The sequence below is a fragment of the Malus sylvestris genome, chromosome 15 (genome assembly GCF_916048215.2).
Source record: "Malus sylvestris chromosome 15, drMalSylv7.2, whole genome shotgun sequence".
Lineage (NCBI taxonomy): Eukaryota > Viridiplantae > Streptophyta > Magnoliopsida > Rosales > Rosaceae > Malus > Malus sylvestris.
The window spans coordinates 2599979-2664395 of NC_062274.1; the positions used below are offsets into that span (position 1 = coordinate 2599979).

At 39.6% G+C, this 64417-nt stretch overlaps 7 protein-coding genes and 2 long non-coding RNA genes across 15 annotated transcripts; 6 read left to right on the forward strand and 3 right to left on the reverse strand.

Annotated features, from left to right (window-relative positions):
- The first annotated feature begins 12818 nt into the window (after positions 1-12818).
- Positions 12819-14592, forward strand: LOC126601355 (WRKY transcription factor WRKY76-like). The gene is made up of 4 exons (XM_050268056.1): positions 12819-12982; positions 13331-13630; positions 13748-13867; positions 14058-14592. Exons 1-4 carry the CDS (start codon positions 12953-12955, stop codon positions 14466-14468), a joined length of 861 nt encoding a protein of 286 aa, XP_050124013.1. The 5' UTR covers positions 12819-12952; the 3' UTR covers positions 14469-14592.
- Positions 14593-15688: 1096 nt separating this feature from the next.
- LOC126601350 (formin-like protein 18) lies at positions 15689-24896 on the reverse strand. 2 transcript variants are annotated; one of them, XM_050268046.1, is made up of 18 exons: positions 24351-24896; positions 22888-23588; positions 22368-22589; positions 19967-22251; positions 19752-19881; positions 19232-19303; positions 18852-18950; positions 18665-18706; positions 18233-18313; positions 18085-18135; positions 17914-17995; positions 17632-17726; positions 17362-17433; positions 17153-17269; positions 16821-16889; positions 16665-16731; positions 16025-16400; positions 15689-15924 (listed from the first exon to the last, which is right to left on the reverse strand). In XM_050268046.1, exons 1-17 carry the CDS (start codon positions 24421-24423, stop codon positions 16207-16209), a joined length of 4452 nt encoding a protein of 1483 aa, XP_050124003.1. In that variant the 5' UTR covers positions 24424-24896; the 3' UTR covers positions 15689-15924; positions 16025-16206. The 2 variants fall into 2 exon arrangements, with proteins under 2 accessions (XP_050124003.1, XP_050124004.1); XM_050268047.1 differs by lacking the exon at positions 24351-24896 and having other exon boundaries at positions 22368-22585; positions 22888-23035.
- A 2829-nt stretch (positions 24897-27725) lies between these two features.
- On the reverse strand, positions 27726-28859 carry LOC126601360 (uncharacterized). Its single transcript, XR_007615723.1, has 3 exons — positions 28489-28859; positions 28107-28379; positions 27726-27985 (listed from the first exon to the last, which is right to left on the reverse strand). It is a non-coding gene; the product is annotated as an uncharacterized LOC126601360 (long non-coding RNA).
- A 3263-nt stretch (positions 28860-32122) lies between these two features.
- On the forward strand, positions 32123-34623 carry LOC126601357 (uncharacterized). 2 transcript variants are annotated; one of them, XM_050268059.1, is made up of 9 exons: positions 32123-32793; positions 32946-32985; positions 33114-33165; positions 33447-33616; positions 33688-33774; positions 33920-33959; positions 34052-34105; positions 34185-34241; positions 34327-34623. In XM_050268059.1, exons 4-9 carry the CDS (start codon positions 33474-33476, stop codon positions 34384-34386), a joined length of 441 nt encoding a protein of 146 aa, XP_050124016.1. In that variant the 5' UTR covers positions 32123-32793; positions 32946-32985; positions 33114-33165; positions 33447-33473; the 3' UTR covers positions 34387-34623. The 2 variants fall into 2 exon arrangements, with proteins under 2 accessions (XP_050124016.1, XP_050124017.1); XM_050268060.1 differs by lacking the exon at positions 32946-32985.
- Positions 34624-35731: 1108 nt separating this feature from the next.
- LOC126601354 (protein POLAR LOCALIZATION DURING ASYMMETRIC DIVISION AND REDISTRIBUTION-like) lies at positions 35732-38331 on the forward strand. Its single transcript, XM_050268055.1, has 4 exons — positions 35732-36431; positions 36519-36988; positions 37078-37433; positions 37705-38331. Exons 1-4 carry the CDS (start codon positions 36002-36004, stop codon positions 37718-37720), a joined length of 1272 nt encoding a protein of 423 aa, XP_050124012.1. The 5' UTR covers positions 35732-36001; the 3' UTR covers positions 37721-38331.
- Positions 38332-39894: 1563 nt separating this feature from the next.
- On the forward strand, positions 39895-42250 carry LOC126601356 (chorismate mutase 2-like). Its single transcript, XM_050268058.1, has 5 exons — positions 39895-40253; positions 40562-40648; positions 40733-40876; positions 41626-41718; positions 41855-42250. The coding sequence occupies exons 1-5, from the start codon at positions 40041-40043 to the stop codon at positions 42107-42109; spliced, it is 792 nt and encodes a 263-aa protein (XP_050124015.1). The 5' UTR covers positions 39895-40040; the 3' UTR covers positions 42110-42250.
- An 803-nt stretch (positions 42251-43053) lies between these two features.
- On the forward strand, positions 43054-49991 carry LOC126601351 (DNA-directed RNA polymerases IV and V subunit 2-like). 2 transcript variants are annotated; one of them, XM_050268048.1, is made up of 8 exons: positions 43054-43272; positions 43546-44043; positions 44392-44604; positions 44837-45732; positions 46133-46424; positions 47318-48268; positions 48374-48645; positions 49136-49991. In XM_050268048.1, the coding sequence occupies exons 2-8, from the start codon at positions 43558-43560 to the stop codon at positions 49635-49637; spliced, it is 3612 nt and encodes a 1203-aa protein (XP_050124005.1). In that variant the 5' UTR covers positions 43054-43272; positions 43546-43557; the 3' UTR covers positions 49638-49991. The 2 variants fall into 2 exon arrangements, with proteins under 2 accessions (XP_050124005.1, XP_050124006.1); XM_050268049.1 differs by having other exon boundaries at positions 43054-43268.
- A 1081-nt stretch (positions 49992-51072) lies between these two features.
- On the reverse strand, positions 51073-56858 carry LOC126601352 (uncharacterized). 4 transcript variants are annotated; one of them, XM_050268053.1, is made up of 13 exons: positions 56600-56858; positions 56114-56318; positions 55396-55597; positions 55106-55299; positions 54631-54784; positions 54372-54536; positions 53727-54165; positions 53203-53319; positions 52976-53056; positions 52791-52857; positions 52587-52650; positions 51816-51899; positions 51073-51215 (listed from the first exon to the last, which is right to left on the reverse strand). In XM_050268053.1, the coding sequence occupies exons 1-9, from the start codon at positions 56778-56780 to the stop codon at positions 53034-53036; spliced, it is 1680 nt and encodes a 559-aa protein (XP_050124010.1). In that variant the 5' UTR covers positions 56781-56858; the 3' UTR covers positions 51073-51215; positions 51816-51899; positions 52587-52650; positions 52791-52857; positions 52976-53033. The 4 variants fall into 4 exon arrangements, with proteins under 4 accessions (XP_050124010.1, XP_050124008.1, XP_050124007.1 ...); XM_050268051.1 differs by lacking the exon at positions 51073-51215 and adding an exon at positions 51339-51653; XM_050268050.1 differs by lacking the exon at positions 51073-51215 and having other exon boundaries at positions 51339-51899.
- A 1632-nt stretch (positions 56859-58490) lies between these two features.
- LOC126601359 (uncharacterized) lies at positions 58491-60513 on the forward strand. Its single transcript, XR_007615722.1, has 4 exons — positions 58491-58746; positions 58829-58935; positions 59480-59543; positions 60311-60513. It is a non-coding gene; the product is annotated as an uncharacterized LOC126601359 (long non-coding RNA).
- Positions 60514-64417: the final 3904 nt, after the last annotated feature.

Consider the following 64417-nt stretch of genomic DNA (forward strand, 5'->3'; position numbering starts at 1 on the left):
GGTACAACGGAATTCCTACGCGTGAACATCGATCAATCATCCTTCAACCAAATCAAAAGTGTCCAAAATAGGTAACAAATTCAAAGGTATTTCATCCATCCTCATCCTATATTTTCCACAATGTAATTATTTCATAACTTTCAAAACATCTCATATAAATTACATAACCCCCAAAATATTTATTCCAAAAATGTGTTGATTAAACAATTAATGAATTAATTACCTAATTAATCTATTAAATCACACATTAAACCATAAGTTACACCCTATCCCTATAAATAGGCTCCCATTTTCACCAAAAGATCATTCCAACACACTTGCAAAATTCCCAATACTCTCCAAACACTTTTCTCTCTAAATTCTAACTTTGGCATTAGAGGTTCTTCGGCCAAAGCCCCCCATTCATCGTGGGCGAGTGAGGCTCTTGGCCTTGACCCTAAGGTGTTAATTGTTTTGTAGGTGCAATTTTGTCCAAGATCAAGGAGGAAGAAATTTGCATCCACAAATTGATGCTTTCATTAAAAGAAGAAATCCACACTCGTAGAAGACTCTTGAATAAAAAAAAGTTTTTCTCTATTTTCTAGTCTACTTGTATTTTTTCGTATGTTCTTATTATTACAATTTTTTATTTGTAAAGATTCTTTGATAAAACGTAAAAGAAGAATACAATGGCTAGAAAATTAGAAAATTCCACAAGTGAAAAATTCAATATTCAAGAAATGGGACCACGGCGATCCACAAGGCTAAATGTGATCATATGAGCGGCACCATCGCTACGGGGCTCCACCATGGCAACCACCGCAATGGCCACCACGGTCACCACTACTCGCGGCGAGGTCCATGGCACCGCTACCACGGCCCGAGCCGTGTCATCCAAGGCTCACGGCACCAAGGCCACGGCCCAAGCCATGTCACTCCAAGCCTAACGCGAACTCAATGTATTGCCAAGCCAAGCCCAAGCCTCGCACCCATGTGCATCACACTCTGAGTAGCCTGCTCCCGTCGAACAGCCCACTTTCGTGGCCTAGCCTGCTCATGCTGAGCAACCCACTCTGGCGGCCCAGCTTGCTCCTGCCGAGCAGCCCACTTTCACGGCCCAGCCTGCTTCTGCCGAGCAGCCCATTCTCATGGCCCAACCTGTTCCAATAGCCCAACCTGCTTCTGCATCCAAGTCTACTCTGGTGGCCCAACCTGTTTCCGCGGCCAAGTCTGCTCATGTGGTCTTCCAAGTAGCCAAAATCGATCCAAGATTAGTTCAACCGTCCCGGTTATAAATTTCCGGACCGATGATCGAACTGGGAGCAATTTCACCACAACTTTCTTTGGATTTGACATTTTCCAACTCAAATCTCGCACCCGAAGTCTACCACACTTCCACTGCTCAAGGAGACGCATTCCTTCCAAGCTATTCCAACCCAAATGGAGAACAACACTTGTCTCGACAAGTCATAGAGTTGATGAGCGCCCTTGCACATCAGACGACCTTGGTGAACCAGATCTTGCAGCGCACCGAGATGCAACGTGCCTCAGACGAGGTGTCTTGAAGTAGGACAATGGCAGACAAAGAACCTCTCCAGGAGCGTCCCGGCAAGCAGCCACGAACCGAGCGTTCATGCAGTGTACACTCCCGATTGGGCCCCTGAGATAGTGTATACTCTCGTCTTAAAGTGTAGAGGAGCGTGCACTCTCGACTAGGCCCACAGACGAGCATACATTCACAGGTAGGGTTACACTATAATAGTCAACATGAGCAACCTTCCAGGCGAAATGTTCATTGGCGACTAAGCCTACAAAAAACATCATCCACCTCACATTGGAGTAGGCAACACGACGGACGGAAAGAAGCAGTCACTCAATACAGCTCAAGTTCAATCGACAGCCTGCGAAGAACTCGCTCACCTACTAGGAACGCGTTACACGCACCGCATCTGGGGTATAGACGAGCCAAACACGTGGAAGAGCAGCCTAGACCAGCAAGTCACGGTTAGAGGCAGCCGAGAGCTCCACTACCTCAACAAAGGCAAATTAAAAAAGAAGTAGAGAGACTTTGGACCAAGTGATTGCATAATTTCCAATGCAACGAAGTCACTGACGAGGCACTACGACGGAACATGACCAACATAAGCAGGTCATCCTTCACGGACGAGATCAAGCAGGTAGAGCATCCACGCGAGTTCAACATGCCACATTTCACATCTTTCAAAGGGGATGAAAACCCGGATAGACACCTAAAGCAATACTGAAGCGCAATGATCCTCTATCGAAACAACGACGATCTTATGTGCAAGATATTCGCCATCATTCTACAAGGCGAGGCGCAAGATTGGTTCTACACCCTGCCTCTACAATCCATCTTAAATTTCGACGAACTTTCTTTGGTTTTCACCAAAGAATATTCATCATGTCGCTCGATCAAAAAGAAGTCCGACCATTTGTTCGACGTCAAGAAGAACCCAAATGAGTCGTTTCGTGACTATGTGAGGAGGTTAAAAGTAGAGAAGGCAAGGAAAGTCGGATGCAAAGCTAGAGCAGCCTTCCAAAAAAGACTTCCAGCAAACCACCCACTATTAGGAAAACTGATAATGAAAGAAGATTTAACTCTGGCAAACTTTTTTGTTTTGGCAGAAAAGCATGCACTTTGGGATGAAGTTTGCCGATACCCATTCAAGGAAAATCTAAGCGATCTTGAATATGAAGTTCCCCACTACTCTAAAGAAGATTCAAAGTCTGACTGGACGAGCAGCCTCATCTGAAGCCGCAATTAGCTCTACCATCATACGAGAAGAGTTAGAGGCCCGACTACCTTCATCTTCATGACGTACTATTCCGCTTAATCTAGACACGCGACTATAAAGGTGTAGACCCTTGCGGATGCAAAGTTTTCCGACGAACGCAACAACTCGGTCCAAAAGACAAGCCAAGAGTAGACGAACACTGGAAGGACACACTCGGAAGTAAGTTTTGTCCTCGTCACCTTAAAAGATTCTACATAGTAGCAACATGTACGGCAGTCGAGTACCACCTTCTGCTGCGCACCACACGGCCTTAGTCAACCCTTGCTCGATGATTCAACTCTAAAGTGGCCCAATACCGGCAGTAGAGCATCTCCTGCTGAGTATGACATGGCCCCAGCTCTACGGCTCCCTACCACGCATTTATGATGCAACAGAGTGGCCCAACGATGCCTCGGAAGTAGTCGAACACACTATTACCGCGCCTGCTCCACCCGATGAAGACTTCTGACATTTGCATGTCAACGGCGCATCCAACTACAAAGGTTCAGGAGCAGACGTGGTCCTTGTCACCCCAGACGGTTCGATGCCCGAACATGCGATCATTCTAGGTTTCAAAGCATCTAACAACAAAGGAGAGTACGAAGCCTCACTAGCAGGCCTTCGAATGACAAAAGACTTGGCGGTGAAAAAGCTTTCAATTTATTCTGATTCCCAGCTAATTACCAGCCAGACTACTAGGGGCAAAGACATGATGATCGTGGCAACGGACTATTTCACCAAATATGTAGAAGCAAAGCCCATGACGATCACGATTCAAACGGACACAAATTGCTTCATATGGAGGAACATCATTTGTCGATTTGGCATCCCTTAATCCATCGTCACCGACAACAGCCCGCAATTCATGGGCAAAGATTTGGCGAAGTTCTTCAAAAAATATGGCATCAAGTAGCACATGTCTACGCCAAGATATTCTCAATGTAATAGGCGGGCCAAAGCATCCACTAAGATGATCCTCGACTACCACAAGAAATCCCCCACCAGTAAGAAAATAAAATGGCCAGACGAACTCCCTAGATGTCTATGGGCATATCGCACCACCAAAAAATGAGCAACTGAAAGAAGATGGCCACAAACTTAAATCTGGCAAAGGAAAAGTGCGAGCAGACTATCACCCACATCGCAACTTAGGAGCAGCAGTTCCTCTCCAGCTACAACAAAATGGCCAAGATCCGGCAGTTCCAGCCCGGAGTTCTAGTCCTAAGAAAAGCCTTCATCACTGCCCGCAGAGAAGGTTCAAAAAAGATGGATCTTATATAGGAAGGTCTGTACAAGATTAACAGAGTAGGCGGCAAGAGTAATTACACCCTCGCCACCATGAAACAATAAAAAGATCGAAAAGTGGTGAAGCGCATACAATCTGAAAAAGTACCATATGTGACATCCCACTACATTAAAGCTCAAAGACTCAAGAAGCTCGACGGGCACCACCTCACAAGCCGAGGACTATCCAGTTGTTATGCAGTTCTTACCTTACAGCTAAGTTCTCGTTCATTTCACTCGTTTTTCAATAAGGAATTCAAAAGTAATCACAACTTGGCTCAGCTGCATGCTTACAACAACTAATCACTCCAACACTTCAAAAGAATACTGCGCCCTTCTTAGAGACTCATCGCAGGAATTGCGCCCCTTGAGGGACCAACCATGCTTTCCAGTGCAATAGGGTAAACTAATTGCTCTCCAGTGTGAGAGGGTAAACCAATTCCCTGACACCCATATGTGTCAGCTCTAAAAAACAAGAGGATAAACTTTACACACTGAATATCCAGACGTGGATGAGCCTGGATGCCCTAGTATAACTAGATGCACGATGGCTTGCACAAGGATTCCTAAAAGTAGCCACAATGGTCTTTTTCAAGGCTTAGCTAACTGAAAGATTTTGGGTCTCTTGGCCTAATCCGCAGGGAACCGGGCCTTAGAGACAGAGAGGGTACATTATGCAATACGCCCTACAGACGGTTGTCCTGGAACCCTGAAGCTGCTACCGAGTGCACTAAGGTAGCTTACGGTTTCAGGAAGATTGCATACAGCTTGCCATTCGAACAGTAAAACCGCGCTAGACTTATATAACTGCACATTCTTGTGAAATGTTAAACAAGCTAGCGTGCATATATGAAGTTTTATCCACAACCGACATGTTACGTAGTCGATAAGCTTCACCTCTGCCAAGCGCACAACAACCTACACCAAGTTCTAAAGTGTTATGATACTCACTACGCAACTTACGAAATTGGAAAAAGCCAAGGTTAATAGCCTAGTGGTTACGCAGACTTGTCTGCTTCTGTAAGTAAGGCATCCGACTGCTAACCCTATGGCTAACAACTTGGCAAAGTTCTACACCAACACCTACGACTGCATAGGCTACGCGACCTTGTCTGCTAATAAAAAAAGTAGCATGTCCGCCACTGGTCTATCAAGTCTAAAGGTTAGGGCATGAACAAAAGAATCGAAGATGAAGAAAAGCGAAAGAATCATGTTTATAAACAATTAGCAAAGGCCGAAGAAGTTCAAGCAAAACAAGAGCTACAAGGAAAAACAAATAAAATCCTAAAAGCTACCTAGAAGACTACAGCAGCTTGGACATCCCACATCTACTCGGTCGCCACACCTTCAGCAGCTGCGACGCTCTTAGCAGCGGCATCATCCGGCGCTTCTCCTCCAGCTGCCCCAACCTGGGCATTAACTTCTCCAACTACTTCACCAATGGAAGCCTCAAAAGTAAAAGCAAGCAAGTCTTATAAAGAAATAGATAAGGTCTCGAAACCTCAAGCCCATCATTCTCACCCTTCAGCTGCTCATTCTTCTTAAGCAGACCAACACGGACGCACTGCAGCTTATCTACTTCCTTATTTGAATTTTTGTTGATCTTCAGTACACCTTGAAGTTCCAACACTTAGGGTTCAAGCCTATCAACGACCTTGAAGTGGATCACTTGATTATAAGCAGCAATTGACTCTTCATCCTTTGCATAAGTAGTGAAACAAAGCTCAGAAACTGCAAACTCAAGATCTTGAATATAAGAGAAGTGGGGGCAGAAATATTAGACCCCTTCAAAGCAATAAGCTCATAATCCACCCTCTTGATCTCATCGGCTGAGGAATAAGCTTCAACTGCCATAGTCTTCGCCACCTCCTTGGCAGCCTTGCTATATATGCATCATAGCAAGCAGAGCAGTCCTTCTATATTAGGTCGTATGTTTCACAAAGGAACTTGGGCAAACCAAACGTCTATGTCTTCAAGCAGATCTAGTTTAAAAAACACACAGATCTCAGCAGCCTTCCCAGAAGCAGGTTTAGTGGATTTCTCACAGCTGCCCACGTGAGCAGTCTCTTCTTTCCAAGCAGATGAATCAGTCTCAGCAGCAAATGAAGTGGGCTTTGGTGCCACTTTAGCAGCAGAGTCCACCTTATCGCTATTCATAATAGCAAGCATCTCCAAAGATGAACCAGACTTAGCTCCCAACAGACATCTTGGTATAGACTTCGACACTGGGGGTATGACAGGACCTTTACGCTGAGCAATCATATCAGCAATCGTACTAGCCATTCTCGACATGGCAGGCGCCATAGGTTCAGATCTAGTAGCCTAATTTTTTTTCTTCCCATTGGAAGAAGTTATGTCAATCACAAGCGTCACGGCGGCAGGAAGCGCAGCGGAGGAAGTCTTCAATTTTTCTCGACCGGCATCTCTTGAACAGGCGAGGAAGATCTATTCTTTCCATCTTCATTCATAGTAGGCTCCACGACAGCGATTAGACGAGCCAATGCATTCACCTTGATCTTCTTTACCTCCTCTTTCGGGAGTATCCCACCTTTCTCTCGGCAAAAAGAACTAAGCAGCCAACGCCATTCACGATACTCAGCAGATGAGCTCAACCCAGCATTCTAGCCGGCATGAGGCATGCATGTCCAACATTCCAGCAACCCATGAGGCCCACTACCTCTTCATTTCTTTCATTCTCCAGCCTGGCCCGAGTAAGGTCCAAGAGCCCAAGGGACATAAGCCATGTGACTCACCTAGCACTGCGCCCCAGCACCACAATCCGCTGCCCCCGCCGCACAAGTTGCCCTTGGGTGTAGCCAAGCCTAATAGCCCAAGCAGTGGCCCCTGCCACGACGCCTCATCGGCCCATACCGAGCCGACTCCTGGCCCCTGCCAGCCGACGTGCTGCACCATCCCGACGGCTGCCCCGCAATAACACTATCCAACAAGAAGACAAGAAAAAATTAAATTTTTCTTACATTGGTGCGGCACGGAGAAAACAAAGAATCAACGAAAGACAGTCATTTGCACGGGCAAGATGTAGAAAATTGCTAGAAGAGGAGGAACAAATATCCTCTAAGCTCTCTCTCTCTTGTATGGTAGAATAAATCGCTCTCCAAAGTTGATTTAATAACCCACTTAAGGTGGACTTAAATAGGCTTGGAGAGAAATTTATTTCCCTTTCCTAGAAGAACCTAATTTCCTATTAAAGAGAGAATCTACACCAAAATAAGAAGCAATCCTACGTTTCATAAAGCAATATGATCTCTACACCTGCTGCATTTTCCTACGAGCATCCCAACAGGTGTGGGGGCATTTGTGGAGCAAAAAATAATCACAAGACGACACATGGATTTTTGGACAAAAGAGGACAAAAATACCCTTGAGGTACAACAAGATTCCTACGCGCGAGCAGCGGCCAATCATCCTTCAACCAAATCAAAAGTGCTCAAAATAGGTAACAAATTCAAAGGTATTTCATCCATCCTCATCCTATATTTTCAACAAGGTAATTATTTCATAACCTTCAAAACATTCCATAAATTACATAACCCCCAAAATATTTATTCCAAAAATATGTTGATTAACCAATTAATGGATTAATTACCTAATTAATCCATTAAATCACACATTAAACCATAAGTTACACCCTATCCCTATAAATAGGCTCCAATTTTCACCAAAAGATCATTCCAACACACTTGCAAAATTCCTAATACTCTCCAAACACTTTTCTCTATAAATTCTAACTTTGGCATCATAGGTTCTTCGGCCAAAGCCCCCCCCCCCATTCATCGTGGGCATGTGAGGCTCTTGACCTTGACCCTAAGGTGTTAATTGTTTTATAGGTGCAATTTTGTTCAAGATCAAGGAGAAAGAAATTTGCATCTACATATATTTTTCTTAAAGAATAAAGAAAAAATATTTTTTTTATAGCACAAAGATGTGATCTTCATACCATTACTCTTATTTATGTAAATAATTAAACAAATAACGTTGGCATATATAATGAGTATTCGAGCTTAATGGAAAGAGGATGATTTTGTTACTGCACACTCTTGCCCAATTATGAGTAATGTGTTGATTTACTCTATATGTATATTTCGATTTTTTTTTTGTTTATTTCTTCAATTCAAAAATTAAAATAAACAAATAATATTTATAAAAAAAATAACGTATGAAAATCATTTTTTTAAATGGAGCACTAAATTAGTAATAAAGTTAATTAGTGGCCGGGTGAATATATTACAAGAACGAATTATACACAGACATATAAGAGAAATTATATATTTTTTTCACTTGTATCATGACGTGTCATAAAATAAATAGAAGAATATGAAAAAAATATAATTTTTTACACTTATATTTTGACATATAAAATACCGTTAATATTTGATACTTTTAAGAAAATATCTCGAGATATATAGTAAAGGAAGAGTGAAGAGAGTCACGTGGTGGAGGGCTCTCCAGGTCTGCTGTCTTCTAAGGCCATCTCAAACCGAAGGGTCCAGAGGGCCAGAGGGCCGAAAATAACCCTAAAACCGTCTCCAACCGAAGGCTAGGCCAGAGGGCTCGGGAATCTGGGAGGGCCCCACAGGATCGGAGAGGGCTGGAGGGCTGGCTGGCTATTTTTTTTTTAATGTTTCTCATTTCTGTCGGTTATAACCGACATAAATAATATAATATATATAATATATATTATTTCTGTCGGTTATAACCGACAGAAATAACAATTTGAATTTAAACTTCCAACGGCTAGCGCCACTAGCCGTTGTAAACCCTTTTTTTTTTTTTATGAATTTAAACCTTGTTTTTTCTTTTTTTTTCTATAACTTCCTATAACTTCTATTTTACAAAATTTGTTTCCATTTTTTTAATTCTATTTTTTTCCTATAACTTATATTTTACAAAATTTGGTTTATATTTTTTTCATATAACTTCTATTTTACAAAATTTGTTTCATATTTTTTTTTAAATTCCATTTTTTTCCTATAACTTCTATTTCACAAAATTTGTTTCATATTTTTTTTAAATTACATTTTTTTCCTATAACTTCCTAAGCCATTATACAACATTAAATTAAATTAAGTAACATGAAACAACATTAAACAATATGAAACAACATTAAATAACATTAACCAACATAAAAATTATACAACACTAACCAACATGATTTTTAAATAAAATTAAGTTGTAGTTTTTAAATAATAAATTATGTTTGGCCTTATGGCCCTTTGGCCCTCGGTTGGAGACGGTTTTTTGTGACAGGGCTAAAACGAGCCCTCTGGCCCTCTGGCCCTCGGTTGGAGACGGAGGCAAATATGGCCCTGTACTGTTCATTAAAATATTAATATCTTGGAGAATCTTGGAGGGCCAGAGGGCTAAAACGAGCCCTCTGGCCAGCCATCGGTTGGAGATGGCCTAAAATGTGTCTCATTTGTGTCTTCTTACTAATATGTTAATATATGTCTTTTAACTTAACTTTGTGTACTTTATTTATTTAGGGATGTGATATTCACACACCTCTTTTTACTTGTCCCACACTTTTTTGGTTTTTGGCCGTCGGATCGGATGAATTGAAGAAGATCAATGGACAGAAATTAATAAGGAGTGTGTGAAAAGTAAAAAGAGATGTGTGGATATCACATCCCTTTATTTAATATTTAAATTTTAAAAAAAAATCGAAAATAATAAAAAAACTGTTAGGTTAAGGCCATCTCCAACCGAATGGTCCAAAGGGCCAGAGGGCCGAAAATAGCCCTAAAACCGTCTCCAACCGAGGGCTAGGCCAGAGGGCTCTGGAATCTGGGAGGGCCCCACGGGATCGGAGAGGGCTGGAGGGCTGGAGGGCTGGCTGCTTTCGGCCAGCCAGCCAGCCCCGGGCTGGCTATTTTTTTTTTTTAATGATTTCCTATTGCTGTCGGTTATAGCCGACAGCATTAAAGATATTCTTTTTTTTTAATAGTTCTACTATTAGTGTCGGTTATAACCGACACTAATAGTTTGAAATGTTTTTTAATATAACGGCTAGTAGCCGTTGTATTATTAGGCCTCTTTTTTTTTCTTTTTTTTTAATGAATTTAAACTTCTTTTTTTTTTTTAATGAATGTAAACTTCTTTTTTTCCCCTTTTTTTTTCCTTTTCATATGAATCAAATTTTGTTTCATATTTTTTTTCCTATAACTTTTATTTCACAAAATTTGTTTCATATTTTTTTTCAATTCTATTTTTTTCGTATAACTTCCTAGGCCATTTATACAACATTAAATTGTAGTTTTTAAATAATAAATTATGTTTGGCCCTATGACCCTTTGGCCCTCAGTTGGAGACGGTTTTTTGTGACAGGGCTAAAACGAGCCATTTGGCCCTCTGGCCCTCGGTTGGAGACGGAGACAAATATGGTCATGTACTGTTCATTAAAATATTAATATCTTGGAGAATCTTGGAGGGCTAGAGGGCTCAAACGAGCCCTCTGGTCAGCCTTCGGTTGGAGATGGCCTAACATGGTGAGCAAACCCAAATAGGATTCTTCACCTTCTTTTTTGGTTTGCTGCAAGAATCGCGAGGATCAGAAAGAACAAGTTTGAACTGCGATTGGTCCTGCCTATCTTCAACTTCTCCACTTCTTGCGTATCCAAATACAAACTCTAAGAACAGTGTTTCATTTTCATCTTTGTAGGTCAGTTTGCGAGAATCTCAATTCTGAAGAAATAAGAACTAATCAAACTTTAGAGTGTGGAAGTCCGACCGGTTATTCGCATCATCTTCTTCCCACAGATCAAATTACTCTAGAAATAGAGTTTGATTCTCGTTCTCTCTTCTTCTGATCCCAATACCCTAGCTAGAAAACCTTCACTGCATATTCTCCACTCATTTTACTCTATTTTTTTGTGTGCATTATTTAAATTCAGTAAGATTAATTAACTAATGGATTGATGAGTTGCTGGAATAGAGGCACAAGGGACTACTCAACAGTGATTGGAGCAAAGGCTCACTTGCCTCAACTCCATCAATCCAAGTTTGAACTTTTACCCAAACGAAGTTGTTCTCGCACCCGGGTTTCTTCGGAGCAGAATCGTCATCGTGCACTATATCCCCCACAGTGACAGAGCTCGGATTACCGACCAGTAGAATAGTCAAAGCTGAAACAAAAAACCAACCCACAAAGCCCCTTTCTTTCTATCTCTTTCTTCCATGGCTACAATCTCTGCAAATATGTGATGCAGAGGAGGAAGAACCAAAAGGGTTGTTCCTTCTGATCGATTGTTGCAGCAAACCCAAAAAGAAGTGAAGAATCCTATTTGGGTTTGCTCATCTCGTTAACCCAACAGTTTTTTATTATTTTGGATTTTTTTTTAAATTTAAATGTTAAATAAATAAAGCTAACCGACGCAAGTTTTAAGTTTAGTTAAAGGACACGTGTCAACGTATTAGTAAGAAGGCATAAATGAGAGGCAAGTTTTAAGTTAAGTTAAAGAACACGTGTCGACGTATTAGTAAGAAGACATAAATGAGACATATTTTAGGGGACAGTAGACCTGGAGCCGTGGTGAAGAGGGTGGTACCGTACGTGGTGGGGAAGTTTAGTGCATGGACTGGTTCCTGGCCAGCTTCTCCTTTGCTGGTTAATTTGTCACTTTCGTCTGTATACGTTTAGACTTCAACGACCATTGACCGATGAATATATGAAAAAACAACGACTTTTGGGTTTCTCTGAGGTGGCTTGCTGCAACCTTACATTCTTAAATTGTTTACTAATTTGTGGGCTGTTACTATGTTCCCATTGCCACTTAGCAAATATTACTCTTCTTCCAATTCCATTTTTAATTACCACAATGAACTAGGGGATTAGATAAGACTCATTTAAAATGAATGAAAACTATTTTCCAAGATGTTTTATGCAGTGTTAAGTTGAAATATACAGTCAAGGACATTCATGAGCTTGACATGGGCCTTACAATCTACACCTTGAGATGGAAAAGCTCTTTGCCTTCTGCCATTAACATCAAAAAAAGAAACCATAGATGATTGGCTCTTGTTTCAAGCCTATTGCGAGGAAGACAACTTTGATGCCTACATGTTATATATATTTTTCTCTTTTAATTGGTAAAATACAACCAAAACTCCAAGGAAATTAAATTCCAAATATAACATCATCAATTCACCAAAATTTGGGTTCGTAACCTTTTCCTATAGGGGGTCTTTGTTCAGACCCCGCTATTTGAAGGTCTTGATTCCGTTGCTGCCAACTAGCTTTTAGTTTAGTCGTATTTTTCTTTCTAAAGTTCGAATCTTCATTTCTGTTGATAAAAAGATACGTTTTTAAAAGTCTTTGAAAAAGTTGTTAGAAGATGAATATATAAACAAAATACGCATTTAAGTAATAAAATCATTTTTATGGTAATTAGGTACTTACAACAACAATACGTTTACACCATGAAAGCAAATCTAAACAAGCCACGTTTCTTTTTCTGTCCTTGCTGCCCATCGCCAGCCAAAAAGAAATATTAGCAGCACTACTTACGTACAAGTCTCCAATGAATGACGTTGAATGTGCTGACGTTGCAGGTTACGTGTTTTATCAGAACGTCAGTCGTGATCATATCATACATCTTTTTTCAACACACGGATTTGATTTCAATATTATTCAATTTAAATTCTCCATGTATGTTCAGCCATGACGGCAATTAAAGCCATTAACATCTGCGTTGAATCAATTGTGAAATTTCCTTGAATTTCCTCTATATATAGAGAGGTTAAGGACCTCTGGTTTTATATACCTGTCTGCAGATAGCATATTGTTTTCCTCCCTAGCTAGCAGAGCAGTCTAGTTAATTATATCAGCAACCTGCAGGCTTTTGAATCTTTACATCAACTTATCTGTATTTATAAACATGGATGCTCGTACGTCTAACAAACAAAAGGTACTGAATTTGATTCTATATTGGTTCATTTCTGGGTAATAACCGAGCGAATAAAAACTTGAACCCCGGACATAGTGATTTTCACACATTTTTTTAGCTTCTAACACACTCTTCTTTGTTTAAAATCATCGAATTGAATAAATCAAGTAAAATTAACAACCAGAATTAAAGGGGTGTGTGAAAATCACGTATCTGTATATAGGCGTTTTTTTATTTTGTAAGCCTAAAAAGCATAATCTTACCTCATTTACCCACGGACTTTCATCCATGCTTCGCACGACTAGGGTTGATTAATTATGATAATTTGAATGATTTTGCCTTTGTATTATTGTTGATGATCATGATCAGGTTGCAGATAGTGTTCAAGAAGACTTACAACGTTTGAGGAATGAGAATGCAACCCTAAGATTCCTGCTTCAAGCTATGACCACCAGATGCTCTACACTTGAGCAGAAGCACCACCACCACCACCACCAAATGCATATCCAACAACAACCGTGTGATCATCAGCATATCATGACCACGAATATCAACAGTGCGATTACGAGCAAGAGACCGAGAACTGATGATCATTGCGATCCGTTTCCGGCATCCCACCATAAGACATCACAGTTCCTAGTAAAATCCGACTCTAAAGACAACAGCCTTGTAAGTCAAGTCCTCCCTTTATACATAATATTGAAATTAGATATAAACCTAAAAGCATTAGGGTTCATTTATTAATATTAATTGTGATTTTGTGAATTCAATTGGACTAAATTATAGATTGTGAAAGATGGATATCAATGGAGGAAATATGGACAGAAGGTCACCAAAGACAACCCTTCATCCCCTCGAGCTTATTTCAGGTGTTCCTTCGCTCCTCGATGCCCTGTCAAAAAGAAGGTACCAATAAATGAATCATTTTTCCAAAGAATTTAAGATTTTTATTGATTTATTTACCAATCATACACACACACACACACACACACACACTTCAGTGAACACAAGGCAATTACAAATGAATCCACGTACTAATGTTTTGTTCTTTAAGCTAAACTTGTTTATCCTGTGTTTTCCGCTGCGTCAATTTTAGGTACAGAGATCCATGGAGGATAAGTCCTTCCTCATGGTGACATACGAAGGAGAGCACAACCACGACACCATCAATGATTCACTACTATTTGGACAATTTTCATGTTCAGTAGCTGCAGCTGCTGATCTTAAGAATATTATTATGCCCATTAGTGTTCCTTCAAGTAGTATCGGGCCTAATAATGACGTGATTAATATAAGTCCCTCTCCGCCGGAGCCTGTAACCCTTGATCTTAATCTCTCGGGCTCGACTAATCAAGAAAATGGAGGATTAGGAAGCCCTCAAAGCATGAATTGCGACAGAAGAGTTGAGGATTACGTTGCTTCGTTAACCAAGGATCCCAATTTCACACAGGCTTTAGCTGCGGCAGTTGCACGCTCGATTACAGGACCTGCAGACAGACCAAATTAATAACCGATTAGGAACTTAATCCATGGATTAATGATGATTTATGTAATTATAGTCGTAGGCTATGGTACTTTCTCAAAAATGAGGAAATCAATGAGAATGAGATCGATCGTTCGTTTAAGTTTTACTTAACACTGTCATGTCCATTAACGAAAACCTAGTACTGTCAAGTGTCAAGTACAAGAGGAGGATTAAAGTTTTTGATGAACTAAGGCATAATTAAAGTTGGTCTCTCCTAATCATCTGATGACATGAGGAGCACGTAATAAGTTATTCTGACATGATTAAATTGATTCAGATAACTCTTTATATTCAATATTGAGGAATGATATGAAAAAAATTTATCGAACTTGAAAGTAGAAGATGAATTACACATTAAGAAAATTTACTATTTTCAACACAAAAATCTGATAAATAAGATTATAAATTAAAAAACTGTCAGCTCCCGAGACATAAAAGAACTCTGCCTGGCAAAAATTCCATAAACAAATTACTGTTTTTAAGGACTTTTCCACCTCCATTACACAAAATTATAATCAATTAGTCGTCACATTTTTCGGACTAGAATTCTCTTCCCTTCTCTTTTCATCATTTCCTCTCACATTCTCTTATTTTGTCTTTTTTCTTACCATAAAAAACTAATATAAAATATTGACGTGACTTAATCGTGACCATTCAAATAAAGGGGATGGAAGGGGAGAGAATCCTACTCCACATTTTTCTGCAATGAATTTGATTGGCCGTCCTTCCACTGTCAGCAGCTTTAAAGGTTTACATCTTTTAAGGTTTACAAGCAAATGACAACGTCATAAATAAGATTGTAAAAGGATTAGGGTGTTGATTATATCACATTATTAAAGAGGACAAGGATTGTCTGCCCTCCACTTCCGGTGCCCTTCCCGTGCCCTCTTGTTTGTGTGGTCACGGTTAAGTCACGTCAACATTTTATATTATTATTCATTTTTGTCTTATTATATCTATAAAAAACAATATAAAATGTTGACGTGGCTTAACCGTGACCACACAAAACAAAAAGGCACGGGAATGACACCGGAAGTGGAGGGCAGACAATCCTTGTTCTATTGATAATGGTTACCATGTCATTATCCATTTAGTTAAATAATGGTACGGGTGCCAACCTAAAGTTGTGGAGCACAAGCGCAATTGACTCGAGCATCAACGACCAACACCTACCTAAAAAAGCATAGCTCTGGTCGTTGTCCTTTTCTCAAATTTTTATTTATTATATTGCCTTTTTCTGTTCTCTTGTATCAAAGATTTACATCCCTACAACTAAAACAAAATATACATAAGAAATAATACAACTAAAATTAGTGACGGGAAAATCCGAAAAGGAAACCTAAAAGGCTAGCTACTGCGAATATTTATACAGCAAAATTCTTCAGTTGTATCGTACAAGTGGCTTGTCGAACCGGACTCCGTAAGGCCTCCAGCATCTCTGCTCCAGAAAACATTAAACCGTGTTAACAAAAACAATGAAATCACAAGAGACTGATCAGAAGTTCCTAAAACAAAATTAGAGGACGAAATGGGCTTACTACTTAAGGTGGATCTCTGCCTTCTGTATACCACCAGCTTTACTTTAAAATGATGAGGAAAACATTCTTCTGCACGTCACCAGAATCGGATGATCCTTTGAACAGATTTCATCCATGAGTGAAGAAATATATCCACTGGTGAACAGCTTTGGTTGCTGAAGGGAATATGGTGATATATATCACTATGACTTAATGTTGGCACTCTTAAACTGAGTCCGTATCAAGCGCTCGGACCCCTTTTTGGAAAGATTTCCAGCTTTCGTCTTCTCGTTTTCTGCCTCCTTGAGTGCTTTCTTCTTTTCAAATTCAAGCTGCTTACAGTTTTCCCCGTGTGCTCGGACAAACAACTTCACAAAGTTGAGCAGCGTAGATACAACTGCATGACAAATTTCAAAACTCAATTAGAAAATGCGATAATGCAGTTGAAGAGTAAATATTGTCAGAGAAATCACATTACTTCATTCTTAGCATCTAGTAAGAGGATCAATAAACAGTTTGCACGTTCCAAAGAATGCCCAACACTCAACGCAGAGGGTATAGACCAGGACTACTTCTGAATCATCAGAGAGTATTTATGGATGATAGAATTACTTATGATTCATAGAGAACCGGAAGCACAACAAAGTTGGAAAAAATGTACCTTGCTCAAATGGGCAACGAGCAGGATCTTCCCCAAAATAAAGAGCCAACGCATCCGCGTTTCTCCCCTGAAGACAACCGCATTGAAAGTAAGTTTAACAATGGTTTCTTAGATGTCACAAGCAAACCCAACAGTTTAAAAAAAGTTGATACATACCACACTAGAATAAAGTGATGCCAACGACCTCACTTCAGCTTCAGCATGACCGAGGAACTCCTTTAGTGTCTGAAATTTCTCAGTAGATAAAATAAATTAGCATCAAAATAGATTTACAAGAAACAGGTTGAAATCACAAGCAACAAATGACCTTAGTAAAACAACTTGAATGAGAGGCAGTTGATGAACTTCGCTATCAGTGGTCAAGTGTTTATTATCAAAACCTTTAGGGTATTCATTTATGATGGTTTATAAATTTTACATGTGAGCCAATTATGTCATCTAATTTAGTTTCTTCAAGCCAAATATGCCCAAAACTTTATGCATGTCACCTTGCAAAACGTTTCTGACACAGGACCATCATTTTCTGAGGCAGTCAACTCTTGCACAACCTTCTCTAGCCCTTTACTAATGGCTTGCATTTCCTCTGCCAAATATTTCAATTGTACCTACATCATAATTAAAATTTAGCTCAGTCACACCAAATGTATAAGTGTTCACTGTACCTACAAGAATTAGGATAAAAAAAGAGAGATTCTACCTTTGTTGAAGCCTCCAAACTTACAAGGTCTTTCGGAAAATCAAGGAGTTCTGGGAGCTTCTCCGCAAGCACCTGTAGTTTGTTGGAGATGAATAGAATTGTCAAAGTTCAAAATTCTACACTTACAGAACAACTGTATAAGAGTTTGGGACTTAATCAAATAAATGTTTTCTATATGCTTAAACTTCTCCAGCTCAAAATGCACAAAGGGAAGGAGAAGAAGTTCCACAAAAGATTAAAACAATGGACTAAGGGGCTTAAAGAAATCACCTTACAGAGGTAATGCATGAGAGTCATCTTGCTATTCCGGGCTCGTGTATCAGTGAGCTTAAGGAGACTATCCAATCGAAATCCGATAGCAGAACCTACAGGTATAATTAAAAAATAAAAAAAAACTAACTGCAAGCACAAAGAAAGAATACAAGATACTGGAGCTTCTAGTAAAAAGATTAAGAACAAAATAATCACCACAAAACAAGGAATGCAGTGTTCAAACAATATACATCAAGATGATGTATTAACACAAAATGGTAACCAACAAAATCCCCTCACCTCTTGCGGTCCCATGATTCAGGGCATTACCCAAAGAAAGAATGGTTTGCATGATCCTTTTCAGCTTTTCCGAACTTCTGATCTGATAAGCACATTAGTGGAAATAGATTAAGAGGTGAATATTGCAACCACAAATGAAAACATACGTACTAAAAAATGAAAAATGCTTGCCTCATCAGCCACTGAATTGATGGTGTTCAAATTCTTTCTGAGGTCGGAAACCTGACAAATTGCATCACCATAGACAAGTGAATAACACAAAGCACAACAGAAACAGAGAGCATTGGGAATAAAATGATTAGAAATACAGTCCCCTCACCTGGGTGTGGAATTGTATTTTAAATGAGAAAACTCTGAGCTTGGGCTCTACCCGTGGCACTTTCATTAATTCAAGGAAAAACTGTCATAAAGTGCACAAAGCAATTAATTAAAGCATAAAATGTAGAGAGAGACAATGGGGGATGGGTGAAGAAGAGTTAGGATGCTTATCAAAGTGATTTCTCCCAAACAGTTAAATACTAATACAAAACTAAGACTCTAAATAGAAAGAGCAGCTTAAGAGTTATGCAGTTGACACCAAAATATATTTTATTTCAGCTGAACGATAAGCAACAGCAAGCTATGCATATAATTAAAATGCACAGAGTTATAAATTATTAAGTCAGCACTTGCCTTGCTGTCAACAAAATGAATTCTCAATTGAAAAGAAAGTAGATGTAAGGGAAAGAGGGAAAACGTGAAATCCACTCACCTGTTCACATTTTCCCAAATTTTCCTTGTCTCCATTGTAACCCTGAGCATCAAAGCATGATTTGTTACTCAGAAAACAGAAGCCTTATATACTATTGTAAGCAATTTCAAGTAAAAAGTAACAAGGGCATATTTATAGAACCTCCCAGAGTGGCATGGAGTAGAAGATTACAACTAGATATAAGTACCTTGAGTAATTCCATCTCTTCTTTTGTTGGACAAAATTTTATGAGGTTCTCAACCTGATCAATATCTAATGCAGAATCGTCCAAGGCAAGCACTGAACTCTGAAAGATGTCGGTTGAAAAGGAACAAATTAGAAAAGCTACATTAAAGTAGGAACTTTTGTACTAAGACCATTGCACCCAACATCCAAAAATCAGAACAAAAGTTGATATCATGCATCTTTTCAGCAAAGAAACAGGCACTACTTAGTTGCTACTATGTGAAGTTTTGAATTGTAACATTAATCAGCATTTAACTCTCATCTATTTGTTTACAGAACCACAGACTCAACTCAACCTGTTGAGAATATACAAGAAAACGTGTGCATTTAGGTTTAGCTTACCGTCAAATCAGGCAAAGGGATTTTAACTTTAGTAAGCATTATTTCGCAATTATATGCCCGCCTTAGCTCAATCTGCAAGAACCAGTAAATTTCTCATTAGAACTGAGGTGGCAAAGGAAGACTATATTCAATTAATTCAATAAAACAAAATAAGGTACAATAGGCAACATGCTAGATAGATCCTCACTTCAAGCCAGTTAACTAGCAATAACATATTTACCAGATTTTTTCCAATATGCAAAAAAATGACAAAAAGGAGAGCTCCTGCGAGCAATAATAGACTTTATGACCAAGCACATTGCTATTGGTGCTGTACATACTATGAAGCTCCACTTTGCACATACTGCTGAATTAATAATTTGCTCCATAATATACAAGTTACATCAAAAGTGTCCTTGAGGGACCAGGTGAGGAACATTACTGATGTAAGCTAGGTCAGGGAAGCCCACCCTGTATTAACAGATCGACACAACTCTAGTTATCCACAAATGAAGTAAAACCAGTATGCAATGCAAATTACCAGCTGAACTTTTTCAGATTTAGGTCCCTTGGTACGACCACCAGATTTTCCTCCTGTATTCCCATGGTCCGAATTTGTAGTAGCCGCAGAAAAAAGACTCTCAAGTTCTTTCATGTCAAACTCTGGAGGCCTGGAGCAGAGTAAACAGATTCAGAATAGGGTGCAAACTGTACGAATTTATAAAAACTAATAAATTATTTACAGAAGTGGCATACTTGGTTGCTTCATCAGCTTTTTGTGCTTCAGCCCATAAGCTTCCGTGCATCGCTCTTGTTAATTTTAGCCAATGATATGGCTTCAGATTGGCCTTTTTGGGTTGAGGCTGATTTCTGGAACGTGGACTCATTAGGGCCCTTCCCTTCAGACTAAACGGAACCCCAGAAGGTGGTCCAGGAATTGAAGGAATATTACCATTACTATCAATGGAGTTGGATGTGGGGGAACCACCAGATTTTGATACACCATTAGGAAGAGGAGGAGGTGGAACAGGTGGCACGGGTGCAGCATTCTGGGATAAAGATTCCTTTGGTGCCAAAGCTGGAGGAGGGGGTGGTGGTGGTGCAGAAGGTGTTACATTCGAAGTTGAGGCAGGGCCTGGACGTAGAGGAGGTAGAGGAGGTGGAGGGGGACCATACAAGACTGCTGAAGAAGCAGTACCAGGGGGTGGAGGTGGAGGGGGAGGGGAAGCTGCAATGGAGGGGGCCTTGACTGTGGATGATGGTGGTCTTCCTGAAAAAGGAGGTGGAGGAGGGGGAGATGGGGTTGAAACTGAGTTCTTGACAGAGGATGACATTCCCTGGGAGGAAGGGGGAGGTGGAGTGGGAGTGGGGGGTGAGACTGAGTCCTTGAGAGAGGATGATGGTCCTGGAAAGGATGGAGGAGGAGGAGGAGCAAGGGGAGCTGAACTTGAGTTCTTGAGAGAGGATGATGGAGATTCCTCCAAGAAAGAACGGAGCAGAGGAAGAGGAGGGGGAGATGAAATTAGAATTTTGACAGGGAGAGATGGAGATGACCCTGAAAAAGATGGGGGTGGAGGAGGGGGAGGGGGAGCGGAAATTAAGTTCTTGACCAGGGAAGATGGAGATGCCCCTGAAAAATGAGGAGGTGCAGGGGGAGGAGGAATTGAAACTGAGCCCTTGCTATCAGAGGATGAAGATGTCACTAACTGATAACGAGGTCGAGGTCGAGGTCGAGGTGGAGGGTGGAGAGGAAAAGATGCTGACTGACCTCTACCCTGTAATGTACTTTTAGTGTGTTCGGTAAGCCAATACTCTGGGGAATTTGAAGTTTGTTGTGGAAGTTCTGGTGGCAGAGGAGAAGGTGGAGTAGCAACAGAAATCTTTTCTACAGTTGCATGCCCAGAAAATTGCAAGGAGGAAGGTGGTGGTGCGGGAAAAGACAACTTACCAGGCTGCAGAGGTTTAGGTAGAGAATCAGGAGCTGATGGGGCATGTGATACGGGAGATACAGTTTCAGGCTGTCGGATTTCTTCTTCCTTATGATCCTGCAACAGAGCTGTAATGCCGAGGGCTGAGGATGCACTTTGATATCTTGATATCGGCACAGGCGATCCTTGCAAGGAATTACAATATGAAACTGGTGCAGATAGGGAACCTTGACGTGCACGCTGAGATATGATTTTAGAATGGGTAGGGCGTAGGAGAGCAGCTTGTAGGTCTTGGGGTTCAATCTTTTTTCTGATTATACCGCTGTCTAGAGACGGTTGAATGTTGGAGATAGATAGTTTCCCAAGAGCCATATATGGTGGACTCTGGATACTATTTTCTGATGCCCTTGGTTCTGTTTTACGGCATTCGGGAAGTGATTCTACCAGCAAGTTCGCTGTCTCTGTAGCATGAGCAAAAGCAGTATCATGTTTCCCCTGAGCCACAGATACGGTACTCTTGATATCAGTTGCTGATGAGTTCATTTCTGATTTAATAATATTTTCTGTTGCCTTTGGTTCTGATTTAACTCTTCCAGGAAGTGATTCTACCAATAAGTTGCCTGCCTCTGTGGTATGAGCAGAAGCACCATCATGCTTCCCCTGAGCCACAGATGTGAGACTCCGGACATCATTTTCTATTGATTTAACTTCTGAACTAAGTGTTTCAGGAATTGATTCCAGCAAAAAGCTCCCTGTCTCTGTAGTATAACCAGAAGCACTATCATGTTTCCCCTGAGGCACGAATGTGAGACTCTTGATATCATTTTCTGATGACTTCACTTCTGATTTAAGTATTTCAGGAGTTGATTGCAGCAACAAGCTGCCTGTTTCTATGTTATGCAAAGAAGTACTATCCAGTTTACGAAGAGCACCTGACGAGGCAATCTTCTGGAGTACATGTGTTACATCTGACTTTGGATCTAGCCAATCCACGCTGCTAAACATCTCCTGAACCTTTGCAAAAGCTTCCGCAGGAAGGCCATCTTTCTCCTCCATACCAGGCAAATCAATATCCATAAGAGAAGAAGCAGCATCCATCTCCGAGAAAAGAACCTTCATCCAGATAAAATTATTAACAGTTGTGTTAATGATTTAATTTGTTCCTGAACATGAAGTTGAAATTTCACTAAACAAAAAGATAAAGGAGAACGCAAAGGGTAGATGAGTACCTCTGCTCTGAAATCCTTGGGAAATTGATCCTTAACATTCCATAAGATGTCTATGTCCTCACGATTAAGCATCAAAATATTGGACCTTATAAAGGCCGTATTGAACATGATCCGAAACATCATCTCTTCGCGTTCCAGATCGCTATCCAGACTAATACACTCTAGAACCACATCACCTTGGATATGGCAATGTATATCAATTTTAACTAGTTCACAATCTGCCTGCACCAAGAAGTTAAGAATTAAAATGAAGTTCAAGGCAAAGCATCAACATATAGATAAATGAAACCATGATTTGCAAATATCCTACTTAAGCTAATAGCACACGAGAACAGACTTCCAGCAACTTCCAATAGTACAATTAAGAACTTAAGAGTACAATTGTGGGAAGAGTAAACAATCCAAGTACGCGAGAATAAATTACCAACAAAAAACTCTTTCTTGTTCAGGAAGAGAAAACTACAATCTACAATTACCAAAGGAAAAAACATATAAATGAGAGTAAAATGACTTAAACCACCTGCTTGTAATGTCGTACTAGTTTGCTCCTTTTTGGTGTTGAGAACAAAACTTTAGGAGTTCGATCAGCAGCCATAAAAGGGTCCTGCCCATATATTCTAAATATTGGACGGCAACCTCCCTCTCTGTCCATATTCGGAATGAATCTAATGATGATGCAGTCCAACGTAAGCGCCCTATCCAGTGGAGGCCATTCTGATCCCACATTTCTTCTTGTTATATACTGCAAATACCTCTGTTGCGAAGGCATTGGATTCAACGGTGACATTAACTGCAAAAGTTCCCTAGGTGCTTGCTTGTAAATCATGTCCAACGTCTTGTGCTCCTCAGTGTACTGTTTCCTGTAAATCAAGAGTGCAGCCAGCATGAATGCCAATACCAACCACCCACCTCGTTCACAATGCATCAAGAGCACATTCTGTTGCCCGAGTGAAAGCCAGCTTTCACTTGATCTCAGGCAGTGGTGGATCGCTTCCATTGTAAGAAGTGGGCAACCTTCATAGTGGCGAGGATAGTCCATTACTGTCATGTCATGCTCAGACAATATGTTGGAAAGCAGGCTTTGGTGTTCTCCATCTCGAAAGTTAAAGACCATGAATGAAGCATCAGGAAACTGGTCACGCAGTTGACCTGCTATGCCTCCTATGTAGACTTTATATTCATCTTCTTCCATAACGTCAGTGGTAAAACAGCAATCAAAAACTACATGTGCAGAGAAACAATTACCAACATGTAAATACACATAGTTTAAATTCTTCTGCAGCGTAAGTGCATAACGACACACAGAACTCGAGAACAAGCCAGCAAATACAAAACAAATTGTTTCCTTCTGAAACAGTCATCAGCGTTCAATTGTTGAAGGATATACATATTAGCATGTATATACAGAGCATAAAAAATGGATAAATTCCACATTAGTGCCCACATTGTATTGAGCAAAATTTGTCTATCACCACACCAAAATAAAAAATTTCATAATTTGTGACTGAGTGGAAATGAAGTACTGACTTTAGATTCATTTCTTCTATCAACTTTAGAGCACAATAGTTAATTGCCAGTAAAAAAGTTTCTAGGCATACACGGGAACTTTAAACGTGTCCGGCGTGTGCCCACAAATCAACCCTGAACCCTACTATTCCCAGGACATATTAACGGAGCCTCCCCAAAGTTTGTATCGGTCAAATTAGTGCAGTTCCATTCATGCATACTCTGTCCAACTAATGCAGTTCACTTCATTCTTAGGAATCCCAAAAGACACAGTAAATATGCATCTCCAAATATAGACATCCTCAAATTGCAAACAATCAGCTCTTAGTTGAGATTCTAATATCAAAACACGAAAAAACGAACAAAAAGAAGGAAAAGTCCCAGTAACACCAACCACATTCAAGCCTTACGCAAATTTAACAAACATCATCTTCAATAAACCAAATTTGAAAGAAATTAAAGCCCAGAAAAGCATACCATAAACGCTCTCAGATATCTCCAAAAGCCCGTCCGGCGGCTTCCGGTAGAAGAACTTCCTAAACAACGCCATTGTTCCTCAAGATCCGAAAACACCCCACGAAAAACCAACACCCAAAACCCCTCCAATTCTACCCGCATTGCTCCGAAACGTAAAGCCCATCTCAGCTCGAATACCCATATCACGAAATCCCCAGAGGAATTAAATAACCAAGCCCCATGAGAGAGAGAGAGAGAGAGAGAGAGAGAGAGAGAGAGAGAGAGAGAGTGAATGTTGAGGAACCAGAAGGAATGGATTTTGCTGGGTTTCTACGGAAAGTGCTTCTGAGAGACTTAGCTTTCACATTCACACTTATTTGTTGTGTGTATCAGAGAGAGAGAGAGAGACTTAGCTTTCAATCAACAATGGGGTATCTTCTTCCTACGTTGTATCAGAAAAAATGTAGAGAGAGAAAGAGAGAAAGATGTGAGAGAGAGAAAGAAAGAGGGGGATCTGGGGTTTGTCTCTCTCTCTCTGTTTGCGTCTAACGGGTTTAGGAGAGAGAAAGGATGGAATTAGAAAAGAATGATGATTATGACATGTCTGTCTTTGAATTTTATTTCTTTTCTGTTTTTTTTCTTCTGACTTTTTAAATAATTATTTTACTTGCTTTGGTGGCACATCATCGCACGTGTGTTGTCATGAAGTAATAAAACTATGAAATGACGACGCAAGTCATATTGCTGGTCGCATGTTTGTAACAAACAACGGTCACACGTAGAGGGTAGTTTGGTCATTTTATAGGTGATTTAATTCATGCCTTAAAATTACATACTACTTTTAAATTCATACATTAACTAAAGTCGCGCACCCAACACTGCCTAACTTGTGAACTCCTACACAACACGTGAAATTAGCGCTCTCTCCCTCAACAAAACCCTAGCCGGTTACCTCTATCACTGACGGCCTTTACCTATGGTTGGGGGCCGGTGGCAGCTTCCCTCTTAACCTTTTCTCCCTTCCTCTTCCCCCCCCCCTCTTTCCTCCTCTTTCCCATCCCAACCTTCCCCCCTCGCCATACACTACTTTCTTTCCTTCGACACCACGTCAACTTCTTCTTTTCGGCCTTCACCTACCTCATCTCCCCTCCCTTGCTTCTCTCCCACCATTTTGTATGCAACATTCCTCGGATTTATGCCTTGGATCTAGGCCATGCCCTTTCAAGATTTTTTTTTTTTTTTTTTGTTTGGCGTTGGCTTTTCTTGGTGTGGGGTGAATTTGGGTTGCAGGTGGGTTGGATCCACCTTCGTCAACTCTTTTACGAGGTGGTATCACCTTCCTCGTCTAGTTCTGGTGGCTACATTGACGTGTGCATTCAAATCTAGCGGCTTGGCTTATTCTGCCAGCTCGGTTTGATATGGTGGCTAGGCTTGTGCAGCTCGGAGCTGGTGGCTCTGCTACCTGTTACAGCCAACCCTTTTGGTGCTCGATGTGTGGATGCCAGAACCTCACTCCGGCAAATTTGTAGGTAATCTTGGCATGTGTGCCTCGTCCCTGTGATAAGCAGACCAACGGATCCCTTCTCGGATTAGTGTAGTTGTTTTCACTCATCTTATGTGCACTGTGGTGGTGCTGTTGTTTTGGCTAGATTGGTCTTTGCCTTTGTGCGATGCATTTTGTAGTCTCGTCTGTCAACGGTGACTTGATGTGGTCTCGCTCTACCGCGATGACTTTATGTGGCCTCATTATTCAACGATGACCATTGTAGCTTTTGGTATTGCTTTGTTGTGACTAGTGGCGGATCTAGGATTCTCACATTGGGTGGTCCTCTCCAAAAAAAGAAATAAACGATAAACTTACAAAAACTAAATAATAGTATTTTTCATTCATAAATCATGGTAAAAACAAAGCTAGGTCATCATGAATAAAATCCCTTCTTCTAATTTGTAAATACTTGTCACTTAGTACTACGGTCTAGTGGCATTCTTCTTCACTTGTAAGTGAGAGGTTTTAGGTTTAATTCTCGCCAAAGGCGAATTTGAATCACATTATTGCTATTCCATTATGAGGCTAAGTCCACCTCTTCCCTCTTAGTGTAGATAATATCAATTGTTAAAAAAAATATTGTAAATACTTTGATAACGTTTCACAATTTTACGAAAAAATTTAAAAAAAAATGATTTAGATGTAAGTTACAAAATACGGGATTTTTGGCACATAAAATAGGATTCATAATAAAAACTGCGCCTTTGACCATTTCACCCAATAGAGATTTAACCAAAAAAAAAACCAAATAGAGATTATAAAAATTAAAAATAAAATAATAAGAAATAGAATAGTAGATGAGAAAGTGCTTTTTAAAAGCAATATTTTAGTAGCAATGGTAGGCCCATGTAGCAGATAAAAGAAGAAAAAAAAAGAGTTTCAGCCTTCTTCCTCACGGGAAAGCTGCAACTCCTCTACCTCCTCCATGGATGCACTGCACCAGAATTTTGATTGTACCACGATCCATCCATAACTATGTCATTTAACAAAATAAATTTCCTAGGCAGAGCCCATATAGTCCTAGGCGTGAATATGTCCTCCCTATTGTAATATTTGGAGGGTTCCAGAAGGATCTTCATAGGCGTTTTTCTAGCATCCAGGTGGTCCTAGGACCACCTTGGTCCCTATATGGATCCACCCTTGGTTGTGACTATCGTTTATTGTGACAGATTTGTACTAGTGTCACTTCACTAGAAGAAAAAAGCTCATCTACCACGATGGATGCCCGTGGTAGATTGCAATCTACCACGGACAATGTGCCCGTTAGTAATCTGGATGTGATAAAAAGTCACAATTTCAACCACGAGCTATGGCCGTTGTCTAATATGATGCAACCACGGATTGTGCCCATGATAGATTGGAATCTAACACCACGTGCACTATAGCCATTGTGGATTCCAAATTGACCACAAACCATGCCCGTTATAAAACAATTCCCAAAAATAAAAAATAAAAAATATTCAATAAAAATTATATATAATATTTATATACAAATTGCATATTTACTACAATATAATGATTACATAAAAAACCACATATTCAAAATACAAATATTACAAGCTGTACACTAAAACTAACATCAAAACCAATGAGTTATACTAAGTGCCAAATAGGCCTCTAATAGCAAAGACATTGTTAATTGAAGACTACACATTTCTTTGAACACCTCCGAACAAAAGACTTGAGAGTGAAATACTGCCTCTAATGCTTGAGCTTCAAAAATTGATGCCTCTCTCTATCCATCTGTATAGACATAAGCCTATGGATGAAAATAGTAAATAGATAAACAAAACTTGAAGCTAAATTAACAAGTAAAAATTTAAATAGACGAATCTCTAATGGTCCACACATGACACCAAAAAATTAATCAATAAAAACTTGAACATTTATACAGAACTAATCTCAACAAGATTATGTAGTGCAAAACTAGCATTGCATTACAGAGAATGGATCAAATGTAGCCAAGAACTTAAATTACAATCATCAAATTTCTAAGATATTATTCCTATCCGCTCCACCTCTAAAGCTAGCATTTCTTCATTGCTTCGTTCCATCTCCCAATTGACCAAAGTCACTAGCTCATGATCAATTGCTTACACATTCAGGTTATCTAATGCACATAAACCAAACACAATATATAATTACCTGATTAAATTAAATTAAAAAAAAATGGAAGAATTGAAATTTATAAACATTAAAACAATAAAATAAAAAAGATGAAGCTTAATCACCCCAAGTGAAAAGCAACCCATTTGATGCAGCAGAGGCGGTGTGCTCGCGGTCGCAAGCAATGTCCAGCTACCGCCAATTAGCCCTCGCTGTGCACCCAAAAAGCTCCAGAGAATTGCTTCGGGATCCTCAACCATTGCTCCTTCCCATTCCGACCGGTCTGCTCAAACTTGCAATATCCCCACACGTAAATCGTCTTCTTCATCGGAATGCTCACCGGCCGGTTGCAACCCAGAAGCTCATCAATGTCAATTTCCATAAATTCCCTTCACATACTGAACCACAAAGTTGCAAGTCAACAAATCTGACAAAAAATTAACAAATCTTAATCCAATTGAAGGAGAAAGTTGGGAGCTTCACAAAATGGCTTCTCTGTTTGGTTACCTGGGAAATGGAGTAGTGGTGAATTGGGATTTTGTCGGCAGCCAAATAGAGAGAGAGAGAGAGAGAGAGAGAGAGAGAGAGACCTGAGGACTCAAAGTGGACGAGGAAGAAAACTGAAAAATGGTTGTCGTTGGTGAAATATTAAGAGAGAGAGAGATCTCCTGAGGACTCAAAGTGGACGAGGAAGAAAACTGAAAAATGGTTGTCGTTGGTGAAATGTTAAGAGAGAGAGAGAGAGGAGAGTGACAAAGGTCGGTTTAATTTCTCACGATTTGAGGAAGGGGAGTTTTGCAGTTAGCTGATGGGATGAGATAAACCAAAAAATGAAATTTGAATCTCCTTTATATTTTGAAAAGCGGACGGGAGTGTTGTGAAATTTTCAAATTTCAAAGATGTTTGAAATTTTGCAAAATTCTTGTTCAGCCTCCTCTAGATTTTTTAGTTAAGTGTGTGTGATTCCATCACATATTATGTCCATGATAGATAACAAAAAGATGATGTAGATGTTAATGATATTAACCACAAGCATTGTCCATGATGGTTTTAGTATATTTATAACATTCAATTTTGCGCGTAGTCATTTACTGTTATTTTACAACGAGCTAAGATTTGTCCGTGATAAAAACTTGTTATTACTACGTGCTTATTATGCCCGTGGTAAATTTGTACTTTTTATAACGAGCTCATAAAGTTCGTGGTAAAATTGTCGTGGTAGATGAACTATTATGTTGTGCTTGTGAGCTTGGCGATTGTGTGTTCGTGCTTATGGTAGTCTACTAGGGGTTTACTCTTATTTGTGTGTTTGCGCAAATTCACTCCAGATCAATTTATTAGTCATTGAAGCATTGTACCTAATGTCACTCTTGTATTTGTTTGTATTGATTAATGAAATACCACACACTATCATTTCTTTTCAACGAAAAAAAAAAAACACGTGAAATTGAGATTACAACAACGTTCAAAATCACGACGGCTTACAGCGATGGTGGTGCTAGAGGTCGAATTCGTGTTCTTGGGCTGGTTTGTCCGTAATACTATGATTTTCGTGATGCAATACTTTGTAATGCAAACCCCACTATCTAGATTGCAATGTTTCTAACTTAAATCGTTAAATATACAAGGAAAATTTGTTGAAATGGTGAAATTATAAATCTAGTTACTTAAATTTTTTAATATTTAATCGATATGTCGTAAGTATTTGATTATGATCAATACAAAAGTTAGACTTCGTATATTATTATTTTCAACGTCAGAATGCACTATGCCTCAAACTTTCGAATGACGTCATTGAGCTTAACAAACTAATATATAATGCCTTTATTTTATTTTGCTAATGGATGAATATCTTATATTCGTTAGTAAACAAAGTACTTATAATGTAGATATAATTTATATGGCACTATAGATGAGTATTATCAATTTGGATTGGTTTACTTTTTTAGTTCAAGTCACACAAATGTAAAGTAATGTAGCAATCTTCTCGTTTGAGATATTTCGTTATATCTTATTGACTCTCATTCCCATCTTGTAATGTTGTTTGATGATCAAAATCGTCTACTTTATAGATTACTTTTCATCTAAATGAACTAAATTCTAAATCGTTTGGTCATCTAATTGTTATCCAATAAATAGACGAATCATGCTTTCACTTAAACACTGAAGTTTTGACGATGTCAATTGAACAATTAAATGATTTTGCTTTGATTGATTTTTTGCATAGTGGAAAGGTTATACAAATAATGGACAATTCTGGTCATCAAGCAACATTGCAAGATGATTAATAGAGCCGAGAAGGTTTAAGTTAGAAAGTTGCTAGCATTCCCCCAAGATGAATGCCTAACGATAGAGATCATACATTCTAAATCTGCAGTTAACAAAAACTAAAGTATAAAATATAAATATTCATACAATTTGAAAACAAAGTATTTACATTAGCTTAATGTTCATATTGCATAGTTAATGAGGCATTTAAAAAAAAAGTCTGGTGACTTCGCTACGCTAGTCCATCATTTTAGGGTCCGGAATCAACCAAAAAGTCTACGTTGTTCCACACTGCCTGGACAAATGTGATGATACAACTTGTCATTTTGCTTCATTTTTTTAATTACTGTTTAAAGATGTTGGATTTTGTAATATTTGTCAACGTCAGTGACTTGTTACCGTTAAATCCAATCACCATAAAACAAAACTGAGTGACGCCATGGAAATTATTTAGTTAAGAGGAACTGTAATACTACAAAAATTTAACCTGAAGAATGAGAGGAAGCATACCAGATTGGTCAAACATAAACATTTTTCCAACTAATATTCATTGACCAACAAAAAAAGCACGGATTATATTTTTTAAACGGAACATAATTACGGATTTTCAATCATTTGGATGTCCACAATTCCGACCAAAATCCGTAAATTTGTACATGGATATAAGATAATTAAAATTAAGACAACTAATCAAATAATTGAGGAGCACTCTAATAGATTTTCATTATTTGGTTGGCCGTATGTCGTTATCACGACGAACATGTTGCACAAAACTTGGGGCGACAAAGCAATAGCTCAAAACCTAACAAGTAAACCAATTATTTGTATTTTTCAAGACTTTAATATGAAATGGAGACATTAAAGTAGCGGTGTTCAAAATTATTCGTGCAATGCTTTATGAATGGAGGTTCATGGTACTTGAATATCTTAGAATATATGGTGTTGAGTTTCTACCTATACGTTTCAAGTTTGAAACTTTCGCTTCCTCTCAATAATAATAATAAAATAAATAAAAATGGTAATTGAATTTTTAATAAAAATTTTGACGTACTTCTAATAAATTGCTTATAAGAAAAAACGCTTTATTGAAGAAAATTGCTTCTAAATCAAGCATGTAACGTGAGTCCATGGTGATATATATAGGGTATTGCTTTTTCATTTATGGTCGTAAGATCAAATAAATTAAAAAGAATCAAATAACAAAAATTAATAAAGGTTGTGTGGAAGTAGCATCCAATATATATATATATATATATGTGTGTGTGTGTGTGTGTAGGGGCGCAACTTGGGTTGGGCCAATCAAAACCCGTCCATGTCCAATCAGATTTTAAACCCGAACAAGTGGATTTTTTTTAGTTATAACCCGTCCGAATCCAACCGAATTTTAACTCGTGCATTAATTGAGTTAAGTTGGGTTGATCATTTGCCTGTCCATCCTCAACTTAACCCAACCCGACTAACCAAACCTAATATAACCAGATTGTAACTCATATCAATTAATGCTCATACTGCACCTAAGTGAGCTAAGTCCAAAAACCAATGCACTTTCCAATATTTTTTTGGGAGTTTTAACAAAACACTTCCAGTACTGTTCACTTTTAACGAAAAACCACATTTATACATTTCCCTGGTACTATTCACTATACCTGTAAAAATGACTTTTCATTAAAAGAGAATTTTTTTTGGATTTTTCGTTAGTTTTTTTTTTTTATAAATAAATTATCCTTTATAATTACTTAAGCTTTTTAGGAATAAGAGACTTTGATTAGTCTTCCCATATTTGTAGTCTCTAAATTCTAAAGCTTTATCTATATATATAAAGGGAGAGCCCCAATTTGGTGAAACATTCCAAAATACCAAGAATATCCCTATGTTTCCTTCACAATCAAAAACCAAAAAATCCAAAAAAGGAGGACAAACTGGTAAAAAACTTATAACCGAACATAAAACTGTATTGAAGGAAAAAACTAAATTTTTACTAAAAATTGAGAGCAAGAAATACAAAAAAAAAAAAAAAAAAAAAAAAAAACGGAAATTAAACCGAATACTGGTAAAACAAGTCCACGTAATTGATAATTGACGAATGCAATGTTGGTAACTGGTCTTGATTTAAAAGAAAAGGTTGAAAACACAAAGAGACAGATGCAGTAAAAAGACCAATAAAAAACAAAATAAAATGAAAAAATAGTGGAAACTGAGGAAAGAAACGTGGGAGAGAGACTGCTTTTTTCAAACTGCTTTCAGTTTAAAGGCTCTCATGTTATTGCTAATGGAATAAAACAAAAAAGAAAATAAAAAGAGACCTAATACGTTTAGAATAGAACTGCTATTCAGCAGTTGCAGGCTTGAAGTGTGTGAAGGAAACAGTTTTGAAGAACGATAAACGCGAACTTGCATGAAAATAAAGCAAACGTGGGAGAGGAACCGGTTTTGCGGGACATGTAAATAAAACACGAAATAAAATAACCTCAAGAGAACAAATTCAAAATGTTATGTTAGAGCCTGAAGGAGAAGATCAAATTGGCGAAAAACCAATAAGAACTGGTAGTTATGTAGTTCTCAATTATTAAATTTGTGTGTTTTGTTCTCTATCAAAATGCTTCTTATTCCTTATTCTTCTCATGCATTTTCACAGGATTATTGAAAATTCAGCACGTTAATTGTAGTGGTTTGATTGTGGTTTTTGTTCTCTGCAGGTTTTTCTTCCCTTATCTTATCAAATAAATCAATTGATAGGTTAGGCTTTCATTTTTTTTATTTTTCTTCACGGGTCTTTGAAACGTATGTGCTATAGCTTTTGTGGTTAAAATCTTGGTGCTTTTTATTTCAATTTTCTTATTCTTTCTCTCTCCTTTTTGTTATAGGGTCAAGACGATTCTTTTAGGCTCCAAAGTTCAAATGTTTGAGTAACATTGGGTAAATCTCAATCTAAATTTACCTTTTCAGTTTTTAGGTTTTTTTTACGGTTTATCTTTTAGGTGATGAATTTAATGCGGTCTACTGCAGCTTTCAGGATGTATATATGAGTTTGTATTTAGTATTTCTAAGTCAATTTTAGTTTTTTAAACTTCTTCCTTTGAAATTTTCATTGTGCGATTTTTAAATTTTGGTCAGATTATGAGTTTCAATTTTGATTATCTTGATGTCCTATACATGTGCTATGGAAATTAAAAAAAATTATTTGTTTTCATTCTCAGGATATTTACAAGAATACCCACAAAAAAATGGAGAAGGAACTACCTATTGATAAGATCTCAAACAGACGTGTCTCTATTTTTACACCTGGTTGGGAGATATATGTCGAAGTAAAAACTATTGATCTAAGCCAACTGATTCTCAAAGAGTGGAAAAAAAAGAAGCATGAGCAATATGTATTCTAAATTCTTTATTAAATTTGTTACAAGAAATTCTAACATTATATGTACCTTCAATGTATAGGTGGCGCATGAAAAAGGCTGTAGAAGAATTAAAACCTTCAACAACTCCTCGCATCATACGAATTTGGAATAAAGTCCAACAAATTAGGTACAACACCATTTCTTACGTATTTATTTTTAATGGCATTGTCTATATCATTCTACAAATTAATTATCTCAAATTAAAAAATTAAAAAAAAAATCTACAAATTAATTATCTCGAATTATAAAAAAAAAACAATTTATGGGTGCAGGAAAAAGATTAATAGTGACCAAACAACTTTTCTAAATACGGTAAGTATTCTCTTATTTTCATACGGAAGTATACTATAAATTCAAATTGCATTCAATTTTCAAATAGAAATAAAATTGCATTTTTTTGTCAGTTTCATAAGCATCACACCCGTCTCAAAGTACAAAGGTTGAAGTACAAGATTAAGGTAACATTTCTTACTATTTAATTTTGTAAACATGATTACAATTTGTTACCTAAAACTTGACAAATTATATATCTTTAAGTATTCTAAAAGTAACTGGAGTAAAAGTATTGCCATCCGAAAATTGTCAAAGTTAAAGGTATTTAGGTTAAATTGCTTACAACCTTTATATTTTGGATTGTGCATTATAGTTAGACTTCTTATTTTATCATCATTGCTTGCAGATTAACCATGAAAATCTAAAGCATCAAGTGCAAGCAAATGGGTGGCAAGCATGGCTTTGATTTCACACGTATTTGATGCCAATGTATTTCTGTTTGGAAGTAATCCGTCTATTCAAGCAGGGAAGAACCATTTGCACAATTATTGCCTTATATGTTGTTCATTACTATGATAGAACTCATTATATTCATGTTCTTTGTAATTCATATCATTTGATGTGTTAGAGATCAACGTGTTTGTGGACAGATGTATTCTAAATTTATTCATTAAAAGAACACAGAAGAACACAAAAGAAAAATGCAGAAATCAGGTTGTTCAAAATTTAAATTAATGTTGTTTTTTGCTTTAATAGTTTTAGTAAGCCTTTTAATACTTTTTGTTTACATTTAAAGCTATAATAGATACTCAATTTGATTTCTTATTCGCATGGGAAGAAGGATCAATGAAATTGGCAGTGTTCCAATTAATCCAACCAGTTCTCTTCAGTTTTGCTTCTTCATTGTTTATACAAATAGATGGTGATGAATTTTAGGGTGAAAATCTTTTTCAAAACAGATTCTTTTCCTACAATCGAATTTTTTATTGGGTTAGTAATTCATGTTTTCAATTTTCATTCTCTCTCCATTTTCAGTTTTAATCACACATTTGCATTCAATTAATTTTTAAATAATATTTAGGAATTCTTTGGAGATGATTGAAAATAATAAGAAATTGTTGTGAATGACCCACACCCACAATTTATAAAGTAACAACTTAAGAAATATAAGAATATTTAAAATAACACATTTGTGGGGTGCGTAGCGCCCGTGATGCAAAAATGCCTCTCGCACGCACGTTAGTGCGTGCAGAGAGGCTAGTAGTAGATGAATTTATGAAATTAAAGTTAGCTAGCTTTGATGCTACTTGGCTTAATTTTTTTAGGGCTTATTGGAAACTAAGTTGTTACAAGATTAAACTTAAAAAATTGTGCAACCCGAAATCAACCCAAGTAAACTATAACCCAATTAAACATGAGCCCAAATAAACCATAATGAAACTCAACCCGAACTCGAATTGTAAAAGTTGAGTTATGATTGTGTTTACCTTCCAACCCACCTGAGTTGCACCCTATATATGTGTATGTATCGATCAAATTGGAGTAGTGTTTAACTTTTTTCTCCAACCATGTGGATGGAATGGTTGTGATTTGTGAAGGTTGTATCAATTCATATGGTTTAGTTTTCTATTAATTTTATTCATTTAGAAATAGTTTTTGTTTGTTTGTTGGATTTATAATAAATTAATTAGCTAATGACCAGGAATTATCATGACGTGAATTTTGTACTTGTGGAATTGTTGTCAAACGCGGCAACCATCGTTTCATATACTTTAATCAAAATAATTCCTAATAATTATAAATAAAAAAAACACACACACACACACACATTTCAAATCTTAAAAGTTTTATTTTAAATTTTTGGGTATGAAATCCGTCCCTGATAATCATAATTTTCAAAATTACCAATTTTATTATCAGAATTGGAAATCTTATAAACCCTAGGGACGTTTGCAGCCTCCTGACGCCATGGATGAGCTTCCCTCCATTTTTCACCACATTTGAATCTCTCTCTCTCTCTCTTTCTCTCTCCTCACTTTCTCTCTCTACACACTGTCACTGGTTCGTCGCATTTAATTCAGATGAGGAAGAAGAAGAAGGACGACCACGATCCCTTCTTTAAAACCCTAAACATTCTCCCGCCTTTCCGTTACTCCAAGACCCGCCACATCCGCATCGCCGACATTCTCGTTGATGAAGAATTGGGATCCGAAACCGACGGCTACGATTGCTCCGGAGACTTCAATATGGTTGGACACCCGCCCCACCTCCCCGAGGACAACGACGACGACGACGACGGATTCATGGCCTTACAGTGGTCCTCCCCGCGCCGTATCATTTGCCGATGGTTGTTGACTCTGAAGCAAGGCAAACGGAGGCGATGCGACGCCGTACGGAGCCAGAAGAGACCGAAAGAGGTTGCAACGACGGAGAGGGAGACTGGAGTCGAGTCAACGCACGCCACCTGTTCGACGAATGGATTGAACGGCGGTGGCGAGGAAACAGAACCAAGTAAGCAAATCAGAATTTGAGTTTCTTGATATAATTGTCGAGTTTTTGAAGATTTTAGTACTAATTATTGAATTTTGTAAAATCCAGGACAGATTGTGAAAGATGCGAGCTCAGTCAATTTGGGAGTTGCGTGCGGTTTGGTGTATCTGATCGTCGCCAGTAAAAATGAGCTTGCAAAGACGGCGGAGTTGAGGGCGGAGATGGAGCAGTTGCTTCAAAATGCAAAAGAGGAATTGCAGAGCAAGAATTCGCGTTTCGATTCCAGGCCGGTGGAGTCGAATGAGATGAATTTTGCTTCTTCCACAACCGATCTCCAACAGGCTTCGAGTTCGAGCTCTGAGAGCCAGTTTTCGCTTCAATCTGGCATGGTCCGGGAATTGTGCTCGGAATATGTTAGAAATGGAGAAGGAGAAGTAGAAAGGGATAAATGCGTGAAGGGAATGGATCAACTCGAGGCAGAGCTTGAAGCGGAGTTGGAACGATTGCAGCTCCGTTTAGAATTGGATTCAGATCATCATTCATCCATTTCAAACTACACGCAGCAGCGAAGATTAAAGGTACGGAGTGATTTATCATTGATTGAATTCAACTGATGTTTTGATTGATTAATCTTATGAAACAAATGCTTGAATGTGAAAAATTACAGCCTGTTCAAGACACAGCTCATGGAACAGGCGATGATGGTACCTCAGATTTTGGAGAAGAAATGGACACTCATGAAGCAGAACCAGCAGATTATAACGAAATGCCCTGTGACTTCGGAGTACCTGCACTCGAACTCGAGAGAAGGCTGCACGAACTGCTGGAAGCGAGTCAGGAAGAACGGATAAAGGAACTCGAAGTTGCATTAGAGTACATGAAGGGCAAGCTTCACGAGAAAGAAATGGAGGTTTCGTGGTGGAGACAAAATGCGTCTGCAGCACTAACATCGCACCACCATCTAGATCCTTCATCGTCGGGTGCTTCCCAGCACAGTTCGGAGAGTACATTTCACTTGTTTAGGTGAGAAAACCAAACTGTACAGTTGCTTTTGAATTCTGTTACCAATTGGCATTGTTAAAAGTGTTGTCTATGTTTTGGTTCTGCTTTTTACATATCTTGTGTTCGATTTTTCATGACGATAGAATGGGCCGCTCTAAGTGGTCCTCGTTTGATTATTGCGTAGTTACTTTGAACTCTTTCCTCTTATGTCACCCGAAAAAATGTGGTGATTCAGCTAGAGACGGGCTTCGCGAATGTAATGTCACTTTTATTTTATGCGTATCTTGTACAGGGTAATTATCGCATAATGCGAAGGTATTTCTGCTTCGAAGCCATAAACCCATTTAATAGCATAGCATCCAGAAAGAGTAAGGATACCAGAGCCACCAGTAGCAAAGGGTGAGGTTGAATAAACTGGTTTGTGGTTACTATCATAGGTGAGTCTTCTTACCGACGGCGGTAACACCAAAGGACGATTTGAGGCTTCCTACGGATGAAGGATGAAAATTTGCTCAGCCAGGTGATACCAAGAGGCTGTATAGAGTAGTTTCTGAAGTCTTTAGTTTGCCCTGAAAACTGTGTTTTCTCGAGGCCTTTTCTTCGAACACAAGCAATTCATTGTGTTTTCCTGAGGACTTTTCTTCGAACACAAGCAATCAATTTTGTCTTCTCTACACGCTGCTGCTGCTGCAAGTAATGCAATTGGATGTGAAAGGACGCATAATGTTGTTTGGGCTTTGGACACTACTGTTTTTTTTTTTTTTTTTTTTGGTCAGAAGGTGTTAGGGACGGTGGTATGAAGTACAAAACTTCGGTGCAAGTATATACGATATGAACTATTTGAGCTACAAACTCTTTAAAAACACTATAATATTTGAACCGGCGTTCATCCAATTGGGAATAACATTTGTTATGAGTAGTTGGTGGATTGTACAGTCGGTTAACAGACCATTCGCATCAAACAACTACGAAGATTTATTCCACATTGAAAATTTGTTTGAAAGTAAAATTTTAAACATTAGAGACCAGTTGATGTCACACATGCTGTGACATAGACATAGTCTTAGTTTCAAACCTGAGATTTCAGTTTCACACTACATCATCTTTAGCAGTTGGGAAGTAAATGGATTTAAAATGTGACTTAGCTTACAAACAACACATGTAATATAATTTGGGTCTATAATATTTAGGTTTATGGTGGTACAATAATTGGATGATTTCGTTTAGAAGCTTCCCCCAATATATAATTTCTATGACACCGTCATATCGTCATTTTAATATCTTGTGCAATGATAAAATTATGTACATGAATTTTTCTTTACGTTACGTGGTGATATTATGTCAACTGCATAGTGATATATGCGTCAAGAGTATTTTTAAAAAGAGTTAGTAAAATTTTTCTTTAAAATTGTCCTTTGCTAACTCATTTGGTGTTTTTTTTGTTTCCTTAAAATTTTGTAACTCCAACCTGCTATTCAACTAATTCTTCAAGTTTTATCGTTCACTTTACAATATCTTAACTTTGTTTTATTTTGTGGTGTCCAAATTTTATTTTGAAACACTTTATTAAAATCTCTCCCCCATATTCGATTACGCTAAAAAATCTCTCGATAGTGTTCTGATCATTGTGTTCCACTTTTTTATTTTATTTTTGAGTTTTTATCACAAGTAATCTCCAAAGTTGACTTATACCATCATGATGATCCTTGAAAATAAAAATTAATCAATGTAGTATATAAATATGAGTCTCGCAAATCAATGTAGTATTTTCAAATTCCGTTAAACTATCTGTTAATATGCTGATATGACACATATGTGGACTTATAAGTTTATTAAATGTTGCCATATGTGTGCAATATTTAATAGACTGGTAAGTACACATATGTGCCCTATCAACATATTAACATATATTTTGATGAAATGTTAACGAAAATACTACATTAATTTGCGACATTCATATTCAAAGACTACCTTAATTGGTTTTCATTTTTAAAGATCATCATCATGATAATATGAGTCGATTTAGATTACGGGAAGAATTTTTTTTTATTTTGTTATGGATTGAATATCCGACTTCTTGTTGACTCTACATATCCAATGGTTGGAGAGATTTTTCAGTGTGACTGGTACATAGGATGATATACTAAGTGTCACTACACAAATAATAGAATATTTATGCTAAAAAGTTAATAATTTAAAAAATAAAATTTCTCATAATTCATATTAAAATATACGGTGTACGGTTCCATTATAACTAAAACTTTCTTCAATGATTGACGTCGACGGTTAAAATTCGGTGAACCCGCGTGAGACCTTTGCAGCTGGCCCCCACTAACCGAGAAATCCGCCGTGCAATCACGTCGCGACACGTTATGGCTGGATTCCCACGCTGAGCCTAAACACGTCACCGTGTTTACGCACGTGGTCCCCCACCCCTCCCGCTCTGTTATTCCGTCCGCTTAAAAAACCCTCCACCACCACGTCCTCCCTCTCATTCCCACTAAGCAAAGATTCCAAATTTTCCTTTCTTTCCGCTCTTTCTAACTTTCTGTTTGTTTCCCGAGAAAATCACCCTAGAAAAAAAAAAGTGTGCTGTCCACAGTTTCCCTACATTTTATACACATTGAAATGGCCGCTGAATCGAACTCCAAGAGTGATATTTTGACGCTCGAGAAAGTGAGAGAGGCATTGATTAAACAAGAAGACACCATAATTTCCCGGCTGATTCAGAGAGCAAACTTCCCTTTGAATTCTCCGGCGTACGACGAAGGAAAGTTTCCATCTTTTCCTGGTTCTCTCCTTCAATTCGTTGTCAAGGAGACAGAAGCCCTCCAATCCAAGGTAATTATACTCATTTTGCATTTCGATAATCTCCGTCTCGAGATTAGTTTCCGAGAAACTGGGATATCACGGTGACGGTATTTTTAATTCAATTTCAAACGTGCATTGTCGTGCGATTAAAACAATGATAGTACCTAATTGGCTTGAATATCACTTTGTGACGTGATATCCCGCAAGTTTCTCTCTCGGATTCTTCGTAATCACGTGGATTGTTTTGTTTTGTCCGATCTTGTTCTGTACATTTTGGGAAAATCCGAGCTCACAATGATTATTTATGTCTGTCACTAACGTTATCTCTTGATTAACAGGTTGGTCGGTATGAAAATCCAGAAGAACATCCGTTTTTCCCGGAAAGTTTACCCCTTTCGTTGCTGCCGCCTCCGGCAAATCCACCGGTGATTGGATTTACCCAGAAAGTTTAATTCTTTCGTTTGAATGTTATAATTTTTGGGAAAATAATTTGGTTAAATTTTGTATAGGTATTGCATCCTGCTGCAGGTTCGATTAAAATAAACGAAAAGATTTGGGAGTTCTATTTCGACGAACTGCTTCCTCTGTTTGCTGCCCCCGGCGACGATGGAAGCTATGCATCAGCTGCTTCTAGTGATCTTGATTGCTTACAGGTACAGTTGATTTTTAATTATTTTTTGTATAGGAATAATATAAGGAAAATTAATAAAAATGGTTAGAAAACTTTGAATTTTAACACAAAATAAATGGTAAATTGAATAGTATCATGATTGACTTTTTAGTGTTAAAATGTAATTTTTCGTTAAAATGAACAGTAATATAAGCTTTTCGTTAAAGCTTTTAATAATTTAATGCTATTGCGGTTGGTGAAGTGTTTGTGCCACTAATGTTTAGTTTGTAAAATGATTCTCAAGTACGGAAGCACTTATGTTCATGTTTATAGGCTCGAATTGGATTCCATCTGGATCCACTTGTGGGTATTATAGGAATCTTCACATTTCAATCATTTATTATATATTGTGCCATTAAAAATTATATGATTTTTTGTTTTAAATTAAACATAAATAATATCTAATAAAAACTAATCGTACGATGTGCAACTATAATACAAGGATCTCTAAAATCTCTACAAAGTGGATCCGGAGATGATCATTTTCCCTTCTGTAAAAGCACTTGTACTTTTGTAAAAGTACATCTCCGTTGTTATCTAAAAAAACAATCATACTTTTCATGCCTAACTCATGAGTGCTTTGTAAAAGCACTTTTCAAACTCACATGTTACATATTGTAAGATTTGTTTAAGAATGCATCTAGAAAGAAGCAGTTACTGCTTCAAATTCTCAATTCAAATTAACTGACCGCAGATGTATTTCCATTGAACTGAATGTCATTTCACCTGCAGGCCATCTCTAGACGGATTCATTACGGATACTATGTAGCCGAGGTTAAATTCAAGGGTTCCCCTCAAGACTACGAACCAGCGATTCGCGATCAGGTTAGTTGGTTGATTGTAATTTAACAAGTGGAAGTTGAGCTTGGCGTATTTTACACATTGACCGCTTGTGAATTACCTTTTGGGAAGTGTTTTGTTGAGCAGAAAATTAAATGAAATTAGGGTTTGAATTTTTCAGGATAGGGACGGTTTGATGAAATTGTTGACATTTGTGGATGTGGAAGAGATGGTGAAGAAACGAGTTGCGAAGAAGGCAAAGGTGTTAGGGCAAGAAGTAAGCCTAGTTGACAATGCCAATGCTAAAACCGACAAACACAACGCAAGTGAAAAATACAAGGTTGATCCATCGGTAGTTTCTCGCCTCTACGAAGAATGGATAATGCCGCTCACGAAGCTTGTTCAAGTTGAGTATCTTCTTCGCCGCCTAGACTAGATTCAAAGTGTGATGAATTTTTTTTGTGTTCAAAATCTTGTAGTGATGAAGGGTTCAGGTTTGAACTTTTTATTGTCTTACGGCGACATTCATTCTCGGACTGATGACATGGTTAAATAATAATACTAAGTCCGTAATGTATCCTTGTGTGTTTGGAGATGTGTATTTACCATTTTAACTAGCAGGAATTACAGAAGGAATCATACCCGTATTTTACCAATGAAACGTTCTAAAGAGACTAAATTTTAGATCAATCTTTTATAGACTACATGATGTAGCAGTTGATGATTGAGTTTCATTTTATATAATTAAAAAAAAAGAGGCCCAACAACATGATGTGGCAAATTTAACTAGGATTTTAAGGGAACAAATCATGAATTTTACACTATGTTTGGATGAAAAAATTTAAGATTATTAAGAAATTTTAAAATGATGGTAATTGAAATGACGGGATTTTATTTTCTAGAATTTGTGAATTTTCTTGTTTGGTTAACCTAAAAGAACAATGAAATTGAATACGGAATTTGTTATTTTTAAACTCTCAATCATAAAAATTGGGAAATGACACCTATTTACATGAAATTTAAACTTGGGAATCGGAGGTCTCAAATTCCAAGTTTTTTTCCACGCGAAAATTCTTAATTTTTATATTTATGAATCCAAATAAAAGAATTGGTGCATGTTAATTTATAAATTCCGAATTTTATTCAAATTCCAAATTTATTTCTTTTATCCAAATATAATGTTAGAATGCAAAACGAAAATATATTTGTTTCAGAAAAAGGCATTACCCAAAAATAAGGCTAATTAATAGGGTTGCTACTTTTTCCAAACTTGGCTCATTTTCCACGGCCCGTTATAAGAAAGCCCAAACCATTTCCCCAGTACGGCGTCGTCGTGACTCGGAAGCGGAAAAATAATAATTAATACTACGAAAATGGAGGAGCTGAGAGCTCAGTAGTCACTACTGCTGACTGGCACGTTACAACAATCCAAAACTCTCCTCTCTTTCTTCTCAACGCAGCGAGTGAGAGATTGAAAAAAAATCCCCAAAAATCTGACATGCATTGCTTGTAAACCCTAATTTTGGAGAGTTCGAAGCCAACACTTCTACTGTCAGGGGTTTTAGGGTTCATTTTTCACTCCGATCGAGCTCACCGTAAGTACGTATTCATCTCTCTGTTTACAATTGTATTATATAATTAATTTTCTCTTTGTTATTTTTCCGGCCATGAGTTTCTTCTAGAAGCAGAGCTGTTTGATGATAAATTTGTGAATCTATCCGTTTTATTTTTAAATTTTTGAGCATTTCTGGAGGAATTCACGGTTTTTTTATGTGTTTAGTCAGGTAGGGTTTAAGCTTTGAGTTGGAGCTATTTTTTATTTTGCTAATTTGATATAATATAACTTGTTATTATGCTTTGCTTAATGGACAGATTTTGAATCCAATGGGGGCGTCGTCGGATGCCAAGGGAGATATCGGTATGAGCAGCAAGGGAGAAAGTTTTACAAATGGTGTTGACATGGACATCGACGATAGTGACTATGATGATGAACACGATTACTCGACTAGCCTTAACGACCTGGGGGAAGGACTTCTGAAGAATTTCTGTAAGGAAGCAGCAACATCATTCTTCAACGAGTATGGCCTCATTAGTCATCAAATCAACTCATACAACGACTTCATAAAAAATGGCATTCAAAGGGTCTTCAGTTCTTTTGGTGAGATTGTAGTTGAGCCTGGCTATGACCCGTCGAAGAAGGGAGATAACGAATGGCGCTATGCTTTAGTGAAGTTTGGGACTGTTACCCTTGGCAGGCCAAGTTTTTGGGGTGGTTCTGACAATGATAAGGAGTATAATATGTTGCCTAGGCATGCTCGACTTCAGAACATGACGTACTGCTCTAAGATGAAAGTGAATATCACCGTCGAGGTAAATGAATTTGATAATTAAGTTAAGTAGATGCATGAAATTAATTTTAGTGCAGTTCTGATGTCTCATTTTGACATTTTTTCATGATGTGGATGGTCCAACTTATCTAGTTATGATTTCGAGCTCTAATTCGCAAAAGTATTGAATTTTACTTGACATACTATAATTACAAATCATGATACCATAGTTTGATTTATCATGCAGCTGTATCATCTAATATGGCGGGTGTCCTTTTTGTGTAGTTTCTATGTTGACAACCAATTTGGAAGAGAATAATCTTAAAATATTTCTTTTTATCTCCCCATTTCATAATGTCTCATAATATATGGAATATTTGTAATCTGTCAGGTATATAATCAACGACTTGTCAGCAGCGATAAGTTTAAGACTGGAAAAGAACGATTTCTTGACAAGGAAATTTTAAGTACAGATACCAGAGACATTACAGTTGGTAGTGTCCCTGTGATGGTGAAGTCTGATTTATGCTGGATGAAGGACGTTGAGAAAGGTGACTGTGATTTTGATCATGGAGGCTATTTTATAATCAAGGGTGCAGAGAAGGTGAGCCCAATAATTACTTTAATTTCTGACATGCAGATGACTCATTATTTCTGGTTGCAAATGAAGTTTGCAGATGATCTAAGTGTAGAAATGACAGTTTATCACTTTTCTGGATTTTTGTTTGTTCAAAGCTAATTAGTGGCTTTAAAATTGTTTAATGGGACTCTGCTATGCAATGTAATGTTTCCTTTCTTACGCAGTTTTAGTGACATTTGTATAATGTATAATGCAGACATTTATTGCACAAGAACAGAGTTGTCTGAAGAAACTTCTCATCACAAATAATCAGGGTCTGACAGTAGCATATAGGTCAGAGGTGAAGAGGCATAGGTTAATAATTAGACTAGTCGGAATTTCTAAACTTGAAAACATTGAAGGAGTAGAGAAAGTCCTTACTGTTTACTTCATGTCGACAGAAATCCCTGTGTGGGTGTGGTTTTTTGCGCTTGGCGTTTCATCAGATAGAGAAGTTATTGATCTGATTGATTATGGTAGTGAAGATGCCAGCATTTTGAACATACTTTTTGCCTCAATTCGTGATGCCGATAAAGCTACTGAAAAAGTGGATGGGGGCTTCCGTAGGGGGAAGAATGCCCTCAAATATGTGGATGATGTGATAAAGAAAACTGCATTTCCACCTGGGGAAAGCATCGAAGAGTGCATTAGCTTGTATCTTTTTCCCAATCTCAGAGGCCTAAAGCAAAAGGCTCGCTTTCTTGGGTATATGGTGAAATCCCTGTTACAAGCCTCCGCTGGTCGCAGGAAATGCGACAATAGGGATGACTTTAGGAACAAGAGGTTGGACTTGGCAGGTGAGCTTCTCGAACGAGAGCTAAAGGCGCATATTGGACATGCAAGGCGGCGCATGGCAAAGGCCTTGCAGAGAGACCTTTATGGTGATCGGGTTGTGCGGCCAATTGAACACTACCTAGATGCCTCCATAGTTACTAATGGCATCTCGAGAGCATTCTCAACTGGAGCATGGTGTCATCCCTTCAAGAGAATGGAGAGGATGTCTGGTGTAGTGGCTAATGTTGGGCGAGCGAATCCGCTGCAGACAATGATTGATATGCGGAAGACAAGGCAGCAGGTTCAATATACAGGGAAGGTTGGAGATGCAAGATACCCGTGAGTAACTTTTAACATATCTCAACTTTTGTCTCCTGCTGTCGTGCAATAGCTTTATCCTAGTCGGCGGTTCAAAGAATATAGCTTTAGCTTAAAAATGCTCTGCTCATAGATATTTCTTTCTTTGTTTTCAGCTTAAAGTTCTTCCTTACACTATTAGAACCTTTGTTATTCCATTCCATACATCAACACCAAAAACACATTTAGTTCTTTTTTGTTGTAAATGAGTTTAGATTTCATTGGGATGAAATTATTTACTGTAAGCTGTTTGCCATTCTCTTACTAACTACATGCTCTAATAAATATCTGCTGCGCTAAATCCTTGGGGCTTTGCTGCTTTTTTGTTTGTGAGATATTTGGACAAATTGAAATTGTGGCTTACAGAACCTTGTGGATGCAGGCATCCTTCTCACTGGGGAAAAGTTTGCTTTCTCTCAACCCCAGATGGTGAGAATTGTGGGCTTGTAAAAAATTTGGCTACCACTGGATTAGTAAGTACAAATGTATTGGAATCTCTACTACCTGAATTGTCTCTCTGTGGAATGGAGAAATTGGTGGATGATACTTCTACCTCACTGCAAGGGAAGCTCAAAGTTTTTCTGAATGGGGACTGGCTTGGAGTTTGTGAAGATTCCCTCTCATTTGTCTCGGAACTCAGGAGGATGCGACGTAGGAAAAAGTTGCCACCTCAGGTTTTCTCTTGTTCAATCCCATTGATGAGTTTCAAATTTCAAATTGCTTTGGTCTTGTTATGATGGCCATAATTTCTTTTTGCTTCAGTTTAGGCAGACATTTGAATTACACTGTGTAAAGATGACCTTCAGACAATAATCTTGTACTACAGCTTTAGGAGCATTGTTGATTACAGTATTTTGTGTTTTAGTATAACCTTTTTCTTTTTTTGGTTGGTCTCTTGATTACAAGTTTATACATCATAATTGTATATTATTTGATTCCCAAGAAGCTAGCCTTTGTTGAATGCTTTCCTGATCTATTTGCACTTGCTTTATTAAGTTGGTTGTTATTTCCTTCCTGTTTGATACTTCTGTCTTTTTATTAGGGATTTTAATTTGCTCATTCTTTGCTTATAAGTAGTCAACCTTTATGTAATTCTCAAAGTTTTAGTTTACCTGCTAATTCTATAATAGTTTTAATTTGTAGTAAGCAGATAGATGATGGATGTCTGCGTTATTGGAAAAAAAATTAGTTTAACTGCTCTTCATACAATGGGTTTTTTTTTTTTTTTCACTAGTAAGCAACATGTAGAGGTCGCACTTGGTGCGATGGCAAGTGCCTTCGCCCATGAGCGGTAGGTCTCGGGTTCGAGATTTGGGAGCAGCCTCTCCATAAATGGGGGTAAGGCTAGCCGACATTCACCTCTCCCAGACCCTGCGTAAAGCGAGAGCCTTGTGCACTGGGTACGACCTTTTTTTTTACTAGTAAGCAACATGTACTTTTGATGCATATCTCAGTTATTAGAATCAGTTCATATCACCTGCTATTTATACAGTTATTTTCCTTCGCTAATAAGCAATTAGCATGCATTTTTATGATGGATACCTAACACTGGTCGATTTTGTCTTAGGTGGAAATCAAAAGAGATGAAAAGCAAGGAGAAGTACGAGTATATTCTGATGCTGGAAGGATCCTACGCCCTCTCTTGGTAGTTGAGAATTTGAACAAGATAAAAGCATTTAAAGGGGGAAAGTATCCATTCCAGTATTTTCTTGACAAAGGAATAATCGAGCTTATTGGATCTGAAGAAGAGGAAGACTGTAGTACTGCATGGGGCATTAGATATCTGTTTATGGAAGAAAAGGGAAAATCAGCTGTAAAGTACACACACTGTGAGCTGGACATGTCATTCCTGTTGGGTTTAAGCTGTAGCATTATCCCATTTGCGAATCATGACCATGCAAGGAGGGTCCTCTACCAGGCCCAGAAGCACTCAGCGCAGGCTATTGGGTTTTCTACCACAAATCCTAACCTTCGAGTGGATACGCTGTCTCACCAACTGCACTACCCCCAGAGGCCACTTTTTCAGACAATGACGTCGGACTGCCTTGGCAAACCAGGACACCAACTGGGTCAAAACAGAGTTTTGCCAAAGCCCGAATTGCACAATGGTCAGAATGCGATTGTGGCAGTCAATGTTCACTTGGGATTCAACCAAGAAGATAGCATAGTAATGAACCGGGCATCATTGGAACGTGGTATGTTCCGATCTGAGCATATCAGAAGTTACAAGGCTGAGGTTGACAACAAGGACTCCTTGGAAAAAAGGCGGAAGCCTGATGATTGTGTCAATTTTGGCAAGATGCAGAGCAAGTTTGGCCGGGTTGACAATCTCGATGAGGACGGCTTTCCATACGTCGGTGCAAACTTGCAGAGTGGTGATATCATCATCGGGAGGTGCAGTGAATCAGGAGCTGATCATAGCATCAAACTGAAGCACACCGAAAGGGGAATGGTTCAGAAGGTTGTGCTTTCTTCTAATGATGACGGAAAGAACTTTGCTGTTGTTTCTATGAGACAGGTAAATCTGACAGTGAAATAATTTCTTTTAAGGCATGCCTATTGTTTTTATTAAGTCCAGTTTAAGAATTTCCATTCACTAATTATATTGTAACTTTTTGAATAGGTTCGCTCACCGTGTCTTGGAGACAAGTTCTCGAGCATGCATGGGCAAAAGGGGGTTCTAGGTTTTCTGGAGTCCCAAGAGAACTTCCCTTTCACGGTACAGGGGATAGTTCCAGATATTGTTATAAATCCCCATGCATTTCCGTCAAGACAAACTCCTGGTCAACTCTTAGAAGCTGCTTTAGGGAAGGGAATCGCCTCTGGTGGTCAGAAGAGATATGCCACCCCGTTCTCTACTCTCTCTGTCGATGACATCGCAAAACAACTGCATAGGTAACCGTGTCGTTCTATTTCATGACTTATATACTTCCACTTCACTGTAAAACAGTCCATTTTAATTTCACATTCCACCCTGACATCTTTTTACTTCTCAGACTCTCAGCCCTGGCATTTTCTGTTGAAATTTCTCTCTCTGGACATTCAACGGGCAATTTAAGTGGCTTGCTAAAATTAGTCTGAGTTTTTACCGAATGTCTGTTGCTATATAAAAGAATGTTAAAATCTCTCTTCACTGGGTTGTCCTGAGTATGTGCCAGGGTACCCTGCATAACTTCACTCCCATGCTTTCCCTAAATGTTTCTGAGTACAATCATTTTGACCCTTCGTTTTTCAGTTATCGGTTCCATTTAAACTTTCGATGTTATTAGTTGGTAGGTCACATGTCTATGAATTGAATTGTTCTCGCCTACAAGCAGATGGTCTTTCCTATTTTCCCCGTAGAATGGATTAGAGTTGTTAATGTGTCGTTTAATATCTATGTCAGGGCTGGATTTTCAAGATGCGGAAAAGAGAGAGTATACAGTGGTGGCACCGGTCAGATGGTTCGTTCCCTCATATTCATGGGCCCCACCTTTTATCAGCGCCTGATTCACATGTCTGAAGACAAAGTAAAGTTCCGGAACACTGGGCCAGTCCACCCTCTCACCCGTCAGCCAGTGGCAGATCGGAAGCGATTTGGAGGGATCAAGTTTGGAGAAATGGAACGTGACTGCCTAATAGCACACGGAGCTTCAGCAAACTTACATGAGCGCCTCTTCACTCTCAGTGACTCCTCCCAGGTGTACATCTGCCAGAAATGCGAACACGTAGCTAATGTGATCCAACGGTCAGTCGAAGGAGGACGTAAGATCAGGGGTCCGTACTGCCGGAATTGCAATTCTGCAGATGATCTTGTGAAGGCAAACGTCCCGTATGGAGCGAAGTTACTGTGCCAGGAGCTGTTCAGCATGGGGATCAGTTTGAAATTCGAGACCCGGTTTTCTTAAGAGTGAAGGAGTAATTGTGGAATGGGGGAACCCTAAATCTGACTCATGAATATTTTGATTAGTATCAATCGGCAGCTTTAGTATATTTTGTTGCTACAACTTATTATTAGGACATTTGAAATTCTAAGGGTCTCTTTAGAGAATCTGAAAATGTGGGCTAGTCCACTTGATAAGGGCAATGTGCTTGCCCTCTTGCATTCAGGTTCTTGCGCCCCATAAATTTGATGGATCACTTGTTTGTTTGGATCACTTTACATTTGTATTTGAACAATCCAAACTTATTCTTTAGGTCCCAAAAATCATTTTTAGGAAAAAAATCACCAAAATCGAAAATTATATGACCGTTAAATCAAATGGTGTTCATTTTAGTTTCTTTGAATGATTGTATTCGTCTGTACTTATCATTACAATTAGATGCCTTAAGGGTTAGATTTATTTAATTTCTTGCAAGTCTGATCGGTATGAATTCGGGAGTAATCCTCAAAGTGTTCTTCAAATAAGATTATTTGAAGAATCACTCAATGGAAGGGGACTTTATGCAAAACTTATTGAGAAGAAAAACAAGAAGTGGTAAATATAGAACTCATCTGGATGTGAACCACTAAGGCAAAAACTACATAAGGACAAGTTCATGGTGGTCTGAGAAAGTGAAGACAACGCTTTGTATTCATATCCTCCAGAAGCTCTTAGCAACTAAAAGCCTCTACTTTCAGATGATACAACTCTTTCCGTATCATTTTTTGGGTGAATCCGTCTCTTGCATAAATGGCTCTCGCATAGCTGTCGGCAGCTCCGGCTCCGGCTCAACTTCGGGAAGTGGTGAGAAATAGCAATCAACCATGTCTTTGGACACATCTTTGAAACTAGGAGGGTTCCACTGCAGAATTGGATGAAAATCAATCATATGATCACAGCTTGAGGGAAAAAAAAATTCAAAAAGGCTGTAATTTTCTCCGACTAGAAGTAAACTAGGTACCTTGGGTGCGAAGTCCTTGTCTACCAATCTTGCTCGAACGCCCTATAGATAGATATAAACGGGGCAATGTAATAGCAGATTAACCAAAAAACGAAAGAAGAGGTTCACTCCATTGAACTTGGAGAATCACATACCTCAGAGAAATCACTAGAGACCCGGTTGGAAATTGCAGCAGGAGAAGTACGATATTCACGAGCCAGACACTGATCAAGAGGTTGAAATCTGCCCTCACGTATCTGGATGCACGAATGAAAGTCAGGCATAGAGTATAAAATCAATACAGGTCCAACTCCATAACCTGCTAACTCACCGATAGTAAAGAAACTATCAAACTCAAAGGGAGGCTTCGTTTATTCTCTGGCAGGAAGAGTTTGGGTGACTGTCAGATGCAGATTAATGATGAAATATTGAAACAAGGAAACAGAAGAATAAAGTGCAGTTTAAACAAACCGCATTTAACGTTTAGTGCGTAGCAAGGCGACAGGCGATCATCTCTACACCATTAAACTTGTCTCCTGTAAGAGCCAAGTATTCTCCTCTCAAATGTACAAAGTATATGATACCTAGGTAGCCAGGTAGACGAGACAGATAAAAGGAAGCCCCTGCATCAGGATGGAAAGCTATCTGAGCCTCTGGATTCGAAAAAATCTGCAAAAATCAAGCACAGTTGAAAAGAATTGACAGACTTCATTTAAGACACGACAGGTAGAAAAGAAAAAGGAAGAGTTGTTTTCTTTTTCAGAATACTGGAAGCTGCTTCTCTCAAGGTGACAAAAAGCATACCTAGGAGAGTCTTTGACGCGTAAGGTTTTCTCCAAACTTGAAAACGATTTCATAGCAAAAAACGTTACTTTTCCTAGTATAGCAATAGTTCATCTTATTCACAGAATAATGTTGCACCATGTATGCATTGTAAAACTTGCACTTACGATGTTCAGTAGTTTAAACTCTCAAGTATATGTGAACCAATTAACCATCTCCTCCTCCCCCATATTCATATCTTCATCAAAGTTTAATGTTAAAACTTCAAATCACAACACCTAAAAAGTGGTGTGATCCAATCAGAAACAGAATAGGTGTCACATGATACATGGTTTTGCTAAAATCTTCTTCATGCATATATGAAATAATTCAGCCTTAAACAAAAACCACAACACCAACATCTAGCAAAACTGATTTGCAAAATAAGCAGCAGCACATACAGTTTTATCAGTCACCACCCAAAACATTCCTGGGATTGCAATTCCAGCCCCAGCTCCCATGGTGGTACCATACATGATAGCTACCTGCACAAATATGATCAAGTGATTATCAAAAGTGACATGTAAGTATTGATAGGAACCTGAAAAGGACATTTCTATGCATAACATATTTAACTTTGGTGTGCTACAAGCCTACAACTCAGGTTGTAAATTCTGTAATACGATTACACGACACTGATTCACTGCTAGTATAGTACAAAGCACACTGGTTTTGAAAAGGTCAACACTCACATGCGGCTTCAGGTACGTTCCTTGAATATATACAAACTTATACAATGTCTCAAAAAACTTCTTACATTCATCAACATCCCCTGCACATAGTTAATGCATTTGATAAAACCAACAGTGCCGTGTAAGTATCAAACATTTAGGACCAGAAAGAGAACTATGCTCCAAACAGCGTGAAAATGTGCATGAAAAGTACCACAAAAAAAGGGTCTAATCACAGTGCTGCATCTCAAATCAGCCCAAAAAACAAGCAAGAAATAAGCAGTGAAGAAAAGGTTCATTATTAGAAAGTAGAAATGGCATTCCCAAATCCGTTGAACGTTTATGATCGAATTTTAAAATACGTCATTATGTATACTAAAAATACAGTATTGAAGAATTTGTTCTCATTATGTCAATGAAACTAGAAAACAATCAATCTTGAGTTGATACCCTGAACTACACGAGGTGTAGAGACGTAAACAAAACAAAAGATTGAGTTACCTTCATTAACTAGTTCATAGAGGCTAACAGCATCTGCGCCAGAGCAGAAGGCCCTCCCGCTTCCCTTCACAAGGCAAAACATCAAGTATTCTTTCAAAATTAGTATTCTCAGCACATTGCAAGAAGTTAAATAATCCGATAAATGAAAAAAAGCATGATGCCTTAAACCCGAAAACTGTGTCCCGCAAGGGAACAACATACTACCTTCATCAAGACATCCAATATCCGGGTTATCCTCCCATGATTCATACAGTCTCTTTAGTCGAGCTGCCTATAAAACCCAAGAGCAAAAACATCAAAAGATTCAAAATTTATCCGAAATAAGCAACACCATCATAACAAAAACTCTTAGGAAGCAACAAGATTTAAGAAACAGAAACGACACTAACCATGGAATTGTTGAGAACATTGAGTGCAGATGGTCTGTTGAGAATTGCTGCTCTCAATTTAGCTCTTCCCTCCACCGTAACCTGAGTTTTTACATTCGTAAACAAATTAACGGATGCTTTGCAACAAAACCCAAAAACCCAAATTGAATTAATAATAAGAAGAAAGATTTGTGCTTCTGTGGAAATGACATGATGAGAGAGAGAGAGAGAGAGAGAGAGAGAGAGACCAGGTCCTGGACGTCGTCGTATTGGGCATAGCTTGGCTGAGCAGAAAAGGCTATGTGAGGAGAGAGAGAGCTTCTTCCTCTCCGACTCACGTACTTCCTCGGAGACTAATAATTTCTCTTAAACCGTAAAATAGAAAAACTGAGTAAAATGATCATAAACCAGACGTCAATTGATTAATGGATCAAAATTAAATATCAATGACACGCTGAGAAGAAAATCGATTAGATATCGACAACATACTAAAAAATTATCATTTCGGCAAATAAGACTTAAAGAATGACTTTATTCAGATAAAATTACAAAGAACATCCAGTTTATTTCACCACGAGCTTGCTAAGCAACTGAATTACAATTTCCAATTGTATCCAAATCCAAAAGCAATGTAAATTTCAGTAGTTTAGAATCTCGTCTTGTCGAATAAAAAGGAAGTCGAAAGCAATGTACATTTCAGCTCTTTCATGTACATTCTATCTTCATGGCATAGTAACAAATTGAAGTGCTCATCAACTTGGACAAGCCCTACCTTCTCCCAGCTCTTCAACTGGCACGGCATAGGGGGAATCCCAGTCGGCGTTGAAAACTTCTTGAAGCTGAGAAACAATGGCAGGGTTGTATGTACCAAAGCTGACACCAGCTGTTGTATAAAAGTAATCCCAAATGAGATTGCTCGTGCCTATGTGAGCTCGAACGTCGCTGACTGCATACTTTCCGTGGTTGACCCTGGTGTAACCGGGGTATATGTTTCTGGTGTCAGTACCATTGGCAGTGGCAGGTCCGGTCAAATTGAAACCCGGGACTACATAGTACTTGATCTCAACTTTCCCAGCGCAATGGTTATACGTAGACGAAGAGCAAAGGACGTTGGAGTAGAGAAGAGATTTTAGGTACTGGTCTGTGCCATTGATAAAATGTGCCCAGTATGCTACCAATATTTTCACTGTTGCTTTCTTTGAGAATACAACCTATCAATTACAATTTAGGCATTTTTGTAAGTGTTCTCTGAGAAGTGATTGTCACGCTCCACTTTTCTCTCCAGCACTTCTCCCTCGTTCTTTCTAGTCTTAAGATTGAATAATAAAACGAGAAGGAAGAGACAAGTAGCTATCCTTGTTTTAAGAAGTCGGAGAAGCATGAGTGCAAGAGCAGAAGTAATGACAGTGGAAGGTACCTCAGATATTGCAGAGGAGAGGGATGACCAGTAAACCGTTGGGTTCGTATACTGGGACTGACCAAGCCAGTCCATGGTACTAATCCGAACCGTTCCTCCACTTCTTACAGAATGAATAGTCTCTATCCAAGCCTGTTCATCAGCCTGGTACCTACCAAATGTCAACTGCAGATGACAATTTTCGACAAGATAAAAAATGAAAACATGATGATGAAATTGAAAACTTGAGAAACCAAAATGGTAGATATTGTCTGGTTACCTCTGGTGGAGCAAAAGAGAGATAGCTGGACTGAGGCTGCAAGCTTGAAGCATTATACCCAGGAGTCTGCAGTGGCAATTTGAACATGTAGGGATCGTTCAGTATAGGGTATCCTGCTACATGGTGAGTCTCCACCGATCGAGGAAGAGGTGAACTGCAGTGACATAACTATACAAGTGTTAACTAAAGTTAACTGAAAAATTAACTGAAAGGGACTGTAGGAACCGCGTAACCATATATTTTGTTAGCACACTGTTGTTATACAACCTAACCAGGAATTGATAATTGCTCTTAAATGACGAAAACAACGAATTGATCAACTTCCAGATTATCATACTTGAAGCACAAAGTATACAGTGCCCTAGATGCATAAATGATCAGAACCAGGTCAATGTATGAATATCCAGACACTTGATGCAAAGATCTCGATATGTATACCCAGCAACGTAAACTAGAAATAAGCTTCATTTTATACCTACACCGCCCTTTAGAATCCAAGAAGTGTGACCAGCAAGGAACTTGTCTGTTAACCTGCCACTGCTTATCTGAAACAGTTGTCGTATGAGTTGTAGGATCAAGAGATGCAAGTGTCCATAGGTTTTCAAAGTAGGTCTCAACGTTTCTTGCTATTTTCGGACAACCAACGAGATAAATTCCAAGTTCCTTCACCTGCAAACATTCAGTAGTAAGACGTTATAAGCTAAAACAGTACCCTATACAAAGTAACAGGACAAATCTGTAGAAGCAGCAAAGTTCCACAATTACTTGTGTAAGAGATTTCCAGTCATTGTTTGCGGATCCAATATACACGTCTTGGCGATCTGATATCCAGACTTTGGCATGGACTACGCCGGACCCCCACCATTTACTAAACAACAAAGTCACATTCTTTACATTTGGCCTTCCTGAAGCAAGGTTGGATGGCTCTGTGGTATAGTCGGGATACACACCAGAGTGGGATAGTAGCCTATAAGGCTAAAACTTCATCAGTAACACAAACAATATAATCACTTTTAAATAAGTAAAACACATTCTATCTTTAAAACGTGGTACGAAAATCTTTAGAATGCCTAAAAACGTTTTTAGCCAACCAAAATCGCATCTGAAAATGCTTGGTATAAAAAGTGATTCTCGGCTATAAAGCACGCCCTTGGAAGTGCTATGTGCTTCTCTAGAAAGCACTCACAAGTACTTTTTCAAGAAACACTAAAACCTTCATCGAACTTCCAATCAAAACGTTTATGAGCCACAGTTCTTTCTAATAAGCGATTTCAGATGCAACGTCAACGGTGCTTTTCCAAAAGTTCTTCTACCATGTTTGTCAGAAGAAAGTTAAAAAGGTTGTTCCCCAGCAGGGCCAGCACTTAGATTTTATTAAAATTTACAAGCAGCTTCTAATAAAAGCTTTTATGAACATACGTGCTTTCCATAGAAGCATTTTCAAATAAGCTGCTTATTTTGCCAAGTGCAAAGGTGTACATACCTGATGGAAACATTGCGATTAGCAGCATCGTCTATGGCGCCATAAACAGAAGCACCTTCCTGAGCTCCAAACCTCTGCAAATCCTCTTTCGAGTACCCAAAATCCCCGGAACGAGGATCTTCAGGCTGCGCAATTAGCTGCCAGTACTGAGCAATTACGTCCAGTCTCTCCGTCGAGTTCTTCGCCAGCCATTCCAACACATCCGCTGCACAAATTACAATCACAAAACATTTTAAAATATAAATAAATGAAAAAGTGAAGATTTTGCTTCCCGGGCATGGACGGAAGCAGCATATGCCCCACTAAACTCTTTTTCCCACGAAAAATCTTCAGCCAAAATCATATCATGTTGTTGGAAAATAAGTTAATAGAATTGTATCCAAATTTTAATTTAATTTCATCGTTCGAAGTTGCTCCACTAGAAAATGTTTCTGGATCCGTCCATGTTCCTGGATTTTGAACTTTGAGCGGTAAATGGATGTTTACCGGTGGAGAGGACGCCGGGGACGCGGCGGAGAGCCGGCATGTCGGTGGGGATGGATTGGACGAGCCACGCTTTGCATTGGGATGAAGATTCAGTGGCGGGCAGCAGAGAGAGACTGAGTAACAAGACGAGTGAAATCACGGCGGCGGCGGTGATTCTTCTGTGACTGCGATCGACTTTCATCTTTTGATTCGGTTTAATCTGTGGCTATCGTTTCACGGATTATTGGGTAATCATTGAGTTGATGAGGTGAAGAGAGACGAGAGTCAAAGACTTGAACTTGAAAGATTATCCAATTCACGAAAAATTACATTTTCACATTAAAATGTCAATTTTCGTACTATTTATTTTACCATTTATTTTATCCTTACTATTAAAATTCAAAATTTTCAAACTTTTTTCATTAGTTTTCTTTCGTTATATACTAGCAAAGTTTGAAATTACAAGATCATCCTTTTCGTTCTATATTTGACTAATACGAGGAATATATTTGATTAACAGGAGGAATATTCTCTTACTTGTTGCTAATTGTGGAGCCAAAAATATTCACAGGGCGACACGTGGATTTTTGGACAAAAATGACAAAAATACCCTTGCAGTACAACGAGGTTCCTATGCGCAAGCAGCGGGCAACCCTCTTTCAACCAAGACAGAAGTGCCCAAAATAGGTAACAATTCAAAGTCCATCTCATCAAATCCTTTCTACACGGTAATTCCCAAACACATTCCTTTTAAATTATGTTAATTGGCTAATTAATGGGTTTATTGCCTAATTAACCCATTAATTGTCAATTAAACCATCCATTATATCCAAATAACTACAAAATACATCCAATTCAACCCTAAAACACCACATGGCCGGCTATCCCCATTTCAAAACCTAATCCATCACTTTTTTCTACCTTTTTCACCATTTCTTCCTTTTTATTACCCAATAAATTCAAAAACCACCAAAACATTCATCTTATGTTTAATAGCCAAATAAATTGGCTAATTAAACCTAAATTAAACCTAAAAACCCTAGCCACCTCCTATCCCTATAAATATACTCCCATTCTCACCAAAAAGCTAATTCCAAACCTCTTGCAAAAATTCCAAAACACTCTAAACACTATTTCTCTCTAAATTTCTAACTTTGGCATCGGAGGTTCTTCGGCCAAAGCCCCCCCCATTCATCGTGGGCGCGTGAGGCTTTTGGCCTTAACCTAAGGTGCTAGTTGTTTTGTAGGTGCAAAATCGTCCAAGATCGAAGAGGAGAAAATTTGCATCCACAAATTGGTGCTTTCATTGAGAGTTGAAATCCATACTCGTAGAAGACTCTCGCACAAAAAGGTTTTTTCTTTATTTTCTAGTCCATTTGAATATTTTTCATACGTTCTTATTATTAGAATTTTTTACTTGCAAAGGTTCTGTGATAAAACGTATAAACAAAATATAATGGCTAGAAATTTAGAAAATTCCACAAGTGAAAATTCTAATGTTCAAGAAATGGGATTGCGGAGATCCATGAGGCTAAATGCGACAATAAGGGGAGCGACATCATCATCACGAGCTTCCACCATGGGAACCACCGTGGTGGCTACCTCGGTAGCCACCCGCGGCGAGGTCCATGGTGCCTTCACCACGGCCACCATGGGAACCACCGCGGTGGCTACTTCGGTAGCCACTCATGGCGAGGTCCATGGAGCCTTCACCACGGCCCGGAGATTCGTGAGGCAAAATGCGACAATAAGGGGAGCGGCATCATCACCACAAGCTTCTACCATGGGAACCACCGTGGTGGCTACCTCAGTAGCTACCCGCGGCGAGGTCCATGATGTTACGACCACCCCCCAAAATAATTAGAAAACTTGTTATTTCCACCCCCCTTGTGCCACGTGTCAATCATCAAACTCTCCTTCTTTTCTTTTCCCTGTCCCCCACCCCCGTGACTCCTTCTTCTTCTTCTTCTCTCCCTCTCAGCCCTCCCAAAACTCTCTCACTCTCCCGTGCATCTCTCTCTCCCTCAACCTCTCTCGTATCTCTTCCCCCTGACTCGCGAGGACCCTAGCATTCCCAGGAGAGGCCTGTAACGGACCAGGGATCCCTGCACCGCGAGACCGACGGCACAGAGCAAAGCTCCGGCGAGTTTTCTCCAGTTTTCCGTCGGGTAGGTCTCAAATCCCTCACTCTCGTGCCTAGTTCTTGGTTTGGTTGTGATTTAGAAGCTTGAACCTTACCTTTTTACGTAGGTTTTTGCTTCGGAACGGTCGTGGGTGAGCACACCCACTTTTCCGGTGAACCCGTGCACCCCGAGGACTTTCTCGGTCACCTCCGACCGAGTTACGACATTTGGAAGGTATAAATCTCTTCCTCTCTCCTTGTTCTTCACATTCGTACCTAGATCGGAGGTTGAAGCTCCAGTTTTCAGGTGACCGGAGCTGTAGCAGCTCCGGCCTTCTCCTTCCCCGCGCGACAGGCCCTCCGGCCTTCCCTTCCCTTCCCGCGGGCCTCCAGCCCGTTTTGTTTAAACCCAGTACCCTAACCCATTCCCTTTTTATTTTTAGTTTTAGTTTTTAAAGCCCAAAGGGCTCGGGCCCTAGGTTTAGGTGGCCTGGGCCGGTTCTACACCAAGGGCTTAAAGCCCTGCTTCTGTTAGTAAGGCCTAAGGGCCTTGGGCCCGTGCAGGTTGTGTGTGTGTGTGTGTTTTATTAGGTATGTTTGGGCTAAAGCCCAAACCCTAATTAATTTCCATCCTAAATCCTTTTAAATCCTAAAGCCCTAGGTTCTTAAAACCCATTAAAAACCCTAAACCCATCCAATCCCAAATCCCTTATTTAATTTAATTCAAAACCAATCTTTTAGAAAATCCTTTTAATTATTTATTACATTCTTGTTCTTAGGTAAAATTGCTAGTGGAGAAATTCTATATCCGTATTCGCTCGACTCTTCTGCTAAGGAATATTTGTGAGTGGACCCCTTATCAAATTACATGAATTGATAATCTAATTTCATAAATGATTAGCATGCCTGCAAATTTATAATTTAATTTATGTGAAGCCTGTTGATTTAATATATTGTTTATCGTTTCGTGTTTTGGTGAAGAACTAATTGTTAGCCTATATTGAGCTATATTTTAATATATCTATTTTCTATAAAAACCATGATCTGGTAGACTATCTGATAGGTGACGATAGGATGCTAGAACATGATTTTGAAACCCTCTTTATAGCGTAGACGATTTTCGGTAACCTATGCTATGAAGTGGTATTTATGAGAGACGTAAATATTTGTGCGTACCTAGTAGACACTATGCCGCCTGGGGCGAGGATCTGGTGTTGGCATGTAGGCAGGGAGAAATAATCCCTAGCGAAATGCTGAGGGACACGGAGACAGGCATTGGGCCGGGAGGGAGTTATCTCTGGCTACGGGCACAGAGACTGAGGTGCAGGCATTGGGCCGGGAGATATATTTATTCAGTGATCTTTCTAGCAGCACATCGCGTTTACGAGACGCTTTATGATACGTTTATTGTTCTGATTTCTGCGAATGTTATTTCGCTATATATATGGTTTTTTTGAGATATTTGGCATGCTAGGATTTTTATATCCATCACTTATTATGCTAGTAGTTTTCATTATATAACTTTGGGGGTTAGTATCTTGATAACTGTTTCATTATTATCGTACATATGAACTTGGTCCACTCACCTTTGTTTTTGCGCCCCCATTCAGGTCATAGTAACGAGGATTACGACTGGACGTACGAGGCATTCCCCTACCAGTAGCACTCTATCACCCACTTGTGTGACATCTTGTAATAGTCTTTCCTTTTTGTAAAACTGGTTTTAGTCTGTGTCTGGTTCACTCTAGACATTTTCTTGAATGTTGTTAATTACTTCTAAACTCTGATGTTATTCATGAATATTTTCTTCTAATCATTGCTCTTGTAATCAATTAATGGCTTTCGTCACCTTGGGTGTCGGCCAGCACGTGTCTATCCTGATATTCGAAAGAATATCAGGGTCGGGGCGTGTCACATGGTGCCTTCACCACGGCCACCATGGGAACCACCGCAGTGGCTACTTCGGTAGCCACTCATGGCGAGGTCCATGGAGCCTTCACCATGGCCCGAGCCGTGCCATCCAAGGCTCACGGTACCAAGACCACGATCCAAGCCGTGCCATCTAAGTTTACGTGGACCCAAGCCCAAGCCTCGCATTCACATGCACCGCGCATTGAGCAGCCTGCTCCCGTGATCCAGCCTGCTCCCGTCAAGCAACCCACTCTCACGGCCCAACCTGCTCCTACCGAGCAGCCTGCTCTCGTGACCCAGCCTGCTCCCGACGAGCAGCCCACTCCCGTGGCCCAGCCTGCTTTCGTCGAGTAGCCCACTCCGGTGGCCCAGCCTGCTCCTGCCAAGCAGCCCACTCCCGTGGCCCAGCCTGCTCCTGCCAAGCAGCCTGCTCTCGTGACCCAGCCTGCTCCCGACGAGCAACCCACTCCCATGGTCCAGCCTGCTTCCGTCGAGCAACCCACTCCTGTGGCCCAGCCTGCTCCTGCCAAGCAGCCTGCTCTCGTGACCCAGCCTGCTCCCGACGAGCAGCTCACTCCCGTGGTTCAGCTTGCTTCCGTCGAGCAGCCCACTCTCACGGCCCAACCTGCTCCTGCCGAGAAGCCTACTCTCATGACCCAGCCTGCTCCCGACGAGCAGCCCACTCTCACGGCCCATCATGCTCCAGTGGCTTTCCAAGCAGCCCAAGTCGACCCAAGACTATCTCAACCATCCGGACCTACCATCGAGCCGGGGGCATTCTCACCATATTTTTTCGCGGATTTGACATTTCCCAATTCAAATCTCGCGCCTGGAGTCTACCACATTTCCACTGCCCAAGGAGACGCATTCCTTCCAAGCTCTTCCAATCCAAATGGCGAACAACACTTGTCTCGACAAGTCATAGAGTTGACGAGCGCCCTTGCACAACAGACAACTTTGGTGAATCAACTTTTGCAACGCATCGGGATCCAACATGCCCCGGACGAGGTATCCCGAAGTAGGACAAGGGCAGACGAACCTTTCCAGCAGCGTCCCGGCAAGCAGCCATTCGACCAGCCACGAGCCGAAAGTTCAGGCAGTGTACATTCCCGATTAGGCCCCCGAGATAGCGTATACTCCCGTCTTAGCGCGCGGAGGAGCGTGTACTCTCGACTAGGCCCACGGATGAGCATACATTCACGGTTGGGGTCACACTCCGATAGTCAACATGAGCAACCTTCCGGACAAAGTGTTCATTCGCAGCTAAGCCCACAAGGAGCATCATCCACCTCACATCAGAGTAGGCAGCACGATGGACGGAGAGAGGCAGTCACTCAATCTAGCTCAAGTTCAACCAGCAGCCTGCGAAGAACTCGCTCGCCTGCTAGGAACGCACCACATGCACTGCATCTGCGGCGTAGACGAGCCAAACACATGGAAGAGCAGTCTAGACCAGCAAGTCATGGCTGGGGGCAGCCGAGAGTTCCGCTACCCCAACAAAGGCAAATTCAGGAAGAAGTAGAGAGACTCTTGACCAAACGATTGCATGATTTCCAACGTAACGAGGTCACCGACGAGGCACTACAATGGAACATGACCAACATAAGCAGGTCACCCTTCACGGACGAGATCGAGCAGGCAGAGCCTCCACGAGAGTTCAGCATGCCACATTTCACATCTTTCAAAGGGGATGAAGACCCGGAGAGACACTTAAAGCGCTACCGAAGCGCAATGATCCTTTATCGAAACAACGATGAGCTTATGTGCAAGATAGTCGCCACCACTCTACAAGGCGAGGCGCAAGATTGGTTCTACACCCTGCCGCCACAATCCATCCGGAATTTCTACGAACTTTCTTTGGTTTTCACCAAAGAATATTCATCCTATCGCTCGATCAAAAAGAAATCTGATCATTTGTTCAACGTCAAGAAGAACCCAAAGGAGTCACTTCGCGACTATGTGAGGAGGTTCAAAGTAGAGAAGGCAAAAATAGTCGGATGCAACGACTCGATAGCTAGAGCAGCCTTCCAAAAAGGACTTCCAGCAGACCACCCGCTATTCGGAAAATTGATCATGAAAGAAGATCTAACTCTGGCAGACTCTTTTGCTTTGGCAGAGAAGTATGCACTTTGGGATGAGGCTCGCCAATGCACATTCAAGGACTTGAAGAAGTACCCGACATCACCTCCCTAGAAGCAGCGGAAGACTTATTCACATGTTTGACGATATCTAAAGTAGCAATAAGCTCTACCATCATGCGAGAAGAGATGGGGCCCCGACTACCTGTATTCCACAGTTACCTGTATTCTACAGTTCAAAAGCTCTCCTCGATGTTATTAAAAATTCAAAAGCTAACTTTGGCGATAGTTGTTGCAACCCAGAAGCACAAGTTTTACTTTCAAACGCATGCAATCATCCTAATGACGTACTATTCTGCCCAATCCAGACGCGCGACGATAAAGGCGTAGACCCTGGCGGATGTAAAGTTTTCTGACTAACGCAACACTGGAAGGACACACTCGAAAACAAGTTTTGTCCTCGTCACCCTAAAAGATTCTACATAGGAGCAACATGTACTGGCAGTTGAGTACCATTTCTTGCTGCGCATCACACGGCCCTAGCCGACCCTTGCTCAATGATTCAACTCTAGAGTGGCCCAATACCGGCAATTGAGCATCTCCTGTTGCGTATGACATGGCCCCATCTCCACAGCTCCCTAGTGCGTCTTCACGCCGAGCCTAGGTGACGCAACAGAGCGGCCCAACGATGCCTCAGAAGTAGCCGAGCACACTCTGGCATTTGCATGTCGACGACGCAGAAAAGCCTTCATCACTGCCGGCAGAGAAGGCTCCAAAAAGATGGATCCCATCTGGGAAGGTCCGTACAAGATCAGCAGAGTAAGGGGCAAGAGTAATTACACCCTCACCATCATGAAGCGGCAAAAAGATTGAAAAGAAATGGATGGCCTACAATCTGAAGAAGTACCATGTGTGACCTCCCGCTACATCAAAACCCGAAGACTCAATAAGCTCGACGGGCACCACCTCACAAGCTGAGGACTATCCAGTTGTTATGTAGTTCCTACCTTACAGCTAAAGTTCTCGTTCGTTTCACTCGTTTTTCAATGAGGAATTTAGAAGTAATCACAACTTGGCTTGGCTGCATGCTTACAACAACTAATCATTCCTGCACTTCAAAAGAAGACTGCGCCCTTCTTAGGGACTCATCGCAGGAATTGCGCCCCCCGAGGGACCAACCATGCTCTCCAGTGCGAGAGGGTAAACCAATTCTCCGACACCCATATGGGTCAGCTCTCCAAGACGGGAGGATAAACTTTACACTCCGAATATCCAGACGTGGATGAGCCTGGCTGCCCTAGTATAACTAGATGCATGATGGCTTGCACCGGGATTCCTAGAAGTAGCCGCAATGGTCTTTTTCAAGGCTTAGCTAACTGAAGGATTTTGGGTCTCTTGGCCTAATCTATGGGGAACCGGGCCCTAGAGACGGAGAGGGCACATTACGCAGTACATCCGATGGACGGCTGCCCTGAAATCCTAAAGCTGCTACCGAGTGCACTAAGGTAGCCTACGGATTCCGGAAGACTGCCTACGGCTTGCCCTTCGAGCAGTGAAGCCGCACTAGACTTATACAACCGCACATTCTTGTGAAAGGTTAAACAAGCTAGCGCGCATATACGAAGTTTTATCCACTGCCGACATGCTACGTAGTTGATAAGCTTCACCTCTGCCAAGCGCGGAACAACCTACACCAAGTCCTAAAGTGTTGTGATACTTGCTACACAA

Coding starts and splice junctions, on each gene's coding strand:
- LOC126601351 (XM_050268048.1), top strand. CDS start 43,558: ATGGGGGCGTCGTCGGATGCCAAGGGAGATATCGGTATGAGCAGCAAG. Junction 46,425..47,317: donor GGAAAAAGTTGCCACCTCAG/GTTTTCTCTTGT, acceptor ATTTTGTCTTAG/GTGGAAATCAAAAGAGATGA. Junction 48,269..48,373: donor CTGTTGTTTCTATGAGACAG/GTAAATCTGACA, acceptor CTTTTTGAATAG/GTTCGCTCACCGTGTCTTGG.
- LOC126601355 (XM_050268056.1), top strand. CDS start 12,953: ATGGATGCTCGTACGTCTAACAAACAAAAG. Junction 12,983..13,330: donor GTACGTCTAACAAACAAAAG/GTACTGAATTTG, acceptor GATCATGATCAG/GTTGCAGATAGTGTTCAAGA. Junction 13,631..13,747: donor ACTCTAAAGACAACAGCCTT/GTAAGTCAAGTC, acceptor ACTAAATTATAG/ATTGTGAAAGATGGATATCA.
- LOC126601356 (XM_050268058.1), top strand. CDS start 40,041: ATGGCCGCTGAATCGAACTCCAAGAGTGATATTTTGACGCTCGAGAAA. Junction 40,254..40,561: donor CAGAAGCCCTCCAATCCAAG/GTAATTATACTC, acceptor CTTGATTAACAG/GTTGGTCGGTATGAAAATCC. Junction 41,719..41,854: donor AACCAGCGATTCGCGATCAG/GTTAGTTGGTTG, acceptor TGAATTTTTCAG/GATAGGGACGGTTTGATGAA.
- LOC126601354 (XM_050268055.1), top strand. CDS start 36,002: ATGAGGAAGAAGAAGAAGGACGACCACGATCCCTTCTTTAAAACCCTA. Junction 36,432..36,518: donor TGGCGAGGAAACAGAACCAA/GTAAGCAAATCA, acceptor TGTAAAATCCAG/GACAGATTGTGAAAGATGCG. Junction 36,989..37,077: donor CGCAGCAGCGAAGATTAAAG/GTACGGAGTGAT, acceptor GAAAAATTACAG/CCTGTTCAAGACACAGCTCA.
- LOC126601357 (XM_050268059.1), top strand. CDS start 33,474: ATGGAGAAGGAACTACCTATTGATAAGATCTCAAACAGACGTGTCTCT. Junction 33,960..34,051: donor AAACAACTTTTCTAAATACG/GTAAGTATTCTC, acceptor TTTTTTTGTCAG/TTTCATAAGCATCACACCCG. Junction 34,242..34,326: donor GAAAATTGTCAAAGTTAAAG/GTATTTAGGTTA, acceptor CATTGCTTGCAG/ATTAACCATGAAAATCTAAA.
- LOC126601352 (XM_050268053.1), bottom strand. CDS start 56,780: ATGAAAGTCGATCGCAGTCACAGAAGAATCACCGCCGCCGCCGTGATT. Junction 56,319..56,599: donor CCCCGGCGTCCTCTCCACCG/GTAAACATCCAT, acceptor TAATTTGTGCAG/CGGATGTGTTGGAATGGCTG. Junction 54,166..54,371: donor TCTCCTCTGCAATATCTGAG/GTACCTTCCACT, acceptor TGTAATTGATAG/GTTGTATTCTCAAAGAAAGC.
- LOC126601350 (XM_050268046.1), bottom strand. CDS start 24,423: ATGGCGTTGTTTAGGAAGTTCTTCTACCGGAAGCCGCCGGACGGGCTT. Junction 17,270..17,361: donor GTTTGGAGGCTTCAACAAAG/GTAGAATCTCTC, acceptor ATTATGATGTAG/GTACAATTGAAATATTTGGC. Junction 16,890..17,152: donor TGTCAGAAACGTTTTGCAAG/GTGACATGCATA, acceptor GAGAAATTTCAG/ACACTAAAGGAGTTCCTCGG.